Genomic DNA, 72,089 nt, shown 5'->3' with positions numbered 1-72,089 from the left:
AGACAGAGACCACTGTGCTGGGATGAGGGCAGGGCTCCTCTGCAGCTGCACTCCCCCCACAGAGTCCGGTAGTGGGGGCCCTGCTGAGAGGCCTGGCTCCTCAGGTTGTTGTGACCTTTGAGGAGTAGCCGTGTACTTCTCCCTGGAGGAATGACGCCTCCTTGATGAGCCTCAGAGACACATGGAGCTTGATGTGATGCTGGGCTGCTGCTGAGGCGCAAAAGATGTGGAGGTATCCACTGAACAGAGTGTCCGTGAGAGTGTCTCAGGCAGGCATCCCAAGGCAGCTTTGTCTTGTCGGAGGAGCCACCCCTGTGAGAGGTGTGGGTCAGTCTGGAGAGATGCTTTCCACTTCATTGAGCAACAGGGAACACACTCAGCCAGAAACTGTTGAGGTGTGAGGGTGTGTGAAAATGGCCTTATTTCAGTACATGTTTTCACCAGCACCAGGAGCAGGACATGAGAGAGAATTGCTTCATGAGCTGCAAAGAGCCGCAATTTCCATGTGTCACAGAAGTCTTTTACCTACAGGGAGATTGGGAACAACTTTCTGACCACCTTAGGCCATCTCCAGCAAAAGGCAGCTCACATCAGGGACAGGCCAAGTGAAATCCCTAAGTGTGGCATGACTTTTTAAAAAGGAAAAAAGTTATCACTCCTTGGGAAAATACAAGAAAGCCACTGGTCACAACCCCCTACTTGTTCGGGACCAGGGTTTCCATATTGGAAGACAGTGATTTGTGTGCCATGAATGTGGAAAATCTTTCACTAGTAGCTGTGGACTTTGTTATGATCAAAGTTCACACTGGAGAAGGGCCTCTAAGTGCAGTGAATGCGGGAAACCTTTTACCACTAGTACTGTCCTCGGTTAATCATCAGAGAGTTCACAGTAGGGAAAGGCTTTAAGCAGAGAGTGAATGAGAGAAATCTTTTAGCCATAAATCCATGCCCCCTTGACATCAGAGAGTTCACACTATGTAAATGCTTAGGTTTTCAGGAACGTGCTGTTATCTTGTTCAGTGGTAATGACACTGCAGGTAACTCTGTGGAGCCGTTTGTCTGAGTGGAAGTTTACGTGAATGTTCTCAATGGGGAGGGGCCCTCATAAGTTTCAGTTATGTAAAGCGTGTGTGTTGGCTGCACTTTCTCACCTGCCCAGGTCTCTTGCCAGATTTATGTGCCTGCCAGTTCCTATGGTTGAAGGCACTTTATCTCTACTGCGCAGCAGGTCCCCACAGTGTATATGAGCCACCACCCCAGTGTGCTCAGTGAGGCTTACCTCTGTTCTCCAGTGTACGGATGAGTGGATTCCTGTAGTCTCTTGGCGATATTCTTCTCAAGGTCGTTACTAAGACAGAAGCACAAAGATAGTAAAAGTGAGAGTCTGTTGTCCTGGGTTGTTGTTTTTGCAACCCAGTCAGTATTCCTGTTGACATGGGTGGAAATGTCCTTCATTGCCCACCAATACTGGCTTCTACTGAGGCAACATTGAATCCCAGGAGACCTAAGGAGAGAGATGGTGGGGTCAATTTGGGGTTCCCAAACACTTTTTCTTAAAAGAGTGGAATGTAGAGATTTTATTGAATGTAGAGCAGTTTTTTACAGCTTTATTAAAGTATAATTCATATTGAAATAAACTGCTCATACTTAAAAAAAAAAACATTGCGATTGGTCCCTTTAGACTCCAGGATGCAGGAGCTGTCAAGGGGGCTCGGTCTGGCCACGCTCCCAGGAGCCCCTGCAGCCTGAATCCAGCCAGGCCCAGGCCTGGGACTCTACGCCCTCAGCCAACATGAGTGTTTGGTAAGGTGGGGAGCAATTTACTTTAACTGCATTTGTACATGTTTTCTTTTCAGGAAAAAAAAAATGTAAAACCACACACCCTTAGCTCAGTTCAAGTGTTTGCCCTGCTTGCCAAAGATAGGACGGACATGATTTCCCCCAAGATAGAATGGTGGTAGTTTGGGGGATGGTGTTTGTGTGCATTTAATTGTTTGAGTGATAAAGCCCTCAGACTGAGTCCTTCGGTGACCTGATAGAACCTCTAACCCTTCATTAAGATGCACCTTTAAGCAACAACTCTGAGATAACCTCAAATTCTTAAAACTCAATATTTGCTTATAGGAAGTCTATGTGCATTCCAGACATTTTATACTTGGCTTTTTTAAATTCCTTGTTTCTGATGGGGTAGAGCTTAGGGATCACACTCTTCAAAAGGTCTCTATTTTTCTATCCCCACCCCTCCACTCTTTTTTGGACAGAGCATTATTTTTTAACCCTCTAATGATTTGAAGTCTCTCGGTAAGAGGGCTTTTGGCATGTTTTCGTCTGCGTGTAGATCATATTATGAATTGGGGAGAAAGAACATGATTTGACAGTGGAGCTTCTAAACATAAAAGATTTTGTTAAAAAAAACATGTAGGATTTAAAAGCTCTTGCCTTGTAATGAGTCCTTTGAAAGATAATCTGTTCGGGGCCCTATGGGGTTTCTGAGGACACAGGCAGCGTTTAGGGGAATGCTCGCTGCACCACCACCACCCCCCATGCCACAAGTGCACGTTTCTCGCGACGCTCTGGCTGGATTGCTCCGCTTCCTGGTGCAGTAATCGGATATCGTAGTGAAGGAAATTTTAAAGCCTAATTACACTGTAATGAGAACGGTGGGATTTCTTTCTTTGCATGTGACTCAAGGGCACATTTTCCTCAAAAAACCAGGTATTTCCATTTCAGCCTCTCGCAAGATGCCCAGCCCCTCACTATGAAAGAGCCCCCAGTCTCTCCCCTTGGAGAGCTTACCATCCAGGGGGGCGCAGAGGCAGCTGGCCAAATAATTTACACGTGCGGTAATGGCAGTAAACTTTTATAAGTGTTGTCAGTACATTCGACACATTTATGGCATTTGCTGAGCCCCGTGCCTGAGGACACAAAGGCAAATACTAAAATTTATCAAATCTATGTTATATATTGCAATTATTCCATTATTCTTTTTTAATTCTTTTTTTGTCTCACCAAGAAAGGGAAAAAAAACCACTGCCTATTGCAATATAAATGAATCTTGATTTCAGAGATTCTAAACGGTTGAAAATCTGTGTCTTAGAATCAGTGGGTACAGTAATCCGTGCCTGATTCACCCAGAAGACAGGGAAGGAAACGATCATAAAGCAACGTCGGAAGCACTGTTAGAGTCTGAACCAGGCCCGGAGCACCGAACGCAACCTAAGAGGCAAGGTGAGCAGGCTTCTCACAGGAGGTGACATTTGAACAAGTTCTTCATGACTGAATAGGATTTTCAGGAAGAGAAGAAAGGGCATTCCAGGCCGAGGAAACCATATGTGGGCTTCTGATAATGTCTTAAATTAAGGCTCAGTAATGTGCTACTTTTCGTTACTTCTCTTATACAGAGGAGGAAACAGGCACAATTTTAATAATTTGCCCAAGGTGTCTCAGCTGGTAATCAAGATATATTAGCTAATGTTATTATTCTGTCCAGTCATGTGGACCATGGTTCTCAAGTTGCACTATCCAGCGTGGTAGCTACTAGCCACATGCGACCATTAAGCCACATGTGGTCACTTAAACTGTGGCTGGTCCAAATTGAGATGTGCCGTAAGAATAAAATACATACTGGATTTGAAAGACTTAGTACCAAAGCATATGTAAAAATCTCACTAATAATTTTTTTACACGAATAACCCATTAAAGTGACAATATTTTTGGATCTAGTTGGTTAAATAAAATATACTGCTAAAATTAATTTTAACTGTTTCCTTTTACATTTGCAATTGGGTCACTAGAAACACGTAAAATTACGAATGTTGCTCACATCCTATTTCTGCTAGAAACGCTGAGTTGAGCAGTCCGCTGCGAAGTAGCGCCGGCAAGGTGAACGGGGCCCAAGGGTAAAGGTATGTAGCTGTGACGTGGCCGCTGCACTCTGCCACCCTCCGCTCTGGTGGCGCCTCACTGTCACTTGGTCTCTCAGGTTAAAAAGCTCACCGCAGGTTCCACAGGTGCAAGAGGCAGGGCTGGCCATTGACCCAGGCAGCCTAGCTCCACAGCCTACCTTTGAGATCCAGGAATGTGAGTGGGAGGTGGGGTTGTTAATGTGTTACCTGCTCCAAAGAACGTGCACGCACACATTTCCAGAGGGCCTCTGAGGAGCGAGTGGAATGCTGGGAATTTCTGGCAGCAGCCGCAAAGGTCTCCGAGGAAATCCCTTCCATTCTGAACCAGGCTCCTGTGAAAGGCGGGCGTCTTCAGTGTTAGTTGGGGGGCGACCAGATTGTGGGCTGTACTAGTGCATTTCTGCCTGAAGCCTACATCCTGGGAAAGAATCCAAGTTCCCTACCACTACCAGGGACCCCACCAAAGACCCCCTATCTAACATCACTATTCTAGCACCTGCCCCACCCCCGACCTGTCACACAACCTGGCTCCTTTCAGACCCACACATTTTGATGTGACTGTGACTTTGTTAATGCTCACTCTTGGCTACTGGCCCTTTCTTGTTTTGCCCTCAAAGCCAACTCATCCTTCAAGACCCAGCTAAAACATCACCTCTACAGACTTCCCTGACTCACCCAGGACACACTGTATCACTCCCTCCTCTGTTCCATATTGTAATTGTCTGCATTTCTGTGGCCCTGCTCAATGACGCACCCCACCCAGGCAGTGGCTGCATCCTCCCTGTCCTGTCCACCCTAGCAGTGCCTGGTAAGTGTCTGTACACAGCAGTTTCTGATTTGGAATGGAATTGAATCAAGTCACTGTAACCAACTAAAGGAGAATGAGGGTGGATGGCTCCCTCACAATCTAAGTCTCCTTTGCAAATCCTCAGGGAGTGGCCGGCAGCGCCTGCTCTTTGTCTGTGTGTTAAAATGCAGGACTAAAAGAAGAAACAGGTAGTAGTTGCTGTTTAACTACTAAAATAATTGTTACAAAACCAAATCATGCAAGAAAAAAAACCCCTCACCAGCATGACTCAGCAGCAAGGCACATTCCAGGGGGAAGTGCAGGTTGGTTTTATTCCCAGGCTCTTAATCTGACACTCAGCCACTCTCCCTCCCAGGGGTCTCGCGCTCCGATGTCCTAGGGTTGGAGGCACTAGGAGGGCCCATTTCTGTGACACCCGAAGGTTTCTATGCTTGATTTCTTCACTTCTCAGAGCAGCTGCAGAGAGGGTAGGAAGTCTTTGCATACTTTCATTGGTCTAAGTTTTGTCTCATGAGTTAACAACTTCTGACTTCTCCCACCTGCTCATCATTTGATGTTTTCCTTTCAAATTGTCTACCGATGGTCAGTCACAGAGCTATGAATCAGGCCTCTGAGTGAGAACTTGTGTTGCCCCTATTGCATCCAGATGCCTACAGCAATGAGTTGGTGCCAGGTGGTATCCTCAGGATGCAGCAGTGCCTGGAGGACAAGCCACGGGCCCTGAAAAGGGGCCAAGAGTCAGATGCGAGAGCTGGGGCCGCCACGGTGTTTGTGCGGGAGGTGACCTGCTTCACCAAAACCAAACTGACTCTTTTTTTTTTTTAAACAAACTGAATATATTGGGGAGACATTGGTTAATGAAATATTATAGGTTCAGGTGTATAATTCTATGAGTCATCATCTGTGTATTGTGTGTTCACCACCCCTAAAACTGACTCTTATCCCAAGAAAAAAATTTGGTGCCCACCCCTCCCCAAACATACTGTTACTCCACCCCAGGAATCTGTCACCTGAGATATTATTTTGCCTAAAATTTTCAATTATTTTACTACAATGTCCAGCAAAGACTCAGCACTTTGAAGCTAGAAAACTCAACAGAGTAACCTCTGAATTTTCTTTCTGACCATAAATTGTATCCTAAATTTTGGATTATGTACAATTTAGTGAAGGAAGCCTGTAGGGAATCTGTCTATGCAGTTGATGTGTGAAGAGCTGTGTAGTGGATGATCTGCTGAGATTTAACTTCTTCGATAGTCTTCTCATGCTTCTCCACCTCTGCCTCTGGCTTCTCTGTTCTACCAAGAACTTCAGAAAGTTCTGTTAGAAAGTTTGGGAGGCCGCACTGTCCTGAGTCATCACAGTAGTTCTCTCCTCCTGAGGGAAATAGAGCTCCTTAGAGACCATCAGGGTGGCCAATCATAAGAAGTGATGTGTAGTTTTATGTGCTGGAAATGAGGAATGATGAGGACCTTGTGTGTTTCAAGGGTTAAAAGAATAGTTGCCAGACATAAAATGGCATGGTCCCTGGGAAGGAAAAACATACAGAAATCTGATGCAGCCTTCTTGAGTGCCTGGATCTTTGGGGAAAAGTTGCACAAGGGATTGAAAATTAGCACAAGGAGCTGCAATTCTGGAACCCTAAGGAAGGGGCAGTCTAGGCTGAGCAGAGCGCCCAGCAGTGGCATCTGGAGGCACACATGGGGCCTCTCTCATGGCCCTGTGGCTGGCGGCGGGCCGTGATGCTTCTCCCTGGGGTTGGAACTCAGGCTGACCACTCTTCTTGGATTATGTAAATGTTTGAGATTTTGGACAAGTCGTAAAGGGGTGACAGCCACAAGACAGAGATGCTGGACTTTCTGCTAATCCCAGTCTGTTTAAGGTACTTCTTTTGTGTGAAAAATCTAAATATGACAATATTTGTCTCCTGGGTTTGTGGAGCAGTCCTACTGGTTATTAAATCCAGAATATGTACATATGTGAACAATTCAAAAACTGAGAAGTTTTAACCACCAGCCCCAAATTAAAAGTTGGTGAAGGAGCTGACCTGAGGCTTCTGTCTTGAAGGTTCTCAGATTCATGGACATGTGGGGGTAAAGGGGTCCAGGGCTTGGCAGAGGGTGGGGCAAGAGGGTGAATGGGGGACATCTGTAGTAGTACCAACAAAAATAATAATAAATGAGCAAACCACAAAAATAAAAGAGCAGAAGCCACTTGATATATATTTTGTGTTTATAATAAGAAGGAAAAATAGTCACTCTTGGGGAAGATGGTCCTAAAACAAAGCAAAATGAAAGTCTCAGCTTTGAGACAATGTTTGTCTGTAGTCATTCTGTGTTTAATATTGCCATATACCTGCTCTTTGCCATGCGCTAAGTGCCAGAGAATGAAATGACATAGCAGACGTTATCCTTGCCCTCTGTTATAGAGTGAAGTACTTCATTAATCAAATAATCACTCAAATAAGTAACTAAGTATAGTTAGCACTGAGGACTAATTATTATCTATTTTCAGGCTAATTAACTTTCAGCTAAGAGATGGGATAGACGAGACTCTATACATAGATCTCAGGACAGAGTTAAGGCCTTCTTGGGGCTTTACTGAGGCTGTCCCAGGGGAAAAGAGAGGCCTGTTTACCAGCCCTTGGGTGATGGGCTGGTTCTTCCTTTATTGTCATTTCAGAGAATATGTGCTCCTTCCAGCACCCTGGCCCAGAAGGTCACCCCTGGCAGGCTCAGGGTGCCACAAGAGCAGGATTGTTCACTCTCTTTGGCTGGAGGACTGGCCTGCAGACCAAACTGACCCACAAACTCAGGTTTTCCCATTTCATTTCAAGAGCACCCAACTTCAGGGCCTTAAAAGCAGGTTTACAGCAACACTGAGAATGACAGTGAGGGAAGCCAAAGTCAATGCCTTCAACGGGCCACGATGCCTTCAGAATAATTTCCCAATCTTTGAAACAACTCTAAGTGATTGCCAGAGTGATTCAGAGGGAGGAGTGCAGGAGTCACTTTGTCTAGTAAAGTTCTGTGTTGAAATAATATGACATAGTAAAAAGAATTTCCTAGGAATCCTTAATCTAGTCTGTTTTTGAACAATGCATTTTTGGTTTCTTCCTACAATTCTAGGGCATCATGTGAATTAATGTGGAATTTTCTATTAATGAGCTAAGCATTTAACATACATTCATTGTAGTTCACTCTTTTATGAGCTGTAAGACCTTAGGTTACAATCTAACCATCCCGGTTCCATCCAACCAACAACATTTATTCAGTGCTTAATGCAAATCAGACTTTGTGCTACATTCAAAGAAGGGAACCTAACACGGACTTCACCGTGTCATTCATCTCTTCCCTAAGCTCGCGGTGAAACTACATCTCCTGGACACCCTTGGAAACCCTTATTAGGTTGGAGTCACATAACTGGATTCTACTAAAATACCTAATAGAGTAGGGTACAAATGATGTGTGTTGCTCTCAGGGTTGGCCATAAAACCGTTTGTGCAATTGATCAGGCCCTCATTTCCCCTTCTGCAGTGAATCCAGATGGCAGCGATGTAAGATAAAAGGAATGTGGATCCCTGAGTCACCACTTGGAGGAGAGTTACAAAAGGACTGCGGTGTGGAATTCACATGTTATAACCTAGCCTGGCTTACCCTTAACGAACACAGGCATACCTCAAGATATTGTGGGTTTGGTTCCAGACCACTGCAAGGAAGTGAGTATCACAATAAAGCAAATCGTAATATTTTTGCTAGTGGAGAGCCTTGCTTTCAATTTACAAAAAAAAAAGCAACACTTGTGAACCACAACAAACTGAAGCAAAATAAAATGAGGTTTTCCTGTATACCTCTAGGTAGGGATATGTAAGTTTAAGACTGATAGAAAAGAAGAAGTTGCCTAGGCTAAGTTGGGTAATGCGAGCACTTTTAATTTTCTTTTTCTAACTAGAATATATTTTTTAAAAAATAGCCAGCTTACCAAACAAAATATCTTGACCAAATACAGGAGTCTTGAATGAACCCCAGGTTTCTACTTAAGCAACTGAGCACAGTGGTAGCATTCTTCAAAGCATAGATGGTAGAAATTTCCTTAAAATTCTGACTCACACTTTAATAGTTTTAATAAGGCCGAAGGAGGTAAAGGTTTAATTGAAGGAATCACTTTCTCATCATAAGACTGGATCATTCAGTTCTTGGCTATTTGGAGTTTACAATTTAATGTGGTAAAATAGAGAGGAAAAGGGAGAGACTATCAAGTTCATTCAAGTTCTAGAGCCTTGGATCTAAATTGTTTTCCTCTTCTAGGAAGGCTTTTGTCATTTGCTTCCTCAGAGACCGCGTTGTACTTTATACGAAGTACATTCAGTTACTCTGTTAAATTTTCCTATTCTAATTCTCTCTTTAGTGCTCCCCACTCTCTGATAGTTTTCTACTTTATGGATTTTGCTTGTTTTATTATTGGCTGTCTCCTCACTAGAATGGGGTAAAGAACACTTTGTTTAATGTTATCTTCACCATAGTGAATAGTAGCTAGAATATAGTAGGAGCTCCATAAATTCAAATAAATGAATGGTGGGGGGTGCCAAATAGGAGTGAAAAAGCAAATGTTTAATTTTGCAACAGATTTTCAAATATACTGAATGGCCAAGTTTGGTATGTGCCTCAAATGAGAATTATGAGGGGCCATATGTATCATTCTGCATCAGAGAAAATCCATTGTCAATTGGCATCAATTTCTTGCCTCTTTTGAAATAAACTTTATGAAATGACACACTAGCACAAGTCTGTCCCTGGGAAATTCTTTCTTTGGACTTGACAAAGATGTAAATAGTTTTGAATCTAATGTAATTTATATACATTAACCCCCTTTATTGCAACATGATTCAGATTTCAGATTGAATCAGCGTTTGATTTCCAAGATTCAATTTTTTTCTGTAGAGTATGAAGGAAGCTAGATCTCCCTTTCAACAGGGGTATGAATTTTGGGGTTTGGGCCTCCTCCACCTGACCTAACTGCTCTGGATCCTGAGGCCTGAGCACTTCAGACCTGAGTGAGTTATTAGAAAATTATAAGAACATCTAGGGTGACTTTTCTATGACCTAATATCATCATCAAACAACCTTACTAAAATCTCAGTTTTAAAAGTCATGTCTGAAATGAGTGTAAAGACTAAGGGGATGTGGTTGCAATCCTGTAGCTAGAAGCTGTAGCCAGAAAATAGGTCAAGAAAAGTACTGACCAACACAAATGGCATGAAACTGGGCCCTGTAAGGACTAGCCTTGCTGGGTCGCTGAACCAGGAGGGCCCCCCTGGAGTTGCATGAGTGGGCTCATTTGAAGTCAAGTTGGGCTCATGTAATAATAGCTTCAGTAACAGTTACAACACTAACATTTATTTAGTGCTTGCTGTGTGCCATGCACTCTACCGAGGGCTTTCAATGCATTATCTCATTTAACTACTCATGACATATGCCAATGAAGGAGGGATTAATAATTTCTATCCATGGCCAGGAAACTGAGGTTAATTTACTTGCCCAAGTACAGACAGATTTCCCTGTCTTTAAAATTCAAGGTTTTAGCCACAACTTTGCCAACTTTTACATTTATTATGGATGTCATTAAAAATGGTAACGCTTCTAGAGTAGAGGGGAAAAGGCATAGGATACAAAAACACATAGATACAGATGTATTTTACTTTCATCTTCCTATAATAGTGAGGGTCAGAATGTTCACCTGAGGTGTGCATGTGCTGTAGTGGAGAGAGGAAAGCATGTCAAAGCCTCTGTCCTGCCTCATTCCTGCCTGACCACTGGTGTGACTCCAGGTCCCTCCCTCCCTCGTCTCCTCTCTCTATCTCAATTTCCTGGTCTATCATATGGGACTAATCCCTGTCCTGTATTTCCCAGCCCTGAAAAGCTTTCTGAAAGGCCTAACAAGGGAAGGAGTCTGATTTAGGATGGCTGAACAGTTTCCACCTATTTTAGCCTCCAGGACTTTTTTCTTGTTTTCACTGCCCACAGAAAAAAGAAATGCCACATTATAGTCACAATACAATCAACTTTCATCTGTACTACAGGAGGCCTAAATCATCCTCTGTGACCTGTATTGTGCTTTCTCCCTTTAGAGAAATAGAGAAGGAAAAGCCTTATAACCTACACTGAGGAGGTAGCATGAGGTCGCTTAGAAGAGGGGTGAACACCAGGTTCTCACCTCACAGCTGTTGTCGGAAGCAGCTGGCCGCGTAGAAAATGCCAGGAGAGCACAGATAGTTCCTATTCATCTACTAATTAAATTCCTTCAGCATTTATAGTCTCTACTATATAAATTATAAAGCTTTAGGATAATATTTCTTTGGCGTTTTCTAGGCAGAAATCTTTTTTTTTAAGTTTTATCAATACTTGTTGATTTTAGAGAGAGAGAAGGAAGAGAGAGAAACATTGCTTTGTTGTTCCACTTATTAACGTATTCATTGTTTGATTCTTACATGTTCCCTGTCTGAGGATCAAACCCCCAACTTTGGTGTATGGGGATGATGCTATAACCAACTGAGCTATCTGGCAAGGACTCAGCAGAAATCTCGGGTTCACTCCATACTCAGACAAGATAAAGAGGGATGTCTTGGTCTGGCTGCCTGCCCCTGAGAGGCATAGGTAAATCAGGGAGAGAAGGCCCCAGGCGATGGCTGGGTCTGTGGATAGGGAAGTGATGCTAAGAAGTGCTGAGGACCTCAGGGTTGGGCGGGAGGAAGCCCATGGTTGAAGGAGGGAGGCCAAGAGGTGGTTCAAAACCACACTTTCTTCCTTCCACAAATGTTGCCCATGCATCATCCCAAACACTGGAGATACAGAGTTTTTTTTAAGTATCTTATAGTTTGGTTTAAGGCAGACATTTAAAGCAATTAGACTTGGGCTTTAATCCTGCCAATGTCACTAATAAGCTGTGACCCTGGAGAAGTTACTTGACTCTTTGAGCTCAGCTTTTTCAACTAGAACCCTCAGAGTTAGGATGGTGAAAATAAGGTTAAATTAGATAAGTCAAGCATTTAGTACAGTTCCTGATGTGCAGTGAGGTTGTCCACACAAGGCTGTAAGCCCAATGAGGTAGGAGCTGTGCCTTGGATTGACTTTGAATCCTCAGCGCCGCTTATTGGAGTGCACAGAAGGTGCTAAAAAAATGATCTGTTGAAGGCTTGAAGGTTAATGGAAGAGTCATATTGGAAGCCAGGAAACAAGCTAGGGGTCTGGAACAGGGGAAAAAAAGACAATGTTAAGAACTAGAAAAATCAGAAACAGGATGTAGGAAGAGAACAGTCAGTCATAGGAACTACGGTCACTGAAGGGAAGGCGTCTGTCTGCAGGAGATGGAGAATGTGTGAGTGAGCAGGGAATAAAGGCTCGTGACGGATACTGGGGTCTTCCTCTCAGACCGGCCCCATAAGTATTGATACTCCTTGCTCCACAAACATATTCTGCCACTGTTCTAGCAACCTTTACTGATTACAATAATACCAAACATGACTAACTAGCAGAACAAACACTTCATTTGTTAGATAGTTGTGTATGGCAAGGGCTAGGGAGAGAAAATAGGCTCTTGGGATCACGTTCCCAAACCAGAGCTGTGGCTGCTCAAACTTCCCTTCCACCCATTCCAGCCCACTTACCACCTTCCTGACAGGCAGGGGGACCACAGGTCCAGGTTGCCTGAGCTTAAGCTTGTGCCCTAATGAAATCAACAGAGTAGGAGTTCTTGTTTTGTTGTACACCAATCACTTGGAGATCTTGTTAAAATGCAAATTATGATTCATTAGGCCTGTACAATACCTAAGAGTCTTCCTTTCTTAAAACTTTCAAGTGAGACTGATGCTATTTGTCTGAGGACCGTACTTTCAGTAGCAAAGATCTACTGTTGGCTTATAAACATACTGTATATCAGCATCACCTTGGCTGTTTGTTTAAATTACAGACTCTGAGGCCCCAGTCACACCTGGTGTGCTCAAGGACTCCAAACATCCTGCTCTGAAATAGTTCCCCTTCAGGAATTTGCACTTGCCTTTTCCACCAAAACTTTTCTTTGGGTTAAGAGAATACCAACAGAAAACCAACCCACTGACCTCACTGAACACATACCTTGGTCTACACAGAGGAGACGGGACCAGGGCACAGGGCTGTTTTGAGATGGGGTATTGGGAGGGGTAGCAGCTCCCCTGGGTCAAAGGTGCAACTCTTGCATTTTTCCTTCAGACATCCACGGGTTTAGCTGTGAAGCACACGTGAAGTTTGGTGGGAGTTGGTCAGTATAAGCATACTTCGAGATATCTTGGATTCCGTTCCTGAACACTGCAATAAAGCAAGTCATAAACTTTGTGCTGGTAAAGGGTTTTTGCCTCCAATTTGTAAAAAAAATGCAACATCTGAGAAGCACAGTAAAGCAAAGCACTAATAAAATGAGGTCTGCCTGGATACAGTGGGGGGTTTGGGGGAGTAGGGGAAAGAGGTAGAAAGAAGCAACCTCTGTCTGGCTTTAGGGAATTTTAAATTAAGGGATAAGATTTCAGAGCCTTTCAAAGCCCCAACTAAACACATGCAAAAGAAATCAAACAACCCCAGGGTGCTGAAAGGAAAGCTCAGGGAACTGAACTGCCTGGGGTTAAAAGGAAGAGACTTCAGGTGCAAGTGAATCTCATGCTGGTTTTGCTGGGGATAAACCCAGGGGGGTTAGTGGAAGTGGATGGAGTGGGTCACTGAGCGGAGGGGCTGACAGATGGAGGTTCTGAGGAGGGAAGGAGTAAGCTCTAGGAGGGGCCTCCCTTAAAAGCCATCGGGTTTTCAAAATTGGAAAGAGAGACCTTACTTTATCAAGGACCCACAGGGCACTCTCCTGTAATAGCTCCAACTTGAGACCTGGGATAGCGACTGACCCTCCTCCTTCCCTGTAGCACCAGCCTGGGCCCTTACCACGTCGTGTCTAGGCTTTTAGAGTTCCCGTGCCGGTGTTGTTCGATCATTTTTGCCCAGCAGTAAAATAACACCAAACTAGAGAGTTGTCAATTGCAAACTGTTTCAACCCACTTTGCCTCTCCCTGCCCTCATTCCTAATGATCCCAGAGCTGCAGAGGCGAAGGTGGAAAAAAGCCGATTTCCACACACTCTCCAGAGCAGGGTCAAGTGAAACGTACAATCCAGGCTCCTAGGGGAGAAGAAGGTCAGGGAAAGTGCTGCCTCGCTTCAAGACAAAGTTGGGTGAACAACTGATTCTTTGCTGCTTTGACAAAGGAGAATGAGGGACTCGTGCCAGGCTGCCTTGAATTGACTGGAGAAAGGCAACTTTTGTAATTCACAGCCCTCGGGTGCTATGGAAACTGGGGCAAGTCTGTGAGACAGGCTTGCATTCTGCAGGCAGAAAGAGCATGAACCATGAGATAATTTCGGGCCCCAGGGTCGACGATGGGGTTCCCCAACACTCAGGGCAGCCTTAGGGAGACTGGGGCTCCTGGGGGAGAGGTCTGGCAGCCCCTGCAGACCTCAAAATCTACCGCTTTGGCAGCATCTCCCAGCGAGGTATAAAGGGCTGGGTCAGCTCCACCCACCTCCGTGATCCTGCGGGGCTGAGTTAGCCAATCCGGGGTGGTCATTGCAGGGTCTTTTGGAGCGTTAAGGAGGGCTGGCAGTGTGCTCTGTTTGGAGGGAAGGCACAAAGAACAAATCGGGAGAGTAGTCGGAGGGAACCCAGGGCATCCCATCTGCCGGTTGGTCAACAGACTTCTCTGGGTGGTTGCCCTGAGATCAACACTGGCCTTGTGCACAGATGGGCTACTACTAATGGGCTTTGGGGCGTAGATGGGGAGTAACCGCGGAGCTGAGGTGTACTAAAGACGCCCCTACAGCCACTACACAAACCTCAAAGAGGTGGAGACATCCCTGTTAATGGCCGATATTAGACTCCTCATCAGGGTTGATGGGCAAGGCCAAGCCAGAGATCATGATTTAGAACAAATAAATGTAAAGTTTCTTACAGGCAGTGGTCTGGGAAAATCCATACTAATTACGTAGTACGAACCGGCTGTGATTTCTGTGCTAAATTGGCAATTGAATATGGCTGTGGGGGGGCTCTCTGGGGGCCAGAGTGGTCAGGAAAAGCTTTGTGGAAGAAGAACTGGAATCGGACGCTGGTGGGTGGGCAGGCTATGAATAGGCAGAGTAAAGTGCAGAGGCGTTCCGGGAGGGAGGAGGCGCAGCATAACCAAGGATCCTGAGGTGAGCATGGGAGGTTTCAGTGCTTCAGGGAAGTGGGGTTGTTCGGAATTCAGCAGGTGCTCCGAAGTTCAGGCAAGAGAAGAGCGCACCGGCAGCTGGCGTCTAGAGAGGAACTCACTGCGGGACACCGCGGGGCCGGGAGGGTCTCAGTGTCAGTGTCTCCTCTCGAGACTTGTCCTTAGCCCCTTTTGGGGTTTAGAGAGACCCTTCATCGGTGTTCCAAGCACTTGAGTTGATTTTCAGCCCCCCTCGCTGAATCCCCATGGAAACCGGGCAAAGAAGCACGTGCTACTCCTCTACAGTTCTAAAGCTCGGTCCTGAGAGGATGAGGCTGTCTAGAGGGACCTTTGAGAGAGAAATCTAAGTTTCTTACGAGTGTTGAATATTTTAAGCATGGAGTCAAGATATCAGGAGGAGATACTGAGGGGATGTCCTAGAGGAGCAGAAAGGCTTTGAGCACAGGAATGGCTGTGGGCAGTAAACTGGGCTTTAAGACGGAGCACCGGTAGGGAGAAGAGAGATGACAAGAGAGTTTCAGACTACTGCTGGAAATTGCTGTACTGTGACCCTGGGTATCTGTAATATCTTCCCCTTTTCTGGAAGAGACATAAGGGCTCCCTTTGAAAAGAGAGCGTTCAGGATCTGTCAAAAGAACAGGGCAGAAAAACACAAGAATGTTTGCTTGCACCACTTCTACTCAACATTATACCGAAGGTACTAGCCAGTACAACTGGGCAACAAAAATACATTAAAGACATACAGATTGGAGGGGAAGAAGTAAAACCGTCTTTATTTACAGATAGCATGGTCTTGCATATAGCAAAGCCTACAGCTTCTACAAATGTCTACTAGACCCAATAAACAAGTTTAGAAGAGTTATTTATTGCAGGATACTAAGAAACGATCAGAATGAAATTAAGAAAACAATTCCATTCACAATAGCATTGAAAATAAAATACTTAGGAATATTTTTAACAAAAGAAGTACAAGACCTATGCACTGAAATGGGTTACAGATAGATTAAAGGAGGTCAAACAAATGAAGATATTCCATGTACATGGATTAGAAGATCCAATATTGTTAAGTAGAAGTTGCCCCCAAATTGACCTATCATTTTAACATAATATATCAAAATCTCAGCAGGCTTTTTTTTTTTGGTAGCACTTAAGAGGCTAGTCCTAAAATCTACATAAAAATGCAAAGGGCATAGAGGAATTAAAATCATTTTGAAAAAACAAAATTGGAGTATTTATTTTAAAAATTATAGTAATCAAGACAGTGTGGTATTTACCTAAAGATATGTATGTAGATCAATGGGACAAAATGAACTCCAGAAACAAGCTCTTACTTTTATGGTCAGCTGATTTTTGACAAAGGTGTAGAGGCAATTTAATAGTCTTTTCAATAAGTGATGCTGGAACAATTGAATGTTCATCTGCAAAGAAAAAAGAACTTAGTTTCTTCCCTCACATCACTGACTCAAAATAAATCAGTTAACTAAATTTAAGTGCTAAAAGTATAAAACTTCTAGAGGAAAACCTGGAAGAAAGGCTTTGTGAAACTGGATCAGGTAAAGATTTCTTAAGTATGACACGAAAAAACATGACCCTTAAAAGAAAAATATTGACTTCCGCCAAGATGGAGGCATAGGTGGAGACGCCGTGCTTTCTCACACAACCAAGTTTAGAGATAACAAAATATTAGCAACAGAAAACACAGCCAAAACATGGAAAATTGAAATTTTTGGAAGTCTGATAACAACAAATTCTTCAGCCTGACCGGTAAGAGGGGTGAAATCAGCAGCTGGCAGAGCGGGGTAGCACAGGAAAACTCGGTCAGACGGACTCAGGCACGTGGATTCCAGGTGTGGGATTGCAACAGGTGGACCCAGTGAGTGACCCAGTGAGCGACTGGGGGACCCAGCGAGGGTGCAGGGCAGCAGGTTGACTTTGGTGGTGCATTCCTGCACAGATAGACTGGCAAGGGAGTGGGCGGTAAGGCAGGACTGTGCAGGCCCCAGTGGCAGAAAGTGGTAGAGGGAACCACCATTGTCCCTCTCTGACCCCGCCCCCACAACCTGGGTGGCCCCGCCCCTGTAAACACCTAAGGCTCCACTCCTCATACTTAACGGGCCTAACAGACCAAAAATGGCTCAAGAAGATCTCAAAGCCTCAGAGCCCATAACTCTAAGCGACGAAGAAATAGCAAAACTTTCAGATGCACAGTTCAAAACACTGGTGATCAGGATGCTCACAGAACTGGTTGATTTTAGTCACAAATTAGAGGAACATATGAAGGCTAACCTAATTGAAATGAAGGGAATTGCACAGGAAACCAATAGTGATGAAAAGGAAACTGGGACTCAAATCAAGGGAGTGAACCAGAAGGAAAGAAAAAATGACCAAACAGAAAAGAATGAAAAACCAAGAATTCAAAAAAATGAGGAGAGGCTTAGGAACCTTCAGGACATCTTTAAACATTCCAACATCCGAATTATAGGGGTACCAGAAGGGGGAAAGAAACAGCCACCAGTGGAAAACTTATTTGAACAAATAATAAAGGAGAATTTCCCCAATCTGGCAAAGGAAATAGACTTCCAGGAAATCCAGGAAGCTCAGAGAGTCCCAAAGAACTTCCAGGAAATCCAGGAAGCTCAGAGAGTCCCAAAGAAGTTGGACCCAAGAAGAAACACACCAAGGCACATCATCATTACATTAGCCAAGATTAAAATGAAGGAGAGAATCCTAGAAGCAGCAAGAGATAAGGGACAGTCACCTACAAAGGAGTTCCCATCAGACTGTCAGTGGATTTCTCAAAAGAGACCTTACAGGCAAGAAGGGGCTGGAAAGAAGTATTCCAAGTCATGAAAGGCAAGGGCCTACATCCAAGATTGCTCTAATCAGCAAAGCTTCCATTTAGAATGGAAGGGCAGATAAAGTGCTTCTCAGATAAGGTCAAATTCAAGGAGTTCATCATCACCAAGTCCTTACTATATGAAATGTTAATGGGACTTACCTAAGAAAAAGAAGATAAAAAAGATGAACAGTGAAAGGACAGCAAACTCACAGTTATTAACAACCACACCTAAAACAAAAGCAAACTAAGCAGACAGCTAGATCAGGAGCAGAACCATAGAAATGAAGATCATATGGAGGGTTAGCAACAGGGGAGTGGAAGAAGGAGAAAGGGGAGAAGGTACAGAAAATAAGTAGCATAGATGGTAGGTAGAAAATAGATAGGGGGAGGGCAAGAATAATATGGGAAATATAGAATCTAAAGAACTTAAGACACATGGTCATAAACTAAAGGGGGGGAATGGTGGGGGAGGGGTGTGCAGGGTGGAGGGGAATGAAGGGGGGAAATAGAACAACTGTAATTGCATAATCAATAAAATAAAAATTAAAAAAAGAATTACAAAAAAAATTTAAAAAAGAAAAATACTGATAGATTGGACTTCATCAAAATTAAACCTTTTGCTTTTTAGAACTCTGAAAAAGTAAAAAGGCAAGGCACATACTGGGAGATAATATTTGCTGATAAAAATATCAGATTATCAAATTATATATCTGACTTATCAGATATATGAATAAATAAAATAACACATTGTATTTATCCCTATATCTGAAAATATAAGTAAATAAAAACATGTATATATAAGCACATAAACAAATTTTCAGATATATCAAATTATATATCTGATAAAGGACTTGTACCCAGATTATGCGAAGAACTCTTATAGCTCATAAGAATATAAATAAATTGACTTTAATATGCATTTTATTACAGTAGATATTCATGGTCAATGAGCTCATGAAAAGATGCTCAATATCATTAGTCATAAGGAAATACAAATTAAAACTACACTGACTACTACGACCTACCACCAGAATGCCTGTAAAAAACAGACCGACAATATCAAGTATTGGCAAGAATTGGAGAAATTTGAACTTTCATACATTGCTTTTGGGAATATAAAATGGTATAGCTGGTTTGGATAATGGTTTGGTAGTTTCTCAGAATGTTAAGTGTATATTACCATATGACTCAGCTGTTACTGGGAGAGGCCTGGTTCTTCTTGGAAGGCAGCTATGCTCACCACTGTACCACCACCGCCAAGGAGGCCTGGTTCTTCTTGCTAGTGCCATAAAAAAATTACAGATCAGCAAATCTATTAGTGTGCCAGCAGGGTTTATTGGTGCTATATTTTCATGCAAGATAACGGGCCTTATTGAGGTGGGGTCGGGAGAAGGCATAGGTTCAGAGCAAAGCAGGGTAAGGGCAGCCAAAGGCCAGGGTGGCAATTGTGCCCCTGGCCCTTTGTTCTCAGGACTTGCATAGTAGGCAGGATAGAGGTTAGGAAGTTAACATATTAATGGACAGGTAAACGTGGTGCCAGCTTTGGGGTGGGGGTGTGAATACACAAAGGTGTTAATAGGCTACTTTCCTTGCTTTTAGCCTCTTGTATTAAGTTCTTTGTTAGGTTGCAATGGTGAGGGCCCTGCCTTTACTTCCCTTCTGGCCACTCATTCTACCTTAACACACAAGTATTTCACTCATAAGTATTTACCCAAGAGAAATGAAGACATTTATCTACATAAACACTTATATGCAAATGTTGATAGCTGCATTAATAGTAGTAGCCATGGAGGGGAGCAGAATATGCTTTCCCAAAATATGCCTCTCTGGCACATGGATTATTCTGAGAAACAAGACACAGGAGAAGCTCTGAAAACAAAGTAGGGGTTAACCTTTTGTAAAGAAAATTTGCATTTATGAAAATAACCTCTATTTATGAGGGTTTCTCCCTTTTTTTACAAGGAAGAGAAGTATGACTCTAAATCACAAGAGAATCGTTTCTATGGAGTGAGACACTGATTTAAAGCTGCATAGTAAACCTTACCTTATTTATTATGCTTTTCCCACTAAGCGTAATCACTTATAAGTGCTCCCCCCCCCCAACAAAATTTAGGCCACCTCAGGGAGTTATACATTTTTCCCTGGGTATCTTCCATGTATACATGTCAATAATTTTTTGTTTGTTTTCTTCTGATTAATCTCTCTTTTATTACAGGAGTCTCAGCTAAGGACTCAGAAGAGTAGAGGTAAAATTACTTTTCCTCCCTTAAACCCCAAGCTGGAAATAATCCAAATGTCTGTCAAATGGAGTATAGCAGGGGTGTCCAAACCTTTTGTGTCTCTGGGTCACACTGAAAGAAGAGTTGTCTTGAGCCTCACTGAATACACAAACATTAACAAAAACCAATGAGCAAGAAGAGGCCTGTCCATAATTTTGTGATATCTGCCACTACAGATCAGCAAAAAAATCCTCACAAAATAATCCTAATTATGCAGCTGCCCTTTTGATAATATTTTAAAATTGTTGAGCAGGTCCCAAGTTTGTGATCACTAATATACAAAATGTGCATATCTAAGAAATAAAACTAAGTAATGTCTTAAGTAAATTTATGATTTTCTGTTGGGCTGCATTTACAGCCACCTTGGGTTGCATGCAGCCCATAGGCTGCAAGTTGGACAGCCCTGGTAGAGATAAATAAAATCTGGCATATCCATACAATGGACTATTTATTAATCTGTAATAAAAAAAAGAGTGAACTGATCATGCAACAATATGAATGAACTTCAAAAACACTCAAAATAGAAAAAATCAGACATGAGAGTATTTTGTATTATTTTCTTTATATGAATTTTTATATGAAATATAAAATTTTAAAAATATATTTTATTGATTATGCCATCATAGTTGTCCCATTCCCCCCTTCATTCACATCCCCTGCACACCCCCTCCCCTCAAATTACCCTCCTTTAGTTCATGTCCATGTGTCAAAAGTTCTTTAGTTTTTACATCTCCCATACTATTCTTGCCCTCCCCCCTATCTATTTTCTACCTACCATCTATGCTACTTATTCTCTGTACCTTCTCCCCCCTTCTCTTCTCCCAGTCCCCTGTTGCTAACCCTCCATATGATCTTCATTTCTATGGTTCTGCTCCTGATCTAGCTGTCTGCTTAGTTTGCTTTTGTTTTAGGTGTGGTTGTTAATAACTGTGAGTTTGCTGTCCTTTCACTGTTCATCTTTTTTATCTTCTTTTTTTTTAGATAAGTCCCATTAACATTTCATATAATAAGGACTTGGCAATGATGAACTCCTTGAATTTGATCTTATCTGAGAAGCACTTTATGTCCTTCCATTCTAAATGAAAGTTTTGCTGGATAGAGCAATCTTGGATGTAGGCCCTTGCCTTTCATGACTTGGAATACTTCTTTCTAGCCCCTTCTTGCCTGTAAGGTCTCTTTTGAGAAATCTGCTGACAGTCTGATGGGGACTGCTTTGTAGGTGACTGTCCCCTTATCTCTTGCAGCTTCTAGGATTCTCTCCTTCATTTTAATCTTGGCTAATGTAATGATGATGTGCCTTGGTGTGTTTCTTCTTGGGTCCAACTTCTCTGGGACTCTCTGAGCTCCCTAGATTTCCTGGAAGTCTATTTCCTTTGCCAGATTGGGGAAATTCTCCATTATTATTTGTTCAAATAAGTTTTCCACTGGTGGCTGTTTCTTTCCCCCTTCTGGTACCCCTATAATTCGGATGTTGGAACGTTTAAAGATGTCCTGGAGGTTCCTAAGACTCTCCTCATTTTTTTGAATTCTTGCTTCTTCACTCTTTTTTGTTTGGCTATTATTTGCTTTCTTCTAGTCCACTCTATTAATTTGAGACCCAGTTTTCTTTTCATCGCTATTGATTTCCTGTGTAATTCCATTCATTTCAATTCGTTTTGCCTTCATATGTATATCTAATTTGTGGCTATAATCAACCAGTTCTGTGAGGATCCTGATCACCAGTGTTTTAAACTCTGCGTCTGAGAGTTTTGCTATTTCTTCATCGCTTAGATTTATAGGCTCTGGGGCTTTGAGTTCTTCTTGAGTCATTTTTGTTCTGTTCACGCTCATTAAGTACAAGGAGGGGAGCCTTAGACTCCCAGGTTGCTGGGTTGTGACGCTGTATGTGGGGGCGTGGTCAGAGCAGGGAAATGGCGGTCCCCTCTGCTTTTTCTTGCACCACTGGGTGAGGAGCAGAGCCTCAGGTGGTTCACCAGGGCAGGGCCACTTAGGTCGCTGGGTTATGACGCTGCATGTGGAGGTGTGGTCAGAGTGGGGAAATGGCGGCTTTGGTTTTGGGAGGTGGCCGGGCCTTAGGTCGCTGGGTTATGACGCTGCATGTGGAGGCGGGGTCAGAGCAAGGAAATGGCGGCACCCTCTGCTGCCATTCGCCACTGGGGCCTGCTGGGTCCCATCCAATCACCCACTTCCTCGCTTGTCTATCCACGCACGGATGCGAGACCACAGTCAACCCGCAGCCCTGCTCCCTTGCTGTTTCCCCGCGGTCATTTGCTGGGTTGCCCACCAGGTACAACCCTGCGCCTGGATTCTGTGTGCCTGGATTCTGCGCACCTGAGGCCGTCTGACGGAGTTTTCCTGTGCAACCCTGCTCCTCCAGCTGCTGGTTTCACCCCTCTTACCGGTCAGGCTGAAGAATTTGTTGTTATCAGACTTCCAAAAAGTTCAATTTTCTGTGTTCTGGCTGTGTTTTCTGTTGCTAATATTTAGTTGTCTCTAAACTTGGTTGTGGGAGGAAGCACAGCTTTTCCACCTATGTCTCCATCTTGGCGGAAGTCTCTGAGTTGTTCTTCTTGAGCCATAATGTTTTGGTCTGTTCACATCTGTTACGTAGGAGGGGCAAAATGTTAGGTGTTCACTGGGGCGGGTCAACCCAGTTGGTGGGTTGTGACTGGAGGTGGGGTCAGATAGAGAGCAATGGCATTTTTTCTCCTTTCTCTCAGATTTTGGTCCCCTCTGCCACTTCCCACAAGTGAATTGGGCCCTTCTGGTGCTGGTTCCCGGGTGGGTAGGCTTGTGTGTGTTTTAGGACCCTGCGGGTCTCTCCAGTGAACTCGTCTGTGAGGCTGGGAGCCTCTCCCAGCACCTCAACCCCCAAAAGTTTTTCAATCGGTGCGTTTAGGCTTTATTGCCTGGTGCTGGGGCCCTGCATTGCGCGGTCTGTCTCACTGTTTTTTTGCCTGGTTTATTTGCATGTGAATGTGTGACTGCGGTCAGCCAGCTGCCTTGTACCCTCACTGGGTCTACCTGTTGCCACCCTGCACCTGGGATGGTCCGGCAGCCACCACTTTTCCCTGCCGCGACCCCTCTCCACTGGCCGTGGACTCTGCCCCTCTTACCAGTCTGGATGAATGGTTCGTTGTTGTCAGACTTCCGTACAGGTCAATTTTCTGTCTGTTTTGGTTGTGGTTTTCTTTCTAAATCTTTGTTGTCTTTAAACTTGGTTGTGCAAGGAGGCACAGTATTTCCACCTATGCCTCCATCTTGACCAGAAGTCTGCTTGAAATATGAAATTTTTAGAAAAGGCAAAGTATAAAGACAGAAAGCACATCAGAGGAGTGAAGGTGGGAACAGTAGTTGCCTGCATAAGAACGAGAGGGAACTTTCTGGTGAAATGTGTGGACAAAATGGGGGCTGCATGCTAAACCTGACAAGCCCAGGGGAGGCCTGCATGATGGGCCTTATACAAACTCAGACTGAAAGTAACCACATAGGGGGGTCTGAACATAAAAATTCCTGATCAAAAGTGAGTCTTGGTAGATAGTCATTTTCTAGGCCAGTAGCTTCCCTGAAAAAGGTCAATGTTTACCTAAGTAAGTATGTTTATTGTTTTTTTGTTTTTAAGATAGAGAGAAAGAGAGCCAGGTTGGAAGGAGAGAGAAAGAAACATTGATTTGTTGCTCCACTTATTTTTGCATTCATTAGTTGATTCCTACATGTGCCTTGACCAAGGACTGAACCTACAACTTTGGTATGTTAGGCTGATGCTGTAACCAACTGAGCTACACAGCCAAGGCCTGTTTATTGCCTTTTTGCATCTAAGATAATAACCTTTAAAATGTCAGTCTTTTCCAGACCCCTCAGGGTACAAATTTGCACACCAAAGCAGGAGACCACAGAAACTCTCATTCTTATCCTTTTCCCTAAATAGCACCTTTATGTTATATAAATGTTAATTACTATTTTGTATCACCAGTTTAAAAGAAGGTTGTGCCCTGGCTGTTGTGGCTCAGTGGTTGAGTGCAGGCCTGGGAACCAAGCAACCATGGTTCGATTCCCAGTCAGGGCACATGCCTGGGTTGCGGGCCAGTTCCCAGCAGGGGACACACAGGAGGCAACCATACATTGATGTTTCTCTCCCTCTCTCTTTCCTTTCCCCTCTAAAGATAAATAAATAAAATCTTTAAAAAAAAAAAAAGAAGGTTGTATTTCTGTAATTTGCCCTTTCATCCAGCCCCAGATATTCCCCCACTTTGTGTTCTCCTGCCCCTTTAATGTACCACCACCACCAAAGGATTTCAGGACCCCCACCTTATGTTTCCTCCTTTGATTGTAATATATAAAATAAGGCGCAAAACTGCCATTCTCTGGAGCATTTTCTCAGTTCATTGAGACTTTGCTTCCTGGCAACTGTCGTGAGTTTGGCTCAGATAAACTCATAAAAATTCTCTATAGGTTTGGATGTTTCTCACGTTAACCTCATAAAAATTCCCTACAGGTTTGGGCATTTCTTACATCGACAGATGTTAGTGTTCTAAAACTGGATTATTATGTTAATTGTGGTATTGTACAACTGTATAAAGTTACTTAATTTATCTAACTGTACATATGATTGGTGAACTTTATAGGGTGCCAATTATATATCAACAAAGCTATTAAAACAAAAGACAGGAAGACTCCTAGAGAGATCTTTGAATAGAAAGAGAGATGGAGAGAGAGAGAATAGATGTCACAGGAAGAGAGAAAACACCTGTGGAAGATGGTTAATGAGTTTAAGTGCAGTGGAAAAACACCAGGGCTCTGGAAGCAGACTGCTGGGTCTGAATTCTGCTTCTAGCACTGACCATCTGTAGGAACCTGAGAGAAATTATTCAACTGCTTTGAGCATCTGTGAAGTGGGGACAATAGTAAATACGGAGGCAGCTGTGAGCATCACAGGTAATATACGTTAAATGCTTAGCCCAGGGCACAACGACATAGTAGATACTTGTTAAAGAAAAATTTTGGACCAATTATTTCTACAGAAAATTCAGACCTTTGTTGTAAATATAGAATTGTGGGATCACTTGGTGTATTATAGCACAATTACAAGCCTCTCGGTGACCTGGTTTAGCATTTTTATTAATGAAGACTTATGGACCAAAAGCCTTGGTTTCCAAAACTGGTTCTACCACAGTCATACCATATGACTATACCGGGGTTCCTTAAACCTCTCCGGGTTTCTAAGATATGCACTACATCCCAAATGAGGTTGTTGGGACGCTTCAGAATTCATGGCTCTTGCCAGCATTGAATGTGTCCTGTGTAGGTAATAATGGCACAGAGCAGAGACTGGGGATGGGGCCCAGTGTGAGAGGAATATAATCTGGCTAAGGTACTATGCCTATGAGTTGGGATATGTAAACATCAGCTTAGCAGGAGGCCATGGAAATTTTCACAAACCAAAATTGGCATTTAGAGCTGAACTGGAAAGCTGTGAACACAGGATGTTGCTGAAAACGGTGCCTGGGTAGGGCTGCTACCTGAGGTTTTGGCAGGCTTCCCCCTCTGCCAGTTGATTGCAGAAGGATGTTGGATCATCAGGAAATGGGGATTTGAAATGATCCCACAGGAAGGTGTGAATAACAACAGAAGCAACAAACAAATCCATCCAGGCCAGGTCTGAGAGGGGGTGTTGGATTGGGAGTCAAGTGATTTCTCACTTTCTTCAACATGTCAGTAACTTCTAAGAAGGAGTCCATCTGGCATGCAAAGATGGCTTCGTGATACATTCCTCCCCTCTCCTCCTCCATGAACACCTTTTGGAGGGGCAGAGGGAAAAGCAGCAGTTTAGTGTCCAACACATTTCTGCCTCAGGATGCTGGCAGTCCTCCATGTAACAATTTGTAGTGGACACTTGCTATATTTTTGGATGCCAGCATAGGCTCCTACATTTTTCTGGTAAGATCATTTGGATTCTCTGGGTGGGGTGGGGCAGGGGCATGGGGGTGGTGGATTTTCTCTCGTACTACATACAGTCTGAGTGGGACCTTGCCCTGGTCTGGCCTAATAAACTCTCCCTCCTGGACTCTGAGTTGAGCTGAGTGGTAGACAAGAATGCAGAAAATAATGTTGGAAATGATCTGATTCAACAGGCCTTACTCAACCTTTGATTTGCCAATGTAGGAAACATCAAAAACCTGTACAGAATTTTTATGAGTTTATTTGAGCCAAACTGACAACAATTGCCAGGCAGCAAAGTCTCAAATGAATTGAGAAAATGCTCCAAAGAATGGCAGTTTTGCACCTTATTTTATACATTACAATCATAGGAGGAGGCAGAAAGGGGTTACATGGAATTCACTGGTGGTAGATTAGGGGAGCAAGGGTTGGAGGAATCTCTGGATTTGAGTAGAAAGTAAGATATCTACTTCTTTTACATAGGTGAGTATAGGAAAGTTAACAGTCAACAATTAACATGATAACAATAGCAACGAGGGGATTTGTAGTCTTTGCTCTGGTGTTGTGGTTGTGTCCTGAGGGGACTGGGAAAAAAAAGAAAGTTACCCTGACGTTGCAAACGTTTCTTACTGTAAATGCAGAAAGACAACGGACAGGCTTAGTTAAGGTAAAGACTGACCTTTAAAAATATTTTTTTAAATATAGACAGAGTAATAAATAAATATTACTATTTATTTATAATAAACATATTGTTTAATAAGAAACCTTTTATATATAGAGAGAGAGATTAACCAAGGAAGATTAACTGCTCCAGTCAAGGCGGCACCATAGGTAAACACAGCTCACTTTCTCACACAATCACATAAAAATTACAACGAAAATATAGAACAACCATCACCTGAACCGTCAGAAATCTAGTTGAAGTCTGACAACTACAGAATTAAAGAAACCACATCCATCTGATACGGGACTCAAGAGTTGGAAAATTTTAGTAAATAGTTAATAAGCCTAGGAGGTAATGCATATGTTAAAGCAATGATTTGGAACAGAAAGAAGCAAAAAATAACCAACCAGAACAATAAGAAGAAAAAAGAATTAAAAAAATGAGTATCGTGAAAGCAGCTTCTGGGACAACTTCAAGTGTTCCAATGTTCACATCATAGGGATGCCAGGAGGAGAAGAGAAAGAACAAGAAATCGGAACTCTATTTGAAACAATAATGAAAGAAAATGTCCCATAAATTGGTAAGGGAAATAGACATGCAAGTCCAGGAAGCACAGAGTCCCAAACAAGATGGATGCAAAGAGGTCCACTCCACGACACATCATAATCAAAATGCCAAACATTAAAGATACAGAGAGAATCTTAAAACAGTAAGAGAAAAACAGTAAGTTATCTTCAGGGGAGTTCCCATAAGACCATCAGCTGATTTCTCAAAAGAAACTTTGGAGGCTAGAAGGGACTGGCAAGAAATATTTTAAGTCATGAAAAGCGGAGATCTACAGCCAAGATTGCTTTACTCATCAAAGCTATCATTTATAATCGAAGGGAAGATAAAGAGTTTCCCAGAAAAGAAAAAAACTAAAGGAGTTCATCATCACCAAACCATTATTATATAAAATATTAAAGGGAATTATTTAAGGAAAAATAGACAATCAAAACTATGAACAATAAAATGGCAAAATAAATACCTATGAACAAATGAATCTAAAAAACTAACTAAGCAAATGAGAAAAACAGAGACAGAATCATACATACAGAGAGTGTTTTGATTGTTGCCAGATGGGGGAATGGATGAAGAGATGAGGGAATTAAGAAGTACAAACAGATAGTTACAGAATAGTCATGGGGATATAAGGTACAGTATAGGAAATGGAGTGGCCAAAAAATTTACACACATGACCCATGGACATGAACAATGGTGGGGGGATTTTCTGAGGGAGTGGTGTGTGCTGTGTCGATGGGGGTCAAAGGAGAAAAACTGGGACAATTTAGTAGCATAATAAATAAAACATATTTTTTAAAAAGATTGATCTTTGTCAGGGAAGATAATGGCCTATGACCTGACTACCTGCCATGACCTATTTTTAGCCAGAAAGTGATATTTTCAGACCATCCTTTGTGGTTACTCTTATTCTCTGAGTCTGTAAGGCCACCATGCAGGCCTCCCCTGAGCTTGTCTGGTTTAGGTATGTGGCCCCTTTTTGTCCACAGTTTACAGCTGCTGCTTGAATCTCAGCTCTGCCCCACATACCATCTTTTATGCCCCAGGTTCTCAACTCTTCTTCTGTATTGTAAGCCCCTAATATCATTCGAATAAATTCTGTTTTGACTAAGTTAGCTGTGGTCCATTTCTGTTTCAAAGAACAGACATAGAGCATGGCTGTGGCAGTCCTGCTCGGGCAATTTTCAGAGGACTTGCAACAGAGTAGAAAGAACCCAACTTCCGTCACCCACTTTCGGTCATCCGACTCCTGAACTTTGGCACACTTGGCTACAGACAGGCAAGTCACCAAATCCCTTTGAGCCTCAATCTCTTCTGTAAAATGGAAATATTGTTACTTTGCAGAATTATTAGGATTAAATGTATTTATTCATTTGTTCATTTTCTTGGCATTCTGCGAGGAATCGGATAGAGAAACAAACAAGACGAGAGTGGCATGGTCCTTGTCTTCATGCAGCATACACTCTAATTGAAAGAGACACACTGAACATACATTTATGAGGCTGATGATGTTACAATGGTTCAAGGCACTATAAGAGTTGTTAATGAAGGGATCCAAGGAGCCCAGGAGAGGGCTACATATGGAAGGCCATTAATAAATGTTCATTCCTTTTACCCTTCTTTATCCTGGGCATTTTCTTCTTTATCGTAGTACCTTTGCCACCAACTGGCCTACTTGTATTCATGTACTTATAGGAGAATTAGGGCAGTTCATAGAAGTCCTGATTTGATTCAGTAACTGGACATCTGCCTATTATGTTTGAAGCAGAAATTGGAAGCTTCTTATCCCAACACATGAGCCAATTTGATGGGGGACAAAGCTTTACCCCAGGCATAGTGGGAGGCGAACAGTAAGTATGGGAAGAGAATAGGAAGGCACTAACACCTTTAAAATCAGTTGTTTGTCAGGCTAACAAGGTTTGGCAGGAGTCAAGAGGGAGGAAGCTTGCCTAAAGCTGATATTGACAGTATAAGAACAAACAACTTCCCTGATCCATTGGGTACCTTTCTTCATCACAAATCTTAAAAATGATTCACAGAATGTTAGCACCAGAAAAGACCTTACAGAACATTTAGGAAGCCCCTTTATTTATAGATGAGGAAGCCAGAGTACACTGGAATTAAGTTTCTTATCTGTATACTGTGTGTGTAACCTTGTGATATCTTTAGACTTCTGCTAGGTGGTGAGAGAGCCATGTGAAAAAATCCTGGTGAATGTGCACCTTGAGAAGTACTCTAGGTTAATGTCCCAACAGAGAAGGACCAAGTGAGTAGGGCTCTGTGCTGGGTATTGAGGAGAGGAAAAGACAGTAAGCCTTTTGGAGTTCTCCTGACATAGCTGGAGAGCTGACACACACACAATACCATCTAATCATACAAAACAACACATGTGAACTGCCTATTGGTCATGGTCACATAAGTGTGCTGGTGCCAGTTTCCTCTCAACATCTCTGAGATCCATTTCATCATTTCTACCCACTTTTCTCCCAAGTCTCCTGCTGGAGGTGCCTTCTCAGATGCCTGTATCTATTAATGTGACCTTTTGATCACAAAGGCTTGAAATATTGAACTAGTTTCTATTCCCATCTTTTGCTCATCTCTGCATCTAGTTAATCACTAGACTCTATTGATGTGACCCTTAAATTTTATCTCAACCTGTCCAAAGACACCACAGTGATATTCCAAATATTCAGCTCTTAGATCATTCAACTGCTCAAAACCCTTCAGGATGCTGTGGAAGAATTTGTAGAATGAAACTCCTTAGCTTAACATCTGTGGTCCGTTATGATCTAGTCTTAGCTTCCACTTCCTCCTTCTGGTCCTGCTACTTTTCTACAGGAATGTATCAGCCATGTCTTTTAGTTTTTGTATTTTGATTCTTTGACGTCGGGGTCTTGCTCATCCCGGCTGGACTGCGGGTCCCAGGGTAGCTAATTCCTAGAGACGGTACACAACTAGTCCTTGAATGTTCCTCTCAAAGGCAAACCAACCATTCCAGAGCCCACATGCCCAACCACCTCCTCCATGGGGCTCTCACATACAGGGCCACTTTCCCCTTGCTGGGAGCTCCCCAGCACCAGCTACCACACAATTAGGGACAACCCATATGTCCCTGAGTTCGCTGAAATTATTCAAACTAATCCACCCTAAACCTGCTTACCCTGTCTTGCCTATTCTGTCCCGTGGAAACCACCATAAAGGCTCCTGTCCACATTCTCCTCTGCTCCTTCTGCTTCCTGACCAACTTTAATGCTTCACCGTGAGGCCCCCCTGTGGCACAACATGGCCCCTTCTCCTGGGATCTGTGAGCATAACTACCTTTTCAGTGGCAATCCTTTCCTATTCTGCTGACCCTGCCATACCTAAAGCATAATAAAACCTATCCTTTGAAACAAGGAACCTCATGCTGCAGAGGAGATCTCTGCTTCCCGAACAGGCCCTGATTTGGGGCACCCAGGTTTTTGCTTGTACTATTCCTCATTCTCAAAATCAACTTCTTCTGCCACTTCTGCATCTTAAATTTTACCCATCCTTCAGTGTACTCTTCTCAGCATTGACTTGAATCCCTGGTGACTTTAAGATGAGTGTGCAAGTTTCAGAGTGGTTTGTGACCTGTACACAGCAAGTGGGAGGCAGCTTCAGGCCTCAAAGCCCAGCAGGCTTCCTTTGGGCCCTTTTTAATCCTTGCGTTGGCTCAGGTCCTTTGAGTATGTGCAAGGAATGTCCCTAGCCAACTTAAACACAAAAAAAGATTTTTTGGAAGGATGCTGGGGCAACTCATGTTAAGTGGAAGAACTGAAGGACCAGACACCAGGTGAAGTGGAAATAAGGGCAACTCCAGCGATATGTTTTTGAATCTTCCCTCAGCTCATGGAGTCAGCTCAAGCCCACTCTCTTAGAGTTGCAAATGCCTGGAAGTGAAAATTTGAGGGCCCTGCCTGGTCAGGTGTAAACCCTGGATCAGTCAGCTATGGTGGAGTATGTGTGGGAGGAGGCAGGATGGCCAAACACTGATGTGATCACTGGGGGACTACTCCTGGGTATTAGAGTTTCCCAAAGGAAAAATAAACTGTTGAGACCTAGGCGTACATCACCACTTGAGTTTCCTACAGCCATTTAATATTTTCAATACTATGTTACCCAAATACAATTGGGTAAAAGGAAGGGTTGGTTGAAAACATCTCCAAAGTAACTTTAACATTTTAACAAGGAGTCATTGAATGCTTAGTCTGTGCACAGTACTATGCGAGATGCTGGGTAGGGAGAGGGATGAGATGTGAAAATCAGTTAAGACCTGGCTCAGCGTAAGAGAGGCATATAAATCATGACAGTGCAAGGCAGGATAAAGGAAGTGATTCTCCAAGAGGGACAGAGTGCTCCGAGGTCTCACAGTATAAAGAGATTCCCTAAAATTTATATCCAGAGGGAAACCAAAAAACTCAAGTCCAGATTTCCCTTCTTATTGGCACTTCATCATCTGTTGGAGAAGCTATACATGACCGCACGTGAAAAGGAACACAGTGTTCTTATTTCCACCTAGTGCAGTCCGGCTGCCAATTCAAACATCTGCACCCTTATAAATGTGCATTTAGGGGAAGCATCAGGTTCAGTGGCTCCTGTGCTACTGCCAAGCCCCCATTTAGGAGGACTGTATAAACCTGGTATCAGGGAAGGAAAAAGGGAATTACCGGAAGAGACCTGCCTACACTCTGGTGAAGGTTTCAGATGTTTGTTCCATCGGGAAGGCAATTCCGCAAACTGAGCCCAGACATGGGGAAAGCCTTCTAGAACTCTTAGCAACAGGGTAAGGACAGAGCCCTCAGCTGAGAACATGGCTGTATGAGGAGAGTTTGCTGCAACACTTTCCTTACTCAAGAGCTGCAGGCCCTAGGTCGTGGCGTCCCAACCTATTTGGCTCCATCTCACATTGTGGTGGTGAGAGAGTGAGAAGAGTTTAAACATCTTGATCCCATTGGGATTACTGAAAAAACCTGATTTACCAAGAGCACCAAGTGCATTGTACCTCATGACCCCTCCGGGTCAGGGAAGATAATATGGTGGTGGGGAATGCAATGGCTTCTTCACATCCTACTAGTCATTTTGGCCTGTTTTTACTGGGTGGTAGCTGGAGGAGGCAGGGGCAAAGGGGATTCAGAGGAAGGGAAGGAAGCAGGGAGCAGGGAAATTAAGGAGGGAGGAGAATGCATATATTCTCAGGGAACATGAGAAAAGAAAAAAAAGAAAGAGGGGGCAAAGAAAGCTTAGCACAGCTTTCATTGTTGAAATGGGCGAGACTAAGCAAAATAAAAGCAGTCTCACCTTTAGCAGTAGAGAGTGAGGAAGTGATAGTTAAGGGAGAAAAAAATGAACCAGTTAATATTTCTGTAGACCCACTGTGAGTCAGGCATTGCTATATTTTCTTTGACTTGGGAACTTAGGAACAGAGAAGGCTCCAGTATTTGTACTTGGAGACCTACAAAGATATGGCAGACATTTCCTCCACTTAATACCCACGTAGGCTCATGTCTAGAATGTAGCTTTCTTTAAGCCAGATATTCAGCTTCTGCCCTTGGGTCCAAGAGCTTAGAATGCTCTTGTTTGGAGGTTGAGAGCTCATGCTCACACACAGATGAGACGCCCTTGATCTTTAAGCCATAGTCAGTACTAGGGGAGTCAGAATGGGCAGGAGTGCACTTAAGTTAGTCATCGTAGTCATGACAAGGAAGAGCTGGGCCTTAGATTTAGACTTCTGACCTTTATTCCAGGTGAGACTGTATTAGGCTGAACTGTATAAAATAATTGGTTTTCTTGGTCAGAATATAATTGAATACTGGCAATTTCATTTGGCTTAACTTGATACCTAATATACATTATAAATTTGATATGTTAAAAATGTTAATTCATTTGAAAAAATTTTTAAATAATCATTTTTGTAAACCTTTGGTATCTTGCCATTGTTTTAAAAATATTATATGGGTATCCTTAGAAAAATGGAAGTGGCCTAGCCCTTCTTGACTCTGGCTAAAGTCGGGTTCTACCTTTGTCTCAGGACCCTCCCAGAGGAGGCGTCTGACACACGCGTATGAGCATCAGGTGCTGCTCGAGACCCAGCGTACAGCTTTAGAAGTGCTTTTCATATTCAAGGATGTATTTTTCTTTTTCTGAGTGTGGCACCTCAGCCTCGTTTCTCATAGCGAACTGTCTGAATCCACGTGATTCTCCTATTGCATGTATTGTATCATCATAGCTGTTTGGTCACCAGATGACAGCTGACAAATATCTTCTCTGTCTCCTGAAACCTTCTGTGGACTACCGAACTCTTTGCTCTGCAAACTGTGTTTAATTGCCGACAAAGTTTGATGTTAATTCTAAACTTGTTCAAGAATTCGGGCCAACATAAAACCTATTTATTTAGTGAGGCTGTTGTCAAAAGTCCACCTGGCTAACTCGAGTATACAGATGTTGTAGGAAAAAGAAAAGTCAAGTATAAGTTCCTGCTACCATTTCTCCTTTGCTTCACTGAGCTCCTCAAAAAACAACAAAAGAAACATCATTTGCTTCACTGTAGTCATGCTGTATGTGTATATTATTATGGGTACTCATTTTTAACAAATATTTGAGGACTGATTATGTACCAAACACTGAAGATACGACAGTGTATAAAATAGACATGATACTTCTCATGATTTACAATCTAGTAGATGACATAGTTAAGAGAGACTGATACTGTTAGAATGGGTAGCTAAATATTAATAAAGGGAGCAAAGGAAATCAGACATTATTAAACATAATAAATTAGGGAGCAGAAGCCTGCTTTCTTCACCAGAAAGTTACAGCTTCACACACTCCCCAGGGAACCACAGCCGCTTCCCTGCAGATCACTGGGGGAAGGGATAGAACGATAAAGGGACAGGTAAGCACTTGCACAGTGGGAGCCAAGTGGGCGACCACAGAGGTTTGTCAATCTAGCTTGGGGAAAGGATTGGATTGGATAAGAGACACAACCCGGGAGGGTCTGGGGAATGGATTAGTTAGGGGGTGGACTCATCAGAAGCCTCCAAAAGCTTGGGAAATTGATTGGTCATTTTGAAAAAGTGCCTGGTCCTTCCCAAGCCTGAGATAATATAATCCGAGCCAACAGAGAGCTCTCTCTCTAACATGCACATGCATTTCTCAGTCACATGTTCTCTTGCCCCAGCAACCACGTGGCATGAGCAGCCCGACAGACTCCAAACACAGGCTCCAAGCTGTGGCCTGCATATGCAGCAGCACAGCCACCAAGTGTACCTGGGAAGAGGTTAAGCTAGCTGATGGTGACAAAGGCTAGAGTGGGAACTAAGCTTTAATATGGCACAAAATCTTTGGACACGGGCCTTTGTTTTGGCCTTGATGAAGACAAGGATGGACTTCTTCCATGGCGAGATGAATGTAAATGAGACATCAGACACTCAGAGGCAGCCTTCTAATCTTATCATGCCACAACCTGCCCCATGCACAGGTCACTGGAAATGCTTTCCTTGAGATGCTGTGAAAGAACCAGGTTTCCACTGGCAGCAGTAATACATGCTGTGCCACATAGGAAGCTAGAGAGTGCTGTGAGAATAGTCATTCCTTACCATAAAGTTTTGAGTGTCTACTCGTTCCTGGCACTGTTCTAGATTCTAGACAGAGAGATGATAAATAAGTAAACTGGGCAGCCTGTCTGAGGAAGCAACATTTGAGCACGGTACTGAATAGCCAGCAGGATCTGGGGATCAAGGAGGAAGGGTATGGTGCACTAAACGCAAACAGAGGTCAAGGAGATGTCCTAAAGGCAGTGATGTCGGAACTGAGCCCTGAAGAAGGAACAGTAGTAATCCAGGCGACAGAGCCTGGGGTCTGGTGAGGATGTGTTCTAGGATACAGAAGCAGGATATGCAAAAGTCAGGGGAGAAGGATCAGAACATAGTGTATTTCACCATGTATACTACATTGCCATGTATAATGTGCACCCATGTTTTTGACCAAAACTTTCAGGAAAAAAATCTTTTATTTTAATTTTCTAATTAATTAATTAATTTATGTTTAGAAACAAAACTGATTATCATATTTCAGGGCATTATTTTGCATATAGATATCATGATTGCCTTCTAGAGTTTTACTTCTAATGCATAATCATAAATAAAAGAATTTAAAAAACGTTTATATAGGTACAGAATTAGTACTACCCATATATAACCCGCATCCTTATTTTTTCCTCAAAAATTTGGGAGTAAAGTGCACATTATACATGGCAAAATACAGCGTAAGTTTGTGGCTGGAAAAGATGAGGATGTGGTAGATGATCACTCGCTCCCCTTTTGCCTGGTAAAATTGTTTTCATTGTGTAATGGCTCATATTTTCATGTACCTTCTTTTCTGTTTTTGTAGCCTGACTGATACACCAGTCCAAACGTGTGGATGGCTGGTAGCCGGCTGACAAAACATGGCAAAGGAACTCCTGCCATCTGGTGGACAAAAAGAACATCACAGTAAGTAGAAAATGAGCATTACTCGTGTCAGAATCAAAACATCCCAGATTATGGAAATTTTCTATTCAGTGGTTTAAAAGCCTTAATGTGCTATATATTAAAAATGGTTAAGGAAGAAATATGTAAGAATATTCTCAGGCCATGCTCCCCTGTAGATTGTTGATGAAGGGAAACTAGGGGAAGAAAGGACGAAAAATAATTATGTACTGTGTCAACATCATACTGCGGGAGCATGCTCTGGCTTATTCCTCCAAACGATGAGGGAGGCATGCAAACCCCACTTTACAACGGAGGAAATCACGGCTCGCAGCACCGGGAAGAGCCAGACTTAGCTGAGTTCTTCATGTTATGCTGCCTGTAGTCAGGGTTTATTTTTAATCAACAAACAGTAAGGGGCATTTCCCAGTTGTTACATCTATACTTTTAAGTATGAGAACCTCAGTGAAAACGCTTAAAGCCCCATTTGGTGTTCAAAGACACTGGGAGACTCTCCACTTTACTCAGCAGAGACAGCCTCAGTTGCCACATGTTACAACAGACATATTTTCAAAGTTAAAGAACTGGAACACATTCCTAACAATTTCACACTACTTCTGGTTGAGACATTCTTAGAAATGCAATTTGGGTGCAGAAATGTTGGATCCCAGAACACATCAATGAGGACTGACATTTTTGGAACTGAAGCTGTCTCAAAAAAATCCAAGATGGATAGGGTCCTGCACGTATGAAGAGGAACACCTTAGCAAAGCATAATTGTGTGTATGTATGTAATGCTTTCCCATAGTACTTTAAACATACTTATAGGCTCTTAAGACAAATTGATTTGATTTTTATGATGCTTAGCACACAGTAGGAGCTAAAAGCATGACTATAGTAATTATGAAATTTTTGCTCTCCTACCTCTTATACAAGGATGTGAAGCCTTATCAGACAGAAAGTCCACCAGCTGTTCTGTCTCCACTGAGGTCAAAGCAATGGGCCAGGAGCACCAGCAAACTCAAGTGGAGAGAAATTAGAACTGCTGGCTGGGATGAGGGTGGGGAGCTGGGAAATCTTAAAACAGACTGCCAAGGGAAAACAGCACAATCCTGAGATGTCTAGGAGTAAAGGAGGCTGCCTTTCGGCTGGGATCATCCTGGTGAAGTTTTGAAATCTCCCCTGGTGTCAGGTTCCCAGTCAACCAAAGTTTTAACTGAGTACTTGAGTCTCTAATGTGGTGATATGAAGAGAGAGAGAGAGAGTGTGTGTGTGTGTGTGTAGGGCCGGGTAGGTGTGAAGTCTCTACCTTGCAGAAGTTTATAATCTGGATATAGAAAACCCAGGAAATGATCATTCAGATTGGAGTGACCGGGGACACACAGAGAGGAGGGAAAGAAACTGGAGAAAACAGCAATTAAAAGTCCTGAGAAAGACCCCATTAGGGCTAGTCTGAATCTAAAGCCTGGCATCAAAATCTCTCTTTCATTTAAATTATATATTTATAGGGGCAGGTAGGAGAGGGGAGAAGACAGTCACTGGGAAGAGATGATGTGAAAAGGTATGAGTCGTTTCATTTTTCTCACCTTTTGGTGTCGATCTCTATCAGATACATTGTACCAAACCTAGGAAAATGGACACCCTTATTACCAAGTTTTTGGCTTAATGTCTTGCCAAGAAAGTAAATTAATTAAATGTATCTTAAATGAATTCATTCAACAGATATTCTTTGAACACCCACTGAATAAACTCCAGGCACCAGTCTATCACACTACAGGGCCAACAGGGAAGGTGCTTCTTCAGAGTGTAAGACACTGGTGTTTATTTTTACACATAAAAGTGATGACGTGTTTCCTTTTTTATGAGGACACATTTGACGTGGGCATTTAGCTATGAAGTTTTAAAACAAGAAATTAAAATGACAGGAAGGACACTCATAGAATGCCAGGCATTCATATCACAACCCTTGGGGAAAGTGTAAGGGAGCATTGCTAATACTTGTCTAAAGATTACTCATATACATACAAATACGGTGTTACTGGTTTGGTTTTTAATCAGAATATTTGAGTGCAGGAAGACCAGCAACATGCCAGAAGAATAAACTTCTACTGGGTAAAAAGCATTAAGATGAGCATCTAGAGGAATTCGGAGGTGGCTGGACTCCTCAGCCCCTGCTCCTTTTGTTTAGGGACAGACCCCAAACAGCAACGTGAGGCCACAGAGCTGCACACCTGTTTCTGATTTACTCTCGGTTTTGTCCTATTTGGAGTCATTTCTAGATCATATGCTACAATCTTTAGAGAAGTTACAGAAGGACTTTACACAAAAGGTGAGCATATTATTAAATATATACATATAAAAATGCACCAACACAATGTATATAAGGAACAGAGGCAGAAATTATTATTAGAAATTACTAGATGGCTTTCATTCTGTGGTTTGGGCTACTTACCCCCTACCCACCCTCCCCCGACCGCTGACAGTGTTATTACTGTTGATTTCAGGATGTCGGAAACCCATGCCTGATTCATCCCTGGCTCCCAACTAGTGTGAGTGATCTTGGCCTCCTTTAAATCTAACTCATCTAGAATAGCTTCTAGATGTATCTAGAAGCTATTATTCTCTATTTGCCTTCATAAGATAGCATGAAAATTTCTTGTGCTAAACCTTTCACTCTCCTGAAAGAATTGCTTCAGTAGGGTCCAAGATAGAATCTGCTTAAGGCTTGGACAGCATAATGTGTTAAATCTAAAAGCACATTTTGTGCATGGTGCAATCGAAACTAAACCACTGACATCTGTTTTCTAGTTATCTTTCTTGCCTTATAAAAGCTTTGTACACATTTGCCAAGTCAGTTTTTGCTCAGCCTTTTGAATTCTTTTCCATACATTATTTTGTTACATTTTTAAAGCATTCAGAAGAGGTATCAAGGACAATGTGTTCTTTCAGTTCACTTTCTTCTATTGAGAAAATAATTAGCAGGTCAAACTGAGCTCAAACAATTTTGCAATTGCTTTTCTGAACTTTATAATTTTCTCACCCAACTTGTAATTGCTTTCCTAACATCATGTCCTTTCACTTTCAATATCTAAAATGTCATTATTTACTAAAGATTTGCCTTAGCACTGACCTCTGTGGTTACTCTGTTGAAAATTCTGCTGTAATTTTGCACAGTGCTAACTACTTATGATTACTTATCTAGCACATGGGTGATAGATAATGCCCACCTTTCAAAAAAGGCAGACAGTTCAAACATAATTTGACAAAATTAGGATGCAGCTACATCAGTTCTAAGAACATGAAAAATGAGCATCATTGGCATTTCTGCCCAGTGTTAAATAGTGTCCTGTAGCACACACAGATGCAGGCGGAAACAATACATCTGCAGACATTGGCAGACAGCAGTCAGTACCCGCCAAATTTGGCCACAGTTTAAGATAAATAGCTTTTCGGTGACGAGTAAGGCTGAAATTACACAAACAGCAGAAATGACTAAGATCTCAGCCTACGAGGTCTGTGGTTTCAAGATTTTGTGCAATCAATATTCTGACATCTTTAACACCATTCTGTTCCCAAGATGCAGATGCCAGAAACATAAGCGATTAACATCACTTGATGACTTTCGTTCAGATTTTGAAATAAACTAAGTTTAATTTATTTAGAATAACCATTCTTGAGGCACATTTTTATTCAGGTCATCAAGATAACCATAATCATCTCCTTAAAAGGAAACATTTCATTAAAAATGCAAGATGGGGAGTTGGAATTACCAAGGGGACCACTGTGTAAAGTATACTGGTCTAACCACTAAGCTGTACACCCGAAACCAAGACATAATAATAATAAACAAATAAGTGAAAAAAATGCTAGAGCTGCATTGCAGCCCATTTCAAAAAAAATACATGTAGCTTGTTATACTAGCAGTTTTAAATGTCTAAAGCTTAATTAAATGAAAACACCCTTAATGATGTTATCTCAAGAATTTGAGTAGTAAAAATTTTAAAAAGCTGAAAATAAAAAATAGCTGAATATTCTGGTAACTTCCATAATAATATAACTACTTATCTTCTTAATCTTTTCCTAAAAATGGCTATTTTGCCTAATTAAAATCTTTTAGGGAGATTTCTACCATTATAAAATGGTGCTTAGAAGGGCACCCCCACCCCTGCGAAGAACATGCATAGGGAAGCTCCTTGCTCATTTTTATCTGTGCAGCACCCCAAAGTGAAGTAACATTCCCTAGTGGGACTGAAATCCCCAAGAACCAACCTGTGACACCGGGTATCTTTTAAAGCACAAGCTCCCTTTACCTCTCCTTGCACAAGAGCCAAGTTCTATTATTCTAAAAGTGGCATTAATGGAAAGTTCAAACAGCCCTGAAGATGAAACTTTCTTAGAGAATGTCTCCTGCCCTGCATTTTTGGTAGTTAAATTTTTCTTCCAGTTAATTTTCTGAGAAACATGTTAACTTGATCGATTCACAATATGTAAGCATTTTGTTTTTAGCTAAGACTTCATTTTAGCTCCTGAGATGGTTCATTCCTTTACTATTTGTAACAAATAACCTATAAATGAAGTCAATGAGCACTTTTTCTATGTAAAAAAAAAATCTAGTTCTATCTTTCATATATTAGTTGAGCCAGAAAAAATTTTTTTTAAAATCTATTACTTACTATTTGCTGAAGAGAGCATTTATCAACCTCAGAAGGAAAATACTACACTTCTGATCAAGATGGCGTCTTAGGTAAACAAGGCTCTCCTTCTCGCACAATCACATCAAAGTTATAACTAAACTATAGAACAACCCTCACCCAAAACTGTCAGAAATCAAGTTGAATGGAAGTCTGACAAGTACAGAATTAAAGAAGCCACATCCACCCACACTGATAGAAGGGGCACAGACGTGGAATGGGCTGGTCCCTCACCCACGTGTGGTGGGTAAAAATTTAAGAGGGTTATCTCAGGAGTAAAGAGTCCCAGCCCCACACCAAGCACCCCCTAACCCAGGGTTCCTATGCCAAGAAGGTAAGTCCACATAACTTCTGGGTGCAAAAACCAGTGGGGACTGAACTTCTGGAGCCCTAAGCAGTCCCACTTAAAGAACTCACACATGGCCTTACTCATTCCCTCTGAGCTTTACCAAAAGGGAAGCTGCTTGAAAGGCACCAGTGGCACCACTGGAAGAAATTAAAGTATCCAGGGACACTTTCAAGAATCAAGACAAAAGCTGGGGGACAGCTTTCTCCCAGACAGAAAGGCAGGCAGAGGCCATTGTCCCTTTTCTGAGCCCTCCCACAACAGAGCCACAGAGCCAGAGCTGGCAGGCCAGCGCCATATGTGAGATTCCATCAACCCGGCTAAGACTGTTTGCCTTACCCTGGAGATCTCCTGAGACTCTTTCCCACCCAACACAGGGGCCCACCCACAGTTAACCGTGGCTTTTCATATGAATGCCTGATTTTGGTTCATGCTTCACAACTCCCTAAATCCTATCAAACAAGCAATAGTGGCCTCAGCAATCCCCCCCATCCCCTTACTCTTGCTACGTGGCTGCAGGCCTGGCACCAACAGCAGTCAGCATAGATTCACAGCTTGGCTTCACCTGGGACTCCCCAAGCCAAATAGCAGTCATCTCCAGATTGCTTTATAGCTCAGGCAGGGTGGCCTCAGCCGGAACACAGGTAAGGGCTGACCTTGGCTTCACTACCAAGGAAACCCCAGAGCCTGTGCACCCAGTGGACAGCTACAAACTACATTGGAGCACCACGATCCTGCCCCTGAACAGCTGACACTGCGTGGAGGGCAGAGGTTGGTGGCCACATGTCACAGCCAGTACTTGCAGCTGACCACCCTGGGTAAATGCCTCCCATTGACCTGTCAAACGCAATCAAAGCTCAACTACAAGAGGGTGTACTCAGCCCACATGAATGGTGCACCCTGAGTACCCAGCTTGGGTGACAGGAGAGGCTGTGCCACTGGACCCTACAGGACACCTACTACATTAGGCTGCCCTACCAAGACACGGCGTCATAGCAGCTCTACCTAATACACAGAAACACAGGGAAGATGCCAAAACGAGGAGACAAAAAAAAAAAAAGGCCCAAATGAGATCAAAACTCCAGAAAAAGAACAAAATGGAGATAAGCAATCTAGCAGATGCAGCGTTCAACACTGGTTATGAGGATGCTCAAGGAACTTAAGTGAGGACCTCAACAGTATAAAAAAGATCCAGTCAGAAATGAAGAATACAGTAATTGAAGTAAAGAACAATGTACAGGGATACAACAGCAGAGTGCATGAACCTGAGAATCAATCAATGATTTGGAACAGAAGGAAGTAAAAAACAACTGATTAGAACAAGAAAAAAGAATACCCAAAAAACAAGGACAGTGAAAGCAGCTTCTGGGACAACTTCAAGTGTTCCAATATTCATATTATAGGGATGCCAGAAGGACAAGAGCGAGAGCAATAAATTGGAAATGTATTTGAAAAAATAATGAAAGAAAGCTTCCCTAATTTGGTGAAGGATATAGACTTGCAAGTCCAGGAAGCATAGAGTCCCAAACAAGATGCATAAAGAGGCCCACTCCAAGGCCCATAAATTGTCAAACATTAAAGATAAGGAGAGAATCTTAAAAGCATCAAAAGAAAAGCAGTTAGTTACTTACAGGAGAGTTCCCTGAAGACTGTCAGCTTTCTCAATGGAAACTTTGCAGGCTAGAAGGGATTGGTGAGGAATATTCTAAGTCATAAAAAGCAGGGACCTATAGCCAAGATGGCTCTACCCAGCAGAGCTATCATTTAGAATTGAAGAGCAGATAAAGAGCTTTCCAGACCAGACAATAAAGAAGTTCATCACCAAACCATTACTGTTTTTTAAGTTCTGTGAGATTTTAAAAAATATATATTTTTATTTACTTATTTTTTAAGAGGGGAAGGAATAAAAAGTGGGAAACATCAATGTGTGGTTGCCCCTCAAGCACCCCCTACTGGGGACCTGGCCCACAACCCAGGGACGTGTCCTGAACTGGCGACCCTTTGGTTTATAGGCTGGCACTCAACGCACTGAGCCACACCAGCCAGGTCCAACAATCACTATTACATGAAATGTTAAAGGAACTTATTTTTTTTTAAATGAAAACTACAAACAAGAAAATGGCAATACATACATATCTATCAACAATTGAATCTAAAAGACAAAGTAAACAAGAACAGAAACAGAATCATGGATATGGAGAGCATTTTGATGGTTGCCAGATACAAGGGGGTATAGGGGAATGGGTGAAGAGGTGAGGGGATTAAGTGCAAATAGGTAGTTAAAGAAGAGCCATGGGGCTGTGAACTATAGCATAGGAAATGGAGTAGCCAAAGAACTTATACCATGACCCATGGACATGGATGAACAATGGTGGGGGGATTGCCTGAGGGGGTGAAGGGTGTTGGGTGGAGGGGGCAAATCAGCACAACTGTAGTAGCATAATCAATAAAATATAATTTCAAAAAGAGAAGGAAAATACCCCCAGTGGTCAATATTTTTTTAAAAAGTTATATTTCAAATGAGTAGCCTGACATAAATAATATAACAGGGTAACTTTATTAACCATACACATTAAAAAAACATTAGTTTGTTTTGTTTTGAAGATTACAGCACAACACAGAGCAAGTCAATACTAATGGTTTACATATATATATATATATATATATATATATATATATATATATATCATACTTACCAAATGGAGTAGGTAGACACACTAACTTCAACATTCAAAATAAAACAAATGTTCTATGTCCCTAAACTGGTTTTAGACCCTATGACTTCTAATAATGGGAAACTTTTCAACAAATCAATATCCCCAGACTTATTTCCTATAGAAATTGGATATGCTATCACTGATATATCATTTTGGAATGTAGTAATACATAAACCTCTATGTTTGGTCTTTTTCTACTTTGCCTACTTCATTACCTCTCTTTCCACCCCAGTCAAGACTCCAGTAACCAACCTTTTCTGAGCAGGACCAACTTAGTCAAAACAGAGATCTGGAAGGCTCTAGGCAGAGGAAAAATCTCCAGTAATATTCTCAATTCTGTCTTCACTCTTCTTTTTAGCAGCTACCTAATTATACCTATGATGGTGTAAAAAATTTTTAAAAAAGCATCCACAGTGAGAGAAAAAGGAATTTGGACTATCGATCTTCATCTGGAACCTATGGCTTCCCACTATCAACTAGTGCATGTGTTATTTTACGTTTCTAACTGTAAACATATACAATATTTAACAAAGCACCCAGAAACTTTGTGAAAAGCACCATATAATTTCCAAGGAGAACGTGTAAGCTGGGGATAGAGTAGGCAAAAAAAAAAAAACCACAAAAAACCAAGAGAAACCACTCAAAAAAAATGGCAATTAACAAAATAAATGCTTTCACAAAATACTTTTTAAAATGGACAAATTCAATTCAAGTGATACCCCCCACAACATTTTCTCTTTAGTGTTCTTAACAGCTATAACATATGCCCCTACAAGAGGAAATTATCTTAACCTACAGAATGGCTACAGTACCAGTACCAGGTGAGTTTTCCAAAGGTACGCACAGCTCACTGCTTGAAGAAACCAATAAGGCAAGACTTTTGGGTCATTTAACCCCTAACACATCCATTAATTTTCAAACTTGCACCTTGAAACCCTGGTACTAGGCTAAAACTGCATATGGCAAGGACAAGTAATTAGGAAACTAAAGTGCTGCTTCTCCTCGGGCAGATCTAACTCAAAAGGTGTGTTGTTAGTCCGAAGAACTATCCCAGGCACTACAAGTAATCATAATCCATGTTTTATAACCTGCCAGGAGAGCAAATACTAAAATTTTAAATCTTGCCCTGCTCTCCAATGAATAACTTATACTGTACAAATAACTCTTTCACTCCACTTCACAATACGCAATAGCAAACATTAAATGAAGAACAATAATCACAAACTCATATCGTTAAAAAAAGGATGCAACAGAGCTTCTTCTGCTGTTATTCTTGAAGCTGGATTTAGATCCAGAAGTTTATCAAGCAGGTCATAAGCTTCATCAGGCACCTTGTCCCAACCTTCTAAATTGGTAGTGTTCGCATCAAAACAACTCCCACAGCCATTTCTGTGCACTTTATACACTGAATTTCCTGAGTGCTGTGCTTGAGGTGTCTGTCTGAGGTGAGAAGCTTTATGCTCAGTCTTCTCCAGAACAGCTGGGTCATGAGCAGATCCCTGTGTATCACTTGTTAGTTTGGGAGCATTAGTCTCTGTACCTCTGAGCTTCTCACAGAGTTTTCTCAAGTCTTGTGCTGGGACTTCTTTGCTACACAATATTGATTTGCCTAAAAGAGAAAAATTACACATATCGTATTATTTGAATAAACCAGAAGTCTCTCTCCTATGAATTATACAAGTCCAACCATTGCTTTGTGGATATATCTATACTGAGTATGAGAGAGAACACCACATGCTATATTACGTTATGTTTTGTGAAGGTCAAATCATTAAGTGGTAGACAGTAAGACAAAGTAGTGACTTATACGATAAGGACTCACTTGACTCTGCCAACTTCTCTAGCTTCATCATATCCTTCTGCAGTCTTTAATCAGCTGCAGCTTCTATATGAAATTTGACCTGGTTCCTGACTTGGCCAGGATGCCCTGCTCTCCCCATGTGCCCAGGATACTCCACTCAGCTCAAGAGTTACCTCTGTGAAGCCTGACCCTCTCAGAGAGTTGATTGTTCTCAACTTTCATTGCATCCTGTGAAGATGTCTACTACTTTTGCTACCCTGTGTTGTAACTGGTAAAATGTCTGCCTGCCTTGCTTAGTATACTGTGGGCTCTTTGAAGATAGGGACTATCTTATTTATTTTTGATCCCCATAACCCAGACAAGTTTGGCACATACTACGTTCTCAATTAATGACTATTGGCCTGGACAAAGAGGCATTGTTCAAATACCACAACCTTACAGGTGCTGTCCTTGACCGACCTATCCAAAATAGCTGTGCCCTCTTCACTCCGTTTCCCCTTTCATCGTTCTCAATACTACTGATGCAGGTGATAGTTATACTTCTTTATTTTGTCTTTCCTTCTAGAATTTAAGTACTAAGAGAACAGAGACTCAGCAATAATATGTGGTACACACAAAGTCCCAATAAATATTTCTGAATAAATGAATACACAAACAAGATGTTTTTAAAAATATGTCTTTGAAACAATTTCCCAACAGGATTCTTATTAGACAAAAATAGGCAAAGCATGCAAATGGGCAGTAATATATTTGCCTTACATTTCCTTAGAAATGAGGCTCTAAATGAGTAGCACAGCATATAGGTTCCTTTCTGGGGTATTTGTTAACAATGCTGACTGTTAGAGCAATGAATTAATCTAGCTCTGGATAATACGAAGTGACTTTTACACATTCCGGTATAACTGCTGGATTGGTGCACTAAGGTAGGAGACAAAAGGAGAGGTGGCGTGGCAGGAAGGGACGAGACAAAGGAAAGAAATGACCAAAAACTACTACGTTGGTTGAAGATATATGCCAATCTTTTTTTACTTTTAAATCTATTTTATCATTTATATTCTCTCCAGAAAATTACAGCCACAGAAGTCATATAATTTTATTCCTTAATTTATAGGCTACTCTGAAGTAATGAAATAATTAACACTATATGTTACAGTATCTCCCCAAGTTACACAATATGCCTAAGTTATTTTTTTATATATCCAGAGAAAGAATTCGTTATTTAGGGTAAATAATTTAAAGTGAAACACTCAATCAAAAAATATTTTGCCTTTGAAGTTTTTTAATCCTCACCCAATATGTTTATTGATTTTAGTTAGTGAGAGAGAGACAGACAGACAGAAAGAGAGAAACACTGATGTAAGAGAGAAACATTGACTGGTTGCCTCCTGTATACACCCTGACCAGGGATCTAACCTGCAACCTAGATATGTGCCCTGCCTGGAAATCAAACCCGAAGCCCTTTGGTGTAGGGAACAACGCTCCAACTAACCACGTCACCGACCAGGGCCATCTTTTGAATTTACCTGACACAACTCAACAGATACTTAATGACAATCTATCACGGGGTGCAGTCTATTGGTTAAGGACACTGGGGCAGGTTACACACAAGACAAGAGAATTAGAAGCACCGTTACTGCTAATCTTAGGCAAGTCATTTCTTTGAATCATAGAGGATAATACAGTCATGACTGCTAAAGTTCTGAGCCCTGTATTCAAAAGTGATAGTAAGATCTGGCTGACAAAACTACGAAGTCATACCAACCAAACTAAGACAAGCGCTACACAGCATCGTTGTTTAAACAGGAGAAGGAGAACCACAACAATAAATCTCTGAAAGCCTTCGCCTGCTACGTGACACTAGCCCTGGAATGTCTCTGTGTCAGATGCTCTACTTCCACTGTTGGTCCTCATTATAACTGTGACTAATATGGGGGAGATTTAGCTCTTCCACAAAATGTTTTGGTGTTCCCTGATAGACATGTAAAAAATTTCTCATGAAGTTACTCGATAGTAGATAAAAGTTTTCTTAATCAGTTGAGAATAAAAAACTCATGTAAGAATACAATTTCCAAGGTATCAATCTTGCTTTCCATTTATGATCACTTTTCTCTTGTATGTATTACTTCACCCTAGTTTCCTTAAAATTTTCTTTTACAACCCAATTTAAAAATGAACAAAGGACCTGAGTAGACACTTCTCCAAAGAGGACATACAGATGGCCAGTAGATATATGAAAAGGTGCTCAACATCATTAGTCATCAGAGAAATGCAAATTAAAACCACAGTGATCTATCTCCTCACACCTGTCAGCAGAATGTCTATCATCAATAAATGAACAAACAAGAGGTGGTGAGGATATGGAGAAAGGGGAAGCCTAGTGCACTGTTGGCTGTTGGTGGGGTTGCAGACTGGTGCAGCCACTGCAAAAAGCTATATGAAGTTTCCTCAAAAATTAAAAATGGAACTGCCTTTTCACCCAGTGATCCCACTTCAGGGTATTTACACTAATTCAAAAGAATTGTGCATCCCTATGTTCATTGCAGTATTAGTTACAATAGCCAAGATTTGGAAGCAGCCCAAGTGTCCATCAGTAGAGGAGTGGATAAAAAAACTGTGATACATTTACACAATGAAATTCTGTGCAGCATAAAAAAGCCGGAAATCTATCCTTTGCAACAGCATGGATGGACCTGGAGAACATTATGCCAAGTGAAATAAGCCAATCAGAGAAAGAGAAATACCATATGACTGAATCTAATGAACAAAATAAACTAACAAACAAAATAGAGACTCATAGAGATACAGAGAACAGACTGACAGCTGTCAGAGAGGAGGTGCAGGGTAAAAAAGGTAAAGAACTAAGCAAAAAACAAACAAAACAACCATACCCTCAGAGATGCAAGCGACACAAGGTGATTACCACAGAGAAAGGTGGGTGGGAGGACATGGAAGAGGGTAAAGGAAAGTAATCATTTTTCTTTTAACAGGTTGACTTTGCTGCAGAAACATTTCTTCATAAGCCTCTATTACAAGGCTTTCTTTAAAACCACCACTAGGCTTGTCTGGTGAATCAGACCACAGCGCTGGTACCTAAGGGACAATTATTTTCTTAGAAGTGGGTCTTGGTCCAGATAAATCTCTTACTTTTTAAAAAATTTTATTTTTAAACTAATAAGCCTGGATCCTTCCTATGTATCATATTTTTCCAAGTCATATTTTCCAGGAACAGATGGGATGAGATAAGCACATGTATTTCTTTCTTTTCTTTTTTTTATAATGTTTTAAGTTTGATTTTAGAGGAAAAAAAGAAATGCATTTGTTGTTCCCCTCATTTGTTCTTTCATCAAGCATATGTATTTCTTGAATCAGAATCAGATCATTCTGACTGCACCCCTGATTAAAACCCGATGATCCTGGGCCTGGCACAAAGCAGCCAAGCTCCTCTTGAAGTGGGTTGACTGAAATTCTGTCCCATAGGGGCATTTTATATCGTGTGGTGACATGCTGACTCAGTCACACCCATCCACTTGGAAAGTATTAACATAATTGTGCGTGGAGAGTAAACACAAGGCGGGCATTTGAGTTCAGGGTTTTGGCCAGAGCGAGGCTGAGATAATTCTCGGGTGCCCTATTATGTACACTGTATGTTCCAGTCTTGAGCTACAAGACTTTGTAGCTAAGGAGATGACTTCCCGTGTCCAATTTACCAGGGGGAACCCAAAAAGCCCAGAATTTATTCATAAAAAATTATTCTTATAAACTTCCGTCACCTTCAAAGTGCTCTCTATCTGATGCAATACACCTATCAAGACATTTTTTCCTACTGCTCAGAACAGTTTTTGAACTTGTGGATTTTGATGCCTTTTAGTGCTGGTTGTTTGTTTGCTTGTTTGACCTCTTCCACGCTGGGAAAACATTTCCCTTTGGGGAGTTTTTCATTACTCAGGACAAGACTAGATGAATACCGAGGGTGAGGCATGGGAACATGCCGTTTTTGGTCAAAAACTGAACACTCTGTGGTGTGGGCAGGTGCACTCATTAATCACCCATGATAAAACAGGCAAGCACGTTGAAGAGTCTTCAAAAAAATTCACTGAAGCATAACAGAGCTTCTCACAACAATGTCAGCTGCTTGATACACTGATACAGGTGGGTTCTTAGAACACTCACCTAGTGCTGTAAGTGTGTACTATAAGGGGCCCGCCCTCCAAAAGATAATTCTGGGTCTTTCTGGAGTCCCCCCCACTTTGTATACTTACAACACAACTACATCAGTAAAGGCGTTCTGTTCATTTTCTTCTGTTACACTAAACCGAAAAAACGTGACGACTAACACACATTTTATTATCATCCTTATTACACGGTATTATAAATTAAATGTTCACTTGTTAGTATAGACTAAGATCATTTAAAGTGGGCCCCAAAGCATCCAATGCTTAAAAAGATACAATAAACAAATCTAAAAATAGTATTAAAATATTTATGCAATAAAGTCAACTACAGGGACTTAAGATTTTATTCCTTATTCTTTTAAGATTATACAGTTAAACTTTAAATACTGGAGAAGTGTAGCACTGTGTGCTTGATAAGTTTAAATAATTAGATACATAGTAGTGATGAAAAATTTTCTATCTAACATGAGAGAACTTTATGAACACAGAATGTTTATCTGTAAAGAGAATTTCATAATAATTTATTAAGTACAGTAATTTGTAGGAAAGAATTGACAGCATTTGTTTTGTTCTATAATCTAAAACTGCTTACCAAAAGTTTTAGCAGCTTGGATAGTTTCTCTGGATCCACGAATTGTCATAATCTGAGCCAGAGCAGTTAAATCATCACTTGCCTTATAAAATGGATACCGTCCGCTGAGCAAAGAAAGAAATATGACACCTGCAGACCACATGTCAATTGCTGTAACAGAAAACAAACTTTTTAAAAATCCCCAAATCTAAAATGTTATCATCTACATTAATAGTTCTCAACCTTCACTGTACATTCAGATCATCTTGAGAGCTTTAAAAAATTCTGATACCCAGGCCCGATTCCTCAGCGATTCGGATTTAATTGTTCTGCAGTACAGCTTGGGCATCCATTTTTTTTTAAAGTTCCCCAGATGCTTTTAATGTAATTTCAGGATTCAGAATCTCTTACCTAATATCTTGAATACGTAATACAATGTTTTTTTTCTAGAGCAACATTCTTGGTAAATTTAAAAGAAAGTTCATCCTTAGAAAACATTTTAGAAGATCAAAAAAATCCAGAAAGAGCTATGTGGGGGGAAAAAACTAGATGCTCCTCAAAAATTATACATCACAGTAGTAAAAATGATACATTTTAGAGAAAAGTATTGAATAGTCGTAGGTTTTCTTCAGCCAGGTACTAACCCTTTCACTACAGAAACTTTATTCTCCAGAATTCTGGCAGTTAAAATTAAGACCAGCTTGGCCTTGTATTCAAAAACATTTTTTTTTCCTTTTAGGGACATCTCTCCTAATTGTTGGCCTCCCAGTATCACCACATTTACTCTCTAGTCCCTCGGCCACTTTATCACCTGCCTTTCTTCATTCGCTCTGTACCTCTGCCTGCTCCTTCAGAGGTTTCTGGAAGCCTTAAGTGCTGAGGTCCCCAGAGCTCCAACCTCTTCCCTTTACTCGCCCATCCATTTCATGGCTTCAACTACCATTTATATGACAACCCCCAAATGAACTTCCAAAGCAGAGTTCCCAGAGCTTAAGATTTACTTTCATTTTGTTGGACATCTCTATCTGGATATCCCAAAAATATCTCAAACCAATTACACCCCAACCTTATACTTCTCTATAAATTAGTCGCTGCTTCTTCACTCTCTACCCTGGTTACTGGCACCCATCAAGTCCCCCAGGCTCGGAATCTGATAAACATCCTGGATGCCTTTCCCTGACCACCCCACACCCAAATCCCATACCCACTCATCCACTAGGCTCTGCATTTCCAGTTATTCTCTTTCTTCTTTTCATTCCTGTTACTAATGGTCTCATTCAGGCTTTCATCCTCTCACTTGGACCACTGCAAGCCACCCCTCTCTAAAGTCTATCCTCTCTGCACACATGCCAGAACAATCCACCTAGAAAATTTATCATCTCTTTTCCTTCATAACTTCCTAACACCTACAGAATACAGTCCAAGCCATTTAACAAGTGTGACTTGACCTTGTCTGCCTCTTTTCAGGTTTATTTCTCATCACTCCTCCACTTTTCCGCCTTACATTCTAGCCACACTAAACTTCTGAATCCCATGTGGCTACCCTATGCTGTTTAATGGGTTCCTCTACTCATGCCTCAATGCCAACCCCAACCCAATTTACACTGTCTTCTCAGAAATTTGCTCTTTATAAACTTTCTTCCAAAACCATTTCAGGTAAGGATAGTTAGGTAGCCCTAAAATACTGTATAAAGTTTTATAACCACACTCACTGGGTTATTTCATGAGTACTTCACAAAGTGTCCTAACTAGAGTATAAGCAGATAGCTTCACTCATTTTTTTTCTATCACTAGCAAACACAGAATACACACGATGAACACGAGCATTTCTTTAACATCCACAATCCAGGTGAACAGTAGGATTCACTTATTCACTAGGATGTTTCTGGGTATCAGCTCCATGACAACTTTATTTTTCAAAAATCTTTTTAATGCTATTATATCTTTTCATAATAACAAAAAATAATGTACATGAAACACACCATTGCATGCATATCACAGAAAAGTTCCCAGGTACTAGGCAAACAGATAAAACTCTGCCAAGTCTTAGGTTAGCAAAGACTACTAAACACAATTATTCCCCCCCATAAAGATGTTAACAAAATTTCTAGTAAAATCATCTTGTAAAAAGAAAAACATGATCTATTAAAAATCATTTAAAAAAATTAGGATTAGAAACTTCAATAAACAGTATTGTCCTTAAGAATGTGAATACTGTACCGCAGAACCACTTACATAATTAAAAGCAGCAAGAGCTCAGAATTTAATCATAAACAGATAAGATCATAAAATGGAATGCAAGTTGTATGTGGGTCCTGTATTTCTAGTACAGCATACCTGTAGTTTGATCCGGGCACTTGGTCAGGACCTCCGGAGCTCTGAACCCTGGGGTGCCTGCCCGGGGGGCAACCTGTTGCCGCCTTGATGACAAAATAAAAGTTTTCGAGTCATGTTATTGACTTGAAATAATTTTGAGTCAAATTATTTAAGACCAAAACTAACACTTCTCCATTCAGTTCATAGTATATTCTGCCTTGATATCTATATAAATAGAATTTATTATAAAGTCAATGGTGATCCAATGCAATGAAAATCCTAAATTTTGCTTCCACACATCTTTCTCCACCATCTTTTACTAGTTCCCAGGCCTTATTCCCGAAAGGTTTTAAGGTCACTTCCAGGTATAAACAGAGGTAATAGATAATAAGAACCAAAATAGAAAAAGAGAGTTCAATAGGAATTCAGAGGTATGAAAATTCACTTCTATTTGGAGTAATACACTTACTAATATACTTATTAATTCATTTATGGATTTAATCAGGGAAGGCTCAAGAAAGCCATGTCCTGAAGGAAAAGAAAAATTTATGTGGCAAAGAGTTGGAGACGGAAGTGGGAGAAGAGCTCTATTATTCAGATCTGGTTGTTCTACACTGGCAGGAATAAAGAAAGAAGGCAAAAAATTAAACCAACAAGAAAACTGTACAATTCTAAGATTCCAAAAAGACTATTCCTCCAGCAAAATATAAGGGCAAGTGTGTTTTCCAAAGAGCATATGCAATCAAATGAACCATATATGACAATAGTTATCATTTGCTCTTCAAGGTGTTGCTCTCAATCAGTGCCTATGTAGTTCACAGGACCATTATTCACTTTCACTCATTGAATCATCTAACAAAATCAGTGCAATTTCTAATCTTGTCTAACAGCATGGTGGTGATTTTATAGCACCATCACAGTACATTACCTTGAAAGGCAAATACTGCAAACTTTATCTGTTGCATAACAGTCACAGGTCTGGCTAGCTGGGCAAGGACCGGCGCTTTTCTTCATTGCACCACTATTCATAACTTTTGTAGAAACAGCCTTCTTTTTTGCCGCTAACTTTCTAGACAGTACATCCACAGTCTTTGACTGCTTTATAAGCTGTAAAAGAAAAGTCATATTTTCTATTTTCATGACATTTAACATGATGCTTTCAAATGCTATTACAGCAAAATGTGTAACTTTTAGAACTGCTGAATGTGCTACTGGATTATAAACAAATACTTGTCTATTAAAACATTTAAGGAATTTTAGGTTTTCCTGTTGAATAAATGTATTAAAATTTACTAATTACTCCAAGTTTCGTAAATATTTGACTTATATAAGTTACGTTCTAGTGTCTAACTCCATTTCAGAACTGTAAACTGCACAATTACATCAGCTAAAATCAGAGTTGTAATTTGTTGCTCATGCTAGCTAGCTGTGACAGGATCTCTTAAGTCAATTTAAAATAACTTAACATTGGTGACAATTTTATAAACTTTACAAACATCTTTACACTATCAACTGTATCAGAAATGTGTTAGTTGTTGGGAGCTCACATTCTAGCCAGTGAGAGAAAAAAAAAGGCCTTAATGATCCAAATGTTCCTTTAGATAAAGAGCAACAACAGTCAACTAATGAAAAATTCCACCAGAAGTTTTCGGAAAAAATACCCCAAAACCCTAGATAAAAGTGTTGACTAGATACTCAAAGCAAGCAATACCTTCTGCCAAAGCAAAATTCTACTTTAAAAACTTCCTAATAAATGCTGATCTAGCCACTCCCTGAATTTTCTTCAGTGTATGACTAGCTGATGAATGCACTAGTAAGCTACATTACTTACTTTCACTGCAGGGCTCTCATGTGAAATGGAGCTGTGTATATTGAAATTTCTTTCTCCAAAAACAGAGCGCTGGACAGAAAGGCCTACAGATCCATCCTACAATACCAACAAAAACAAGGAAAATAAGGATTATATCTGTAACACTTTCTGCCAGCTGTACTCTGCCACAGTTTTGAAAGAGTTAAGTGACATGAAACAAAAACAGCTGCATCCAAGTCATTCTTAGACACCAAAACATTTCTGTGAAAGGAGAAAATAGTCTAGACAGAACTCTCAACACTCATACAATGTTATCACAGCCCACCAATATACATAACTAAAAAAATGCAAAAGCCACCTGCATGGACGTTATATTTTGCTGTGCAGCTAAAATGGAGATAGACACTTCAGAATTTTTCCCCTGTAACTAACGCTTTCTTCTAAAAAGGATAATTAATCTGAACTTTAAAACATGCAGGGAAAATTTATTATTTTCCATTTCCGTTATATAATGTAATTGTAATGACAGAGACATCACAAACCTACCAAGTAAATTTCAATTTTAAAATGGGAAAGCAAAAAAAATAATAAAACAGGAAAATAATCCATTATAAATCTTAGGAAAAATATAATCAATTGGCTTTATAACAAATGTAAACATTATTTTAAATTGCAAGTATTATCCTAGTATTATATCTCCCTCTGTTGGTTGAAGAAGTACATTTCTGAAACCCTGTTAGTACTTAAGAAATAAAAGAGATAGAACCTTTCCATCTTTTCCTTGTTTAATCTGAATTTGCGTGTTTGTGTAGGGCCTTTTAACAGAAGTTTTTGTGGTGGGCTGCTGATCCAGCTCCTTGGGTGCTGCTGGGCTACTACTCAATGGAATCTTGTTTCCAGTGATTACATGTGATGTATTTTGTGAACAACTTCCCTGCTGAACTTCAGACTGGACGAATTTAAGAAGCTCTATTTTTGTATCATGGGTTCCCTGGGCCAAGCCAAAGTCTACCAAGGCGTACCTAAGAAATAAAAGTAAGTTTTTAGTTCTCTATAACAATTAAAGCTTAGTCAACATAAGTCCACATTCATACAGAAACTGTAATTCATTTGGTGACCAATTAAGAATTTATAATGTTCTTGAAAAAAAATTAAAATAAGTTTTACAAACAAGGTAAAAATAGCTAATGAGAATTGAAAACTAAGGAAAGATCACACACACACACACACACACACACACACACACCCCTTTTGTCTTTTCCAGTGGCTCCTACTGATCAGATAGACAAGAAATGCAGGATATAAACACAAACCACAGATTTTAAATCTGATTTAATTAAATTTAAGATAAAACTCAGCAGAAGAAAGGTCCAAGGAAATAAGTTATAGTTTTATTCTTCTTACCATACTTAATGTGGTCCAGTGAATGAACAGCAATATATAAGTTTTCAATGCCTCTATGTATACATGTAATCATCATAAAAGATATAAACACAGAACTTAGTGTTAAAACGGGAAATTGGCTATCTTGTGTCTAATCGCCTCACTCACCAGACAACAAAACTGAAGCCCAGAGATAAAGAGAAATATTGAGGTCAAAAAGGACTAGACCCTTTCTAAGTTTCTTTTGACTGGGCACCACTTCCACGGAGCCATGGAACCTCTAATGATGTACACCGACCGCTTTACTAATACTTTATCTTCTTCACTGTATTTCCCTTCCCTGAACACAATGAAAATCTGAAACAGGCAAAAAACCTGTGCGTGGTTGTTGCAGCATATTCTATGTGTAGGAGATGGACCCCACAGCACAAATTCATTCAAGTGTGAGTATTTTCTGGTAACTTTCCATACTTACTTTTTCAGGCGCCTATTATATAAAAAGTTGCTGGGCTTAACATCACGGTGAACAATACCAAACTGATGAATACGTTTCAAGGCTTTAAAGAGATTAAACATATATTCCCGTACTTCTTGAAAGGAAAGAGAATTCAAGATGTCCTAAAATAAAGTTATAAATAAGGTCATAAATTTTTTTCAATTATATATTTAGTTAATAAAAATCCAAGAAATATCAAAACCCACCAAAAAGGACTCGTGCTCCAGATACGGCATGGCAATAACCACGTGATCATTTTTCCTAAAACAGTACTTAACTCCCATGACATTGTCTTGTCCCCTGGTGAAAAAATGCACAGCAAACTTTAGAGGAAAGGTCAAATAAACCAAAAACTTAATTCCTATATTTTTAAAATGCAATTCTAGCAATGCATAAATAATGCTAGAAGACTAACTTAAAACTATCATCATATAGGACAATATATACAATTGACTTATACAAGATAAAGATTTTTAAAAAAACAAAAATATTACCATTTATAAGGTTAACAATTCAAACATGACATAATTATTTTTAATTGGAGGGATGAAAAAAAGGTGAATGAAGATGAATTAACACCCTCACTGGATTGAGTGCCAGCCTACAAACCAAAAGGTCACCAGTTTGATTCCTGGGCAGGGCACATGCTTGGGTTGCAGGCTAGGTCCCCAGTTGGGGGCATGCAGGTAGCGACCAATTAATGTTTCTCCCTCTGTCTCCCTCCCTTCCCCTCTCTCTAAAAATAAATATAAAAAATAATTTAAAAAAAGAATAAGATTAGTAGCAGATAAGATAGTATGAGCAATAAGTAAATTTTAAAATAGTTAACAATTTATTAAGCATTCACTATATGCCAAGCTCTGAATCTAAGCACTTCACATCTATTAACAAAATCACTTAATCTTCACAACAACCTTAAGAGAATGGTGATATCATTTCCTCCCCCTGTTCTAAAGAAATTGAGGCACAGAGAAGTTAAGAAAGTTCCCCATTAAACTGGTATGTCATGGAGCCAGGATTTGAATCCAGCAAGTTTGCTCAAGACCTATGCTCTTTTAACCACAATGCTACAATGCATCTCATTAGAAGAGGAGGAGGATGAGGAAAACAGGTTAAGTTGATTTCTATGGCTTTCAGCCCGAGTGAGTAAAATAACATGAATACCAATAAAAAATATATAGAAATCAGAAAAAGAAGTTTCAAAACCAAGACCTAATCATGTTGATAAAGGTTTCTAGACATAGTACCAAATCTTAAGTGAAAAAAGTCAGTGACATTAATCGCAGAGAAGTGATACACAAAACAGTGAAAATGATTAGAGAAGAGAAAACTGAACTCTGGAAAAGTCTCAAGTTGAAGGGCAAAGTAAGGAGGAAAGAGCAGAAAGCCCAGACAGAGATGTCAGCCAAGTGAGGAGGTTTAAAGGAAGGGGTGATCAGCATGGAAGTCAAAGAGAGTGAGAGCAGAGGGAGGGCTTTTAGTCTGGCAAAGAGGAATTAACCAGTAGCTTTTCAGAGAGCAAATTAAGTGGAAAGGAAGAGGTAAAGAAGGATTTAAGAAGGGAAAAGAGAATACAAAAGAATTAGAACATAAAGACAATTTGCCCAAAATATGTGGCAAAGAAAAGAAGAAGAAAAATCAGTGTAGAAGCTAAAAGGGAAGCAAGATCACATAAAGATTTTTTTTAGCATACAAGTTCAGGGAAAGAAAAAGTGGTCAAGGGAGATACTTAATGTATGGAAAAAGGAGTGATCTCGTTCAAGGTACAGGAATATATGCAGTCATGCCTTAGGAAGGCCACCTCATCCTCTTGTCTTTATAGTACATGGAAGGATGAAACAAAGAAATAAGCTTGTTCGTTCTATAAACATCTAATGGGCACTGTTAGTTGCTAGACACTATGTTAGATATTAGGGATACAATGGTGAATTAAAACGAACACTTCTGCCCTCATCGAGTTTACCATCAGATAATAAACAAGGTAACAAAGAGTAACAGATTATAAAACTTTTAAACCAGATCAAAAGGTGCTGTAACAACAAAAAACAGAATCTAATGTAATTCAAGAAAGACCTCTTTGAAGTGGTGCCACTCTGGCTCAGAAGCCAGCACTGTGAAGTCTTCTTGACTGAAGAAACAGTATGGGCAGTGGTGGCCCTGAGGCAAGACAGCTCTTGAGACAAATGTGAGAAACTAGAAACAGTGAAGCACAGCAAGGGTGGTAGGAAGCCTGGCATGACACACGGTCGGATTTTTTTCAAAGTACCCTGGGAAACCACTAAAGGATTTTAAGTGGTTGAAATAACAGTATCCAATTTATATCACACAGATACATATTTTTATATTTTAAAGATTCCTCTGGCTGTTTTGCAACCATGAGATTAAGGGAGGAAAGAGAGGCAGGCTACTACCTAAAGTAGTGGTTGAGAAAAAAGAAAGATGTGGATGAGTTTTTAGATATATTTTGGAGGCAAAATGGCCAAGACTTGGTTTGAATGTGGTTTAGAAGAAAAATGGAGAAACTGAGGATGATTACTAGGTTTTTGGCTTGAGCAACTAGCTTGAGATGGTGGTGCCATTTACTGCAATGGGCACGTGAATACCAGTTGTTACAATATGATTTTTTTATGGTAGGCAAAAAGGGATTAAAATTTAGTTTTCAGCATATTATATTTGAGGTGTTTATTAGGTGTCCAAGTGGAATGTCAACTAGGCAGGTGCATATATAAAAATCCACAGTTTACATGTCTGAGTCTAGATATATCTTATGGGAATCATTACTGTATATTTAAAGTCATGGGGAAGTACATGATCCTAGAATCTAGGAAGGGTCTAGAGAAAGCAAGCCCAGGACCAAGCACTTAGTAACTCTAACATTTAGGGGTCAGGTAGCAGAAGAACTGGCAAAGGACATTGAAATTAAAAGTCCAAATAAAGTAGGAAGAAACAAAGATGTGGCAGCACAGAACTCAGAAGACAGGTTCAAATCAATTATGTTAAACACTGCCTAGAGTTCAAGTGAACAGAAATGGGAACTGGCAAAATTAAGTCATGGCTGACTCTACCTAAAGGAGTTTTAGTTTAGCTCAGAGAAGAGCAGCCACACCTAAGTGCACTAAAAGGGGGGTGTGGCAGTGAAAAACAGCATGTGGAGAAAATTTTTGAGAAGTCTGGCTGCCAAGGGGAACAAAGAAATGATGGTGCAGCTGGAAGTGGGATGGCAGTGCAGGGGGGATAAGAGATGCCTGATCATGTCCGTATGTTGGTAAGAATGAACTAGCAGAGAGACCAATGAGAAAGACACACCAGAAAATGTAGTTAAAGTTTATTCTGCTGCTCAAAATAAAAGATGAGATGAGGTTGTCTATAGCAGACGAGATGTGAAACATGAGTTCCCCACATTTTAAAAAATATCTAGACCATGATCCCAAGGTTTATGATTTGGCAGGAAGGTTGAGGGGAAAAAGTGGTACAAAAAAACAGCAGGAAGTCAAGCTCAGCCTCAAGCAAAATCAACACCAAAATTGGTATTAATTTAACTAACCATATTCCAAGGTTAGAGGAAAAGTACTAGCAAATTGGAAACACCTGACTGTGGAATATGTTTAATTAATTGACAATATTACTACCCCTAGTAGGTAGCTACTTAAACATCTTAAAAATTATATGCAGGCAGTTCAATTAAAATGTCTTTAAATTACCTACCCAGCCACTGTTAGGCACTGAAGTTCAGCTGCTATTCTTACAGGATGACTTGTTGGAATTAAGTGTTTTAGAGCAATTTTCTCTTCAAGTCCTACTTGTAACTGTGCTGTAGCCAAATAAACAGAGCTGAAAGTGCCTGTGAAACAATTTATTAGGTTTCTCAATATTTGATTTTAAAAAATGTTGATAAAACAATGCCAAAAAGATCATAAAAACTGTGTAGAGCCCATACAATTGTCATAATGTATCATTAATATTTTAATAACAACAAACACAAAGAGCAAACACATCTGTAACTACAACTTATTTTCAATATTCAATACAGTCTTAACTGTCCTCAGTTGTATAGGGGATACGGTATTAATTACACCAAAGCTCTAATGTGAATGTTTGAGTGGGTTAGCATGATGTCATGACCCACTCCAACAAGTATTTTTCCGCCATACTGTCATTTGGAATTGCTTTCTTAAGATTTGGATACTGAACTATTAGAAGTAGAGATGATAGTAGGGTTAGGAGGAAAAAAACTCCCAAAACACCTGGTCTTTTAAATTTAGCATTAAACTAAAGAGGAAAAAAAGATTCGGTTATCAATTAAACTTGAGAAATACTGAGTTAAAAAAATTGATAGTTTTTTTAATCACAAAATTCTCCAGAGCCTTTAATGTGTTCATCATGAATAACCGAAAAAGGAACAACTATACACTCTAGAGTCCCCAAACTTATTCAGCCTTAGGACACACTCCTCCTCTACCCATTCCAGAAACAGTTACCAATTTGTTCTGACACCACTGTTTTCCAGAACAAAGATTTTGCACACTAAGTCAGTGTTCAAAAAGGAGAAGGAAAAAAGGTGTGAAGACCTACTTCTTATATCCCAAATCATCTCATCTTCTAATTTCTCTGCCACCACTGACTTTTCTCTCCTGACATTTTCCTTGTGAAAAGCAAACAATGAAGTATATGGAAATTTTAAAATATTTAGACATATTTCTACATAACCATCAAAAAACCCTATTATTGTTTATTCTCTCATTCCCTTCATATCGTCTGCCAAATTCACCCTTCACTCAATCGATGGTATTTAAGTTAATACTGACCATCCTATAAATATTATACCACTTTATTTTCACCATTTTGCCATCTTAGGTTGCATGTATGTTACAATGTACAATTCTACCTAATGGCAACAGAGAAAGAGGAAAAAGATTTGGCTTGCTTTTATCAAACCTCCCCATTTGAATCTTAAGTTTTTCATTTTTAGTAAGTATCATTAGTAATATACATAAAACTATAAAGATTAAATAGGACTGTTCATTGGACTATAAATATTTATTCTGTCATTCTTTCTGGGGGGCAGGGCGAAAGCTGTTACTATTATATTACTAATAACAATACAGTTATATAAACATGGTCTTAGTATTTTAAAAAGGAGTATATTTTTAATAAGAAATAATAATAAACATCAAAATTAAACAAGGAAAACAGACCAAGGGGGGAAAAAGTTAAAAAGGTAATAAAATATATCCCTAATTACCTTCTCCAATTTTGTCCTTAATATTAAACACATTACCAAGCTGTGGGACAGCTTCATAAAGCTTCTCGATGTCTTTTTTAACACCTACCAAGGAAAAAAGATTTAAGTTACAATTAATGAGTATCTTATACTTTAAATTACAACTCAAATAAGTTCTGAAATATGAATTGTTACAAATAAACAGGTAGAAGCCTTGCAATCATGACAGAATAATTAAAAGCTCATCAAGTTGCTCTAACTCACATAGACCTCTTGAACTAACAGACAAAACTGAGTAAGTCCCAAAATCACACACACAGAATTTCCACTATTCTGGAATTACAACATCCTAACAGGCACATTGCTGTTACCTGTGGTACAACACAATGAAGAAACTAAATTAAAAAAATTACTAAACAATGTGTGTGCTATGATCACTAGATGGCATGACAAGGACACAATGCAATCTTCTTGAAAACTATTTCCTTCCCCTAAACATACAAAATCTTACAGGCTTGGGAAACTTATGTATTGTATATTCATCATATTCCCTCGGAGAGATGGTCTACTAAGACTCTTGGGAATGTCAAAAATATATATATTTTTTAAACTGTCCTATTACCAACAGTATCCTCTGCCCTTGACAGCAGATAATTGCTACTTTTAAATAAAAACAAACTTTTTACAGAAAGATACATAGTTAAAATGAGAGGCAATAATAGAGAATGTGACAAACTACTGGATACAAAAGATAACTATATGCTTCAGTCATCAGATTTTATTCCAATGTCTAGGCCAAGCATCAGCTACTTTTTAAGTTACCATAATACTCTACACAGTGTAACAGTTAAAGACATTTTCAAAGCACTTCACATGTATTATTTTTTCTGATCTTCACAACAGCACTGTGATATTGGCAAGACCTAAAATATTACCCTGATTTTGCAGATAAAGAAACCCCAGTCAGGGAAGTTAAATCACAATGCCCAAATTCACAGAGGTATAGCTGACATCTCTTCACTCACTCATTTAACAAACACTGTGTTTAAACAGATGCTCTGCAAAGGACATATTTTGAAAAACGAACAAATTTGGTGTAGCCTGTGTTCTCTAAGAGCTTACTCTAGTGAAGAGACAGATGTTAAAAGCCTACTAAATACAAAGTGAGAACTGTAATAATAAAGGAACACATGTATTACTAGGTAGAAGGGGGGAGAAAAATGAATACTCAGGAAGGTACAAAGAAACTTAAGCTGTATTTTGAAGCATTCACCAAGTAGAAAATGTGGAAGAAGGCATTTTATTTTAGGAAGGAACTATGTATGCAAAGACGTGGAAAAGGAAAAAGGCATAGATTATATGGGAAGAGCAGGATGGTGTAGATAATGAAATTCGATGTGGCCAAGGCAGGGAAAGGCAGAGAATCCAAGTTTCAACATAAGAGTTTTTAAGGAGGAAGATGACAAGTGGATAATTTAAGAGACTGGGAGATCATTAAGAGCTGGAGAATAAATAGCAGGTTAGTTCAGTATGCTTTCCACTGTATCAGCCCACTTAGGAAAATAGGAATACTTACTTAAATTACCCTCAACCCCCTCTTCTATTTCATCGGTGGGCTAGAAAAGCTTCATTGTCCCAATACAAGAGGCAATATAACAGTAATTAAAAGTACCAGTTTTGGAGATGGACAGCTTAAGTTAAAATCTTGGCCCCATTATTTACCAGCTGGTATGACCTTCCTTGAGCACACAATTTACCTCTGTGAGCCACAGTTTCCCCCATCTATAAAAAAGGGGATCATAACAGTACCCATGCCACGGAGATACTGTGAAGATTAGTTAACATACATAATGTAGGAGAAGCTTTTAACACAATGCCTGGTGCATAGTTAATATTAAATGATAGTGATCATTCTTGTTAGCAGTTACTTACATTACTATTTCTCTAGGGCTTTGCTCATATTATTTTATTGCCTCTGTTTGAAATCCTCTTCCCTTATGATTTCATGTGGCTAGCTCGGTTGTCACAGTCTCCTCTGACATCCTATGCAAATTAGCATTTCTCCCATTATTCACACCTTCCTGTTTATTGCCTTCAGAATACTTATCTACTATGAAATCATCCTGTTTATTTATTTGTTTGCTGTCTGCCACTTCCACTAGAATATAAATTCCAACAATAAAAGTTCCATGTCCAGCCCTGGCTGGTGTAGCTCAGTGGATTGAAGGCGGGCCTGTGAATAATAGGATCTTGGTTTAATTCCCAGTCAGGGCACATGCCTGGGTTGCAGGCCAGTTTCCAACAGGAGATGTACAAGAGGCAACCATACATTGATAGTTCTCTCCCTCTCTCCTTCCCTTCCCCTCTAAAGATAAATAAATAAAATCTTTAAAAAAAAGTTCCTTGTCTATATAATTTCCACAGTACACTCAGCTCTTAGCACAGTGCCTGGCACATTTGTTGAATGAATGAATGATTTACCATCCTTAAGGCAATTCAGAGATAGCTGTAAAAAAAACCCTAACAAAACAAAACCCCCCTAAAGTTTAGATGTCACATAGGATGAAACCTAGGACAGTAGGAGTTACCTCACTATCAGCTACCACACTACTTGACCCAAGAAACCAAAACCATTGCCCGGGGGTGAATGTGACTTTGTAACAGTCACAGTTGCCACAGTCCATTAGAATCTTTCCATTAGCAGTTTCAACCAGCTTCAAATTCAAGCCACAGGAAAGGGACTATATGGGTGCCTTTCAATTTGATAGTACTTTTTATAGTATATTTCTTTGATTCTAAGATACATTTTAACAACTCTGAAATTGGGATGCAACTTACAATTGTTGGCTAGCATCAAAACTAACAAAAATAGGTGTCAGTGACTCATAGATCCAAGAAGCCGTACAAGGCATTCATATTTATCCCTTAAGTGCCAAATGCTGGTAGGAAAGAACAGTAGAGGTGAAGAAGAAATCAAATGTAGGCATGCTCCAAATAATTGGGCTCTTCTTAAGGACCCATTAACAATGGCTTAAAAAAATGGATTCATAAAAGAAATTCTGCAACAGTAATGTATAGAGAACAATATTGTGAGGGGCAAAATAAATCAGTAACTTGGCATACAAAAAGTGACTCAGAAGAGATGCAGCTAAAAAGTTTATTTTCCTATTTATTTTTTAAATTTTTATTTATTTATTTTTAGAGAAAGGGGAAGGGAGAAAGAAAGAGAGGAAGAGAAATACTGGCCTGCAAACCAGGCACGTGCCCTGACCAGGAACAGAACCCGTGACCTTTTGGTTCGCAGGCCGGTGCTAAACCCACTGAACCACACCAGCCAGGGCTATTTTCCTTTTTAAGTCCATACCTGAGATATACAATTATTTGTCTAATTAGGTCTTAAAAAGACTTGTACTAGAATATAAGTATAAAATAATAACTATGTAAGTATAAAAAAGTATAAAAGAAAAAATCCCAGGTGATAGGAAAGTCATGTGCCATACATAGTACAACTGGCAGCATTTCTGAGTACTACGTAAAATGCTGTACCTAACACTCGGTGATGTTCAGATACAATGCAATATTTTAGGAACCTTGTTTGCAGTCTTTTTTACTATTAAATGTATTGAGGTGTTTATGTGCGTGCATTGTTATTGCATACAATGATTAATAACACCAAAAGCTTTGTAGCAGGATGACAGAGTTGCCACTGTCCCCTAGTTTCATGTGGATATTCAAATTTAAATTAAATAAAATTAAAAATTAATTTCCTCAGTCACACCAGCCACATGTGACAACACAGAAACATTTCTGTTACCACAGAAACCTCCATTGGACAGCGCTGATATAAAAGAAAGCCTGGGATCTAAAAGATCTGGATTTAACTCCTATCATTAAACCACAGAGTGTTCTGCTCTTAACTTGTCAAAGAAAGGGTTTAGATGAGATGAGCTTTACTTTCTAGCTATAAGAGTCTACAGTTTCCCCATGAGTTGCACATTCTGGAATTTCCCTTTGTATAAACATGAGCTGGCAATCAGAGATACTGGTTAGCTGTTAGAATCACCAGAAAGAAAATATATGCAACAAGCCCTGACTGGTGTGGCTCAGTGGGTTGGGCGTCATCACTCAAACCAAAAGGTCACCAGGTCAATTCCAGGTCAGGGAAAATGCCTGGGTTGCAAGACAGTTCCCCAGTTGGAGGCTTGCAAGAGGCAACCAATTGACGTTTCTCTCCCTTTCTTTCTCCCTCTCCTCCTCTCTCTAAAAAGAAAGACATAAAATCTTTTAAAAAATTAAAAGAAAATATATGCAATAAGAATAGTTAGTAAGTTATTCACAAGCCATGTGAATGACTATACAAACTTAATGTGCTTCCATAAAACTACTCACTATGTACTTACCTACCTTTACAAAACTCTAAATATGTTTATATTAAGGTTTCCTGTTACTACAGAAACATTATTAAACAACAGTAAAACTTCTTGACAATCACAATGAATGCAAAAAATCCTCAAATTCTGAAGTAGGAGATAAAAACAGACAGCAGAAGAGAACATTCATGTCAAAAGCCAGAAAATACTAGAGGCAGAGACCACTAAATATATATACTTTGAGGATTGAGGGAAGACTGTAAAAAGTCCACAAGCTACAAAAAACTATTTAAGTGTCTGTATTTTATACATGAAGGTCTAGGCTTCTGTTTTTTTCTGCTACATAATATATCCAAGCGGCTTTCTCACAGCAACAGCCTCCTTAACCGTGCTCCCTGCTTTCATCATTGCTGGTCTTTGGCCAAGTCTTATTTAATAACATAGCCGCCAAAGTGATCCTGTTAAAAACTAAGTCACCATATCATTATTTTGCTCAAACCCACTAAAAGTTTCGCATCTTGCTCCACACCAAAGTGAAACAGATACTCCTTTCGTCACACTTCTTCACTGGCATCGCTTCCAGCCACAACGACCTCTTTGCTATTCCTAAAGGCTGGGCACACTCCCACTGCAGAGCCTTTGAGCTTCCCGTTTCCCGTATCTGGAATACTCTTCCCCAGATAACTGTAAAGCTCACTCCTTCACCCACTGCAAGTCTCAGCTCAAATATTACCACACTGAAGCTTTCTCTTACCAACTGATTAAAATCACAATCGCTTTCCCCAATACTTCCTGTCTCCCCTTCTTTTCTGCAATTTCTTCAAAAGCATTAATGACTTCTGAACATTCTATTTTTTATTTTCTCTTTCCACTGGATTACATGCATTAATTTTTGTCTGTTTTATGAATAATTTATCACTAGCATCCAGGAGGGTACCTGCACATAGTAGATATTTAATAAATGCTTATTATATAAATGAAATGCTTTCAATTACCATGGAGCAAAACTGATACTCCAGGAATGTATATCATGCTTATTCTGGGGCTTCCTGCACTGCCTGATATATACTTCCTATAACTAGGGGGATCATATAATTTAGCCCAAACTGACACGTTCTTGGGAGTTAAGACAGGCACTGATAATAATTATACTATAACAATAAGCATAAGTTACATCTGTTCCAGGCAAACCAAAATAGTACCTATAACCAATTTTAGAATCATGGACTAAGAGTACACATACTACACAATGAAACCAAACATTCCAGTAGAATTCAACAGTATGGAAGAGACATCTAGTATGTGTGTGTAGTTTATAATTCATTCTTTCACTGAGTGAAAGATTCTTTCACTCAGTGAAAGAATGAATTACAAACTTTCATTCTTTAGCACTTGCTAAATTTGGAATATGAACTTTTTAAAAGACTTCCTGAAAGAATGAAAAAAAAACCATTTGGTCCAATACTCCACCAGGTACTTTATTCATTGCAGTATTTTTCTTAATAATAAAACAATCTAGTGGCGATTCAATAAGAAAAAGCAATTAAATAAATTATAGTATACTATGTAGTGAAACATAGGCAGTCATCCTAAATCAAACTGCAGAATATTTAATTACATACAAAATGTTCAAGATCCATACTGCTAAGCAAAGAAAAAAAATGAGACTAAAAATAAGGGGGCTATCATCCCCAAATGTTGCTAGTTATATAAACAGTTAGGGCCCTAGCCAGGTTGTTCAGTTGGTTGGAGTACTGTCCCATACACCAAAAAGGCTGAGGGTTCGATTCCCAGTCAAGGCACATATGTAGGTTGTGGGTTCAATTCCTGGTCAGGAGGAACCCATCACTGTTTCTCTCCCACATTGATTTTTCTGTCTTTCCCTTTCCTTGCTCTGTAAAAATCAATGAACATATCCTCAGGTAAACATTAAAAAAAATAGACCTGGGAATATAAAGTACACCATAGGGAATTACAGTGTCAGATGGGTACTAGACTCACTGGGATGTTCACCTCTTAAGTTATACAAATATTTCACCAGTCTGTTGTACACTGAAAGTAATATAACATTGTAAGTCAGTATGTTGTACACTGAAGCTAATATATTGTAAGCCAACTGTGATTAGAAAAAAAATTTTAAGTATATATATCTGTATGCACAGGAGGCTAAAAGGAACATACAATGGTGGCAATATTTGAACAGTATATTTCATTCTGGTTTTCTACACTTTAGATTTTCTTCAATAAGGATGTATAATTTTTATGAAAAAGTTATAAAAGCTGATAAATACCCCCAAACAAAGGGCCATGCTATTCACCCATTATACTAAGTATTTAACTTTACGTCCTTGCATTAAACCATTCATTCAATATTTTCAAGCACCTACCATGTATGCCGAAGACTGTTAGGTTCTGAGAATATATAGAAAAAGTCCCATCATTCAAAAGTAATTCCATCAAGAAAAAGTAAATCACATTACATCATGAGACAGTTATATGCTTGGACCCCATCAGCTCTACTCTCCTTACTGAAGTTATATTTCTGATATAACCTTAGCTTTTATAACCGTATAAAACATTTTTGAACATCTTATAAATTATCAAGGATACTGTTCACAGTGTTCAGTTATATAAGAGCCACAAAACTAAAAAAATGTGGAATAAAACTTGCCCCACTCTTTATTTCCCAGATTTCTATAACATTAGCATACTAGCTTTCCCCTGAACATAATGCTAGGACCGTTCATACATTCTGCCTAATATACAACATATACGATGAGCTATAGCATTAACTGCCTTCAAGGAGTTCATACTATAATTGAAGGGACAAAATACACAGAGTGCTGAACAATACAAGAAAAATAATACAATAACTGTATTACTATATTATGTGTCAAATGAAATAAGGAAAAGCTGGACCATGAAAAACAGGTAATTACAAGAAAATGGAATGCAAGAGAGATAGCATTCATGAAACTGGATGAATATGGCATTTTAAGATTAGTCTAGGTGCAATGTATAAGATCCACTAGAAGACAGAAAAAAAGTAAAAACAGGCAGTTTAGGTAAGAAAATTTGTCATAATTCAAGAGCAAAGTGTAAGGGGATGAATTAATGTGTTATAAGTGTGACTGGAAAGAAGAGGTAACACCACACACTTAAAAAAAAAGTTGAGTGACTGGATATTGGAAGCTAATACAAAAAATAAGGTGAAGACTAAAGTTTCAAGCTTAAATAAATAGGGTAATAGTGGCTTCATCACCAAAAATAGAGACATCAAAAAGGGTACTAATTTTGACAGACGAGTTTAGTTTTAATCAGAAATCAAAAGCATGTGATAATGCTATTTTTCTAGGATAGGGTCCAAGTCTATTTTGTAGTGAGTGTGTGTGTGTGTGTGTGTGTGTAAGGACAAATGAACAAATACTCAAAATTAATCTCTTTTGGACAAGCACTAAATATGCTTAAGAAAAAGATGAAAAAGATTTACCTACCTTTTAGAAAAAAATGTAGTTAACTTGAACAACTCTATTTGTCAAGTATTTATTAAATATCTACTATGTCCCAGGCACTGTGCTAGAACAGAAATGGAGGTGTACGTTTTAGTGTACAAGATCAGGAATTATTTGACCTTCTCCTCACTTCAAGGTCTGGGTGGGTTAGGGCCAAATAATATTGCATGATGTATAATGAGATATAGTGCTTTATTACTGCCATAAACATTTCATGTATTTTTGTCACTGAATACTGCTTTTGAATACTTCAGTGAAAATCCCTCCAATGTCAATTTCTAAATCCAAGCTTAATGTAATGTGGTGAGCAGACGTAAGAACATAGGTCTAGGAGGAGAGAACTAGTTTCAGTTTCAACAAAACTTTGTTTCTTAGACAATCATTAATATTTAGAAGCAACTTCCTCTGTAAAAATGACATGGTTGGACTACAATCCATGTCATTTCTAAATCTATATCTAAATCTGTCCTAAATCTAGATCTTAGGAAGCTTTAATGATTTGTAAAGATGCTTTTATTTATACATACAACTCACTTAAGGAAGTTCTGTGTGTGTTTTTAAAAATAATTGAAATTACAGAATTGCCTGTACATCTTTGAAATTACATACATACCTGGTAGTTTAGAATTCTGCTCATGTTTTTTTAACGAGGCATCGGCCTGCAACCGGTCAGGCAGGGGAGAAAAAGCCCTGGGTTCATCCACCTGAATTCCCAAAGACGACTCCATCACAAAACAATTGGTACGCAAAATGCTAGCTAAGGGGTCATGTCCACAGGGGAAGCAAAGCAGCTGTGAAAATTAGAATACCGGAAAAGACAGAAGTTTAAATCACTCACTGAACCAAGCACTAAAATATGCCACTGCCCCCAAAGAGGCAAAAATCTAAAAATAAACCATATGTTAAAACCCCCAAACGAAGAAAAATCTAGGCCGTTTCTAAGAATTCCATTTAATTCACTTTCACCTTCCAGAAATATGGACAGAGGGCCCGAAGGGAAATTTCTAGTCCGAGTAGCCTTCAGGTTGTGAGCACGAGGACGCTGGGTGCCGGGGAACATCCTTGCGCCAGCACCAGGGCCCTCTCAAGGGCCTATCCCGGGCCCATGAGAACCAGGGATAAGCCCTTAGAGGAGAGAGAGTGGTTTGACCCGACGAAGAGGACAGGCGGAAATCGTGTGTCTAAGGAAAGGGAGCGCCAGGAAGCTGGTCCAAGGCCCTATGCAAGCTGATGGGAGAACTGATACCGTACCGGTCACGAGCGCCGGAAAGAAGGGAAGTGGGAATGAATGGGATCCCTGTGCCAGCGCTGACCGCGAGCTCAGCAGAAAAGGACCTTACACTCTCAGATCCGAGACCGAACGGGATGCTTAGTGCGCAGGCGTACGACTTTCCCGCCGCAGGATCCTAGGAGGGGGGTCAGGGGTACTGCGCTGAGATAAAACCAAAATCACGATCCGTAATTCATTTCTAATCCCTCACAATCCCGCGCCGTGGAACGCCGTTGGAAACTCACGGTTTAAGGAAATACGACTTCTGCGGCTCCCCAGACGCCTGGGTACCCGCTTCTAAGAGCGTCCCACCTGGCGAGTCTGCCCGACGCGCCTGCGCAACACTTCCCGCTCGGCTGCTTCTAGTTGCTCATGCGCGGTGTAAACTTCTCGGCGCTCGGACGATACTGGGCGCTTGCGCAAAGGGTTTGGGCTACTTCCCCGGGCCGAGTCCAGCCAAAAGCGGTTACAGAAATAAAATCCTGAGTAATCCTACAGTGAAAAATAGAGTGAACCGTAAACTTAATTATTCTACACAGTTTTAAAGAAAGAAGATAATTCAGAAACAGGTCTCAGGCTCTGAAGTCTTAATACATCCCAACATATTGTGGTCCCACGAGACATTTGACACTCTCCATACAACATTCACTTTCATTCGCTGCTTTTACTTCTTTTTGTTGAATGCCCTACTTCTCCGTTAAAAAACACAGAAAAAGAAACTGCTGGTTGTTTATGGTTGTATTAACAGAAATGAGCCCGGTGTCATTCAGTCAGCCAGTGTATCTATCTACTGAGCCCCTGGTTATGAGGCAGATTTCTACATAAAACTAAATTACAGGGACGATAAAGAAATGAATAAATAAACAACATTCTTTCAGATATTGATTAGTGCTCCAAAGAAAGGATGTGATAGTGTGATAGTGTCTAGGAAGGAGGCACCAAGATGGGAGCCTGTTGGGAAAGAGATACCAGGTAAAGGATAAAGTGCAGAGCCAGAAATGAGCTTGGTACGTTTCAGGGAATAAACTTTCACAGAACATCAGCAGACAAGGCCGCTCTGTGACCACGATGGATCTAGACAGAAATCGAATCACTCTGTAATCATGTCTGAACATAGACGAAAACAAATGTTTGTACAAGCCTGCCTCCTACCCAAATGAACAAATATTTCCCTATCCTGGCTAATAGAGTGACTGCTGCTTCTTCCTCAATTAGAGTTTTAGCTTCAGTCCTTCTAGATAATACTTATTAAAATACTGAATTATGGGATTACCCCTGCCTCCCCACAATTTTCAATCCAGAGCAAAATCCCTCTTCCTTGATCCATTTCCTAAATCATCTAACACAAGCCCAAATATCTAACACCCTCTTACTGAGATGCCCCATGGTTCTCCACAGTGTGCATTCTTCCTGAAACAAGTAATAAACCAATTTATTCAACTACAGTTGTGTTCCTAGTGGCCTTTGGCTGGAGAGTACTGACAATAATTAAGTCTACTATCACTTGAGTACCCAAGCCTTTTATGTACTCAAGTGATAAATGTCAAGGAGATGAATATGTTGATTTGTAATGAAGTCTAAGCTGGAGACATAAATTTGGCAGTTATGAATTTACACATGAAACTTAAAACTTTGGGACTAGATGAGATTATTTAAGCAAAGAT

At 40.3% G+C, this 72,089-nt stretch overlaps 1 protein-coding gene across 3 annotated transcripts; it reads right to left on the bottom strand.

The window, feature by feature from the left end:
- Positions 1-43,433: 43,433 nt before the first annotated feature.
- CDC7 (cell division cycle 7) lies at positions 43,434-70,767 on the bottom strand. 3 transcript variants are annotated; one of them, XM_037154420.2, is made up of 12 exons: positions 70,407-70,552; positions 69,769-69,946; positions 61,295-61,378; positions 59,758-59,893; positions 56,259-56,352; positions 56,032-56,174; positions 54,940-55,195; positions 54,195-54,290; positions 53,292-53,470; positions 52,385-52,467; positions 50,069-50,218; positions 43,434-45,112 (listed from the first exon to the last, which is right to left on the bottom strand). In XM_037154420.2, the coding sequence occupies exons 2-12, from the start codon at positions 69,881-69,883 to the stop codon at positions 44,721-44,723; spliced, it is 1,728 nt and encodes a 575-aa protein (XP_037010315.2). In that variant the 5' UTR covers positions 69,884-69,946; positions 70,407-70,552; the 3' UTR covers positions 43,434-44,720. The 3 variants fall into 3 exon arrangements, with proteins under 3 accessions (XP_037010315.2, XP_037010316.2, XP_037010314.2); XM_037154421.2 differs by lacking the exon at positions 70,407-70,552 and adding an exon at positions 70,122-70,394; XM_037154419.2 differs by lacking the exon at positions 70,407-70,552 and adding an exon at positions 70,671-70,767 and having other exon boundaries at positions 43,435-45,112.
- Positions 70,768-72,089: the final 1,322 nt, after the last annotated feature.

Source organism: Artibeus jamaicensis, unplaced genomic scaffold (genome assembly GCF_021234435.1).
Source record: "Artibeus jamaicensis isolate MK-2021 breed Jamaican fruit bat unplaced genomic scaffold, CSHL_Jam_final scaffold_1019, whole genome shotgun sequence".
Lineage (NCBI taxonomy): Eukaryota > Metazoa > Chordata > Mammalia > Chiroptera > Phyllostomidae > Artibeus > Artibeus jamaicensis.
The sequence above is the reverse complement of the archived record's forward strand: the minus strand, read 5'-3'. Positions and strand labels throughout refer to the sequence as shown.

What these genes read in the sequence shown, in the direction of transcription:
- CDC7 (XM_037154419.2), bottom strand. Translation starts at nt 69,883, where the DNA reads ATGGAGTCGTCTTTGGGAATTCAGGTGGATGAACCCAGGGCTTTTTCT. An exon ending in TGGAGCACGAGTCCTTTTTG is followed by an intron (nt 56,175 to 56,258) that starts GTGGGTTTTGAT and finishes ACTTTATTTTAG; the next exon opens with GACATCTTGAATTCTCTTTC. An exon ending in GTGCCCGGATCAAACTACAG is followed by an intron (nt 50,219 to 52,384) that starts GTATGCTGTACT and finishes TTTCTGTTACAG; the next exon opens with CAATTGACATGTGGTCTGCA.